At 34.7% G+C, this 51,605-nt stretch overlaps 2 protein-coding genes across 3 annotated transcripts in view; both read right to left on the reverse strand.

The window, feature by feature from the left end:
- Nucleotides 1-681: 681 nt before the first annotated feature.
- LOC130827301 (ferredoxin-dependent glutamate synthase, chloroplastic-like) lies at nt 682-32,411 on the reverse strand. Of its 2 annotated transcripts, none has more exons than XM_057692977.1 (33): nt 31,892-32,411; nt 29,219-29,531; nt 26,862-27,304; nt 26,643-26,774; nt 26,003-26,101; nt 25,713-25,783; nt 25,242-25,338; nt 22,792-22,884; nt 21,937-22,082; nt 19,796-19,955; nt 17,095-17,205; nt 16,742-16,957; nt 15,699-15,856; nt 13,225-13,354; nt 12,279-12,337; nt 12,007-12,112; nt 10,917-11,013; nt 9,263-9,378; nt 8,403-8,600; nt 8,181-8,291; nt 7,784-8,023; nt 7,613-7,711; nt 5,723-5,818; nt 5,442-5,639; nt 5,273-5,347; nt 4,980-5,108; nt 4,771-4,869; nt 3,611-3,753; nt 3,426-3,519; nt 2,590-2,828; nt 2,419-2,497; nt 1,969-2,052; nt 682-1,492 (listed from the first exon to the last, which is right to left on the reverse strand). In XM_057692977.1, the coding sequence occupies exons 1-33, from the start codon at nt 32,150-32,152 to the stop codon at nt 1,334-1,336; spliced, it is 4,851 nt and encodes a 1,616-aa protein (XP_057548960.1). In that variant the 5' UTR covers nt 32,153-32,411; the 3' UTR covers nt 682-1,333. The 2 variants fall into 2 exon arrangements, with proteins under 2 accessions (XP_057548960.1, XP_057548966.1); XM_057692983.1 differs by having other exon boundaries at nt 2,419-2,488; nt 31,892-32,362.
- A 9,079-nt stretch (nt 32,412-41,490) lies between these two features.
- The window catches only part of LOC130827320 (DNA polymerase I B, chloroplastic/mitochondrial-like), an 11,153-nt gene continuing 1,038 nt past the window's right edge, over nt 41,491-51,605 (reverse strand). The window contains exons 2-14 of the mRNA XM_057693003.1: nt 50,200-50,327; nt 49,035-49,334; nt 48,547-48,932; nt 47,735-47,926; nt 46,868-47,541; nt 46,171-46,597; nt 44,713-44,808; nt 44,377-44,469; nt 44,089-44,283; nt 43,486-43,578; nt 43,075-43,287; nt 42,848-42,937; nt 41,491-42,325 (exon numbers count right to left, since the gene is read on the reverse strand). Coding sequence (XP_057548986.1) covers nt 42,164-42,325; nt 42,848-42,937; nt 43,075-43,287; nt 43,486-43,578; nt 44,089-44,283; nt 44,377-44,469; nt 44,713-44,808; nt 46,171-46,597; nt 46,868-47,541; nt 47,735-47,926; nt 48,547-48,932; nt 49,035-49,334; nt 50,200-50,327 — 3,049 coding nt within the window. The 3' untranslated portion in view covers nt 41,491-42,163. The remainder of the gene's footprint in view (nt 42,326-42,847; nt 42,938-43,074; nt 43,288-43,485; nt 43,579-44,088; nt 44,284-44,376; nt 44,470-44,712; nt 44,809-46,170; nt 46,598-46,867; nt 47,542-47,734; nt 47,927-48,546; nt 48,933-49,034; nt 49,335-50,199; nt 50,328-51,605) is intronic.

A 51,605-nucleotide genomic window follows, 5' to 3' on the forward strand; every position in this document is an offset into this window, starting at 1 on the left:
TATTTTTTAATACTGCATCGATAATAATTATTCCACATTTTCTATCTATTTCCAACAATACACCAGTGACCACACACGTGAAATCAAAGCATGTATTGCTTAATTTTTGTTGCGCAAAAGTAATCTTGTTTTTACAAAACTTGACTTAAAAAATAAAATCCATCACAGTTTTCTCTTCAGAACATATTAAGCTTAGTTAGCAATATTCTAAACTTATATTACTTAAAAAAGTTCCCATCGAATATCATTTTGGGATGTTTTATTTGTTATTTTTATAGAAAATTTTTTCATTTATGTCACAAATTTTGGACAAAAATAACTTTATTCATACTCACTTTAATATTTTTATAATGCTTATGTACCTCATATATCCTTCACTGACTTCAATTTAACATTGAATATTCCTTATGATCCTCACATATTTCCCACTAACTTTCTTTTAATATTTTTTTAATGCTTGTGGTCCATACTTTTCTTCAATCAAATTTATTATTTAATTAAATAATATATTCACTATCTAAAATATTCTATTTTTCTTAATTTCTGTGAATATTCCTTTTAGTACCTTCATTAGGCAATGGAGGGAGTATAAGTGCTCTTATTAAAATACAAAATAGTTGGAAGAAATCACAAAAATAAATGAAAATAGGAGCAAAAGGGAATAAAAAAACAAAAACACCATATCACAAAGTGTTTTTCCATGTCCAATTATATTATTAAAAATGAAAAACACCAAAACTTTTGGTGATTTTTTTACAAAGGTCTTGAACAATACGCAATTTTCATGTACAACATTTATGCATATAAATACATACTCAGTGAAATCAACTTAAGTTCTCTTACAATATCTCTAAGTTCTTATTACAAGAAACTTTTATTTCAGGAGTTTCATGCACTAAAAAACAGAACTATATCCCATAAAATTATTCAGCATCTGGATAAGTTGACCCATAATTTACAGACAATGCTAGTCTGATCTGCACACCTACAAAATCAGAAACGACAATGCGAATACGATCATCTGAACCCGTAATCTCAATTAAAGGCCAAGAAAAAAGGGGATATTCAACTCAAGTATATCATAATTTAGGGTTGCATTATATACGGTTCTCACAGAAAACCATGAATGGATCAGGTCCCAAGTGGAGGAAACGAAGACCTTCATCTCGTGCCAGTCGAATTCGAATGAGGTGCAGTATTTGGCTTTAACAAGCAACAAAATCAATCCCTATATATTCAATAAAAGGGGAAGCTGAAGCTTTTCACCAACTTAAAAATTTTTCCGATTCCAAAAACTATTTGCAAAGTGTCATTCAACAGTTCTCTCTATGGCCTATGCAGACTGTAAAGTGACCTCCTCAGTCATCTGCTCGAAAATTGCGGAAGCCTCTGGGGTGTCTTCTTCACTAGGTGGAACCAACTGCCAAAAGAGTGGCAGAAACTTTTCCCATTCCTTCAAAATAGCTGCACCTTTGGAACTTCCCGTTTTTTCCTATACAATTAGAAGTTTATGATGGAGATCAGTTGTATGCTACTAAAAGTGGATGCTAGATTTGTTTTTTGTCTAATAACAATATTATTCATAATCCAAGCTCCTTATCATATTATCCATGTACAGCTACAGTAATATACTAACTACTTCAGATAATAAATGTCGATTGTTTTCTTTGGGAAGAAGAAAAGCCTGACATTTCAAGGCATATGCATTAGGCTTTAAGTAGTCTATAAGACTATAACTAGACATGTATTTTTAGGCTAACAATGTCCAATGCACGAACATGTCAGCTTGCATTCATTCAAAGAGAAGATGGATAAGCAATATTCAGATCTTAAACTCGGACAATTTTCTAACTTTTGCATGATTATGATAAAAAAAGAGGTTATGGGAAGATGACAATATTTTTTACGATGAAAAGAAGCAATTTTTATGAATGCATGATGATTCAGCAGTTGAAGTAAAATACTTACAACATGAGCTTCAATCAGGTTCTTCAGTTGCAACTGCCCAGCAGGAGCTGTCACTCTTTGTATTTTAACAATTTCCTTGTTTACCTATTTTTTTATATTCATGCAGCAATTAGAATATATTATTCACAAATAATTATTTAAAGAGAAAAAAAACAGAGTGCATCAAACGGTGTTAATCAAAGATGAAGAAAAGCAAGCATTAAGTTTCATTTCAGCTTAAACCTTGAATAACAGAGGGTTCAACATAAAGAATAGGCTAACATGCAAATATCTGTATTATCCTGTAATTAGCCTTCATTTGCTCTTATAAACACACAAGACAACAACAACAATGCCAAAGTTTTAATCCCAAAAGATTGGAATTGGCTACATGAACCAATATATCTGTTCCAATGGTTGTTTACATGAAATATAACACAAGTAGACAAATTTTCAAAAATGGAATTAAACCTTTGGAATGAGAGTATCGTCTTCATCAAGTATATATGCCAGACCTCCAGTCATACCTGCAGCAACATTTCTACCAACTCTGTTTAAGTAAAAGGAAAATAAGACAATATGAATAACCTCTTTATTATCTGTGTTAAGACATATAGTATTGGTCAAATAGATTATACTCACTGTCCAAGTATGACAACACAACCACCAGTCATATATTCACAGCAATGATCACCAGTACCCTCAACAACGGCCTCAGCAAGTGAATTTCTTACAGCAAAACGTTCCCCAGCTTTGCCTCTAACAAAAATTTGGCCTCCAGTTGCTCCATATAGACATGTATTCCCAACAATTGTGGCATCTTCAGGGCAAAATCCAGAATTTTCTGCAGGAGTAACTACCAACTCACCTCCAGCCATACCCTGCAAATACTCAATTATGAACATATTGATTTGAAATCCAAACAGCTGGAACAAAATTAGCATTAAAACCATGGACTGTTTTATTATAATCATTGTCCCATTAAACACAAGCAGGACGCTGGATAAATGGGCGATGGATTCAAAGATATGCTATTTACTCATGTTCACTGTTTACTCAATTGCAAATTTTGTTCATGATTGTCAAAACTATATTTAAAGCACATTCAAGGCAAAATAACCAATATAGTTTATTTTAGAAGCTATAACAATTTTCTGAACATTCCAATTTTCAGGCTTATACGAAGATGCTGCATGACCATGTGTAGCACCCCCTTCATCTTCTAAAATTGTTAATTGGTAATAGCATACTAGTCTTGGTAGATCTAACTTGAGTTGATTGCAAAACAACATTCCATTACCAGAATGCCACTAAGTGACTCTTGCCTAAGCAAGGTCAAGGGGATCGATTAGCAAAGAATGAGAAAGAATGTATCCAGTATCCTAATTAAAGTAGATGAGAATGTCAAAACTTTTTGCCGATTTTCCTCCTATAATGAAGCTAAATTCAAGAATGACAGATGAATTATAAATTCATACCTTTCCTACATAGTCATTAGCTTCTCCAACAAGGCGAATATTCATTCCAGGTGTCAAAAAGACGGCAAAAGATTGGCCTGCACTTCCTGTAAATCTGCAAGTGAAGAAGGTTTATTGCTCAATTCGCTGAAATTTTCTAGACAACTCTTCACACTAAAGATTTTTCATCACAAGGGGCATCTTACAATATATTCAGCTGCCCAGCAAAACCAGTGTCTCCATATTTCTTTGCGACAACACCAGCTATACGGCCACAAACAGCACGGTCCACATTGAATATCTGAACTGTTTTATTGACAGTCTTTTCATTCTCAATAGCATCAATAATCTGCACGAATGTCAAAGAAAAGAAAACATAAAAGTTTTCTCAAAAAACAAATTCAATAGAACTTTCAAAAAAACTAACTTTTTCAAAAGCCAACTTCTCTAACCAACTCGTACAACAGACAAATCAATAAGGAAATTGATATGTTAATCCAAAATCATTTAACATAACTGTAAAGTGAGCTATCCCCTCGGGCCTCATGAACGAAATTTAATAGTGTATTCCCCATTAAGGAGAAGTTGACCTCTCAATTAATATACGCTCAACATTTGAAAACCTTTGTTCTTCAAGATATTTTTTATTTTTTTCCATAGAAGACTGTTAAGCAGAACATTCCTTCTAACATTTACTTTAAGGCGACCTAAAGTATCCTCTATACTATGTCTAATCCCTTTGTTTCACTGATTGTGTCATTCTTCCTTTTTACAATCGTTTAAGTAATCACGTTACTTTTGTCTCTTCATCTTAATGCAGTTATAATACACTGCTCCGCCAAACTTACTGTCCCCAAACAAGTATCTTTATAGATAGATGAGTCTTAAACTAATAACATGTTAGTATAGTGAGAAAATAGAAAGTCATTAACAAACGAGGACAACAAATTAAATTAACCAATAATAAGGTGGTGAAATATCATGGAAGCATTTATTTTTCACTTTGTTAATAATCAACATACAAATCATAGTGAAATGGAGCAATATCAGCGTCAAGACTATCAACACAAAATTGAGCCTTGAAGAACTGTATATTGCAAACCCAAACATAAACAGGCATTCTGGTAAATTATCTACAGGACATTTTTTCACAAGTACAAACTTGTTCATAAAGAATGTCTAGAAAGCCTCCATCCTAGAGATGGATATGAATGATAAAGCAGCAATAGTAGCATCAATGTATAATTCAACAAAAAAGAAAAATACATGACAAAATAATCAAACCAAAAGCAGACTAGAAAAACCTCATCGACAAGTGCATTCTTTTTTCATTATTTTGATGTGTATTTCTTTGGTTAAAACTTACCTCAGGATCGGAAAGTATTCTATCATCCAGCACAGGCCCATTGGTATGAACTTCCTGGTTCCTGATGGCAGTGCTGCTCAAACTTGGTGAACCAACACTCTGAAAATAATGGGGAGAACTCCAATACAGTTAGAAGATAAGAACGACTTTCTATAACGGATGCAAAAGTTAATAACCAAATATACATAACAGATAAGAATAGAACATACAGAGAGTATATAGCTGAGATCAAGATGTTGAGTTTTCATCAAAGAGATGTCTCTTGGTTTCAAAATATCTGTTCTTCCAATTATATCATCCAACTTTTCGAAGCCCAACTGGGCCAAGATACCTCTCACCTGGAAAACATCAATAAAAAAGGTAATTGCAAAAGGACTATATTCAGGTAACTTTCAAAAGTTTGATCAAAATCCAGCTACTTCTAATTAAACTATAACAGTAAAACCACATGCCAGTCCCACCAAATTCAGAACATGCACAGAAGCCGCAAAAGCTTAATCACCTCTTCAGCAACATATAAAAAGTAATTCACAAGATCACCAGGCACGCCAGGAAACCGGGCACGTAGTTCTTCCCTCTGAATTATTTTATGCAAGAATAAAGGTGTAAGAAAAAAAAACAACAGACAAAAAGGAAAAGTGATATAAATGGTACATCAGAACTCTATATACCTGGCTAGCAACACCAACAGGGCAGTTGTTAGTGTGACATATGCGAGCCATAACACAACCAGTAGCTATCATTGCCAAAGAACCAAAACCATACTCATCAGCACCCATTGCTGTAGCCATCATAACATCAACCCCACTTTTTAATCCTCCATCAACTCTGAGAATGACCCTTTCTCTCAGTCCATTTGCAATAAGGGTCTGAAACATTATCAACAATATGTCAAATTGTCAATAACCAACAAGATACACTTTGAGACAATAAACAATTATGCCAAAGAAACCTGGTGGGTTTCCGTGAGTCCAAGTTCCCAAGGACCACCAGCATGCTTAATAGAGCTTATCGGGCTGGCTCCAGTTCCACCATCATGTCCTGATACCTGTCAATGAATCCACATTGAGCTGAGTCCATAGCTAAACCGGATCAAAGGTAAGGTCATTTTTAGCTCACAAGATTGTCGAGGCATCCAAATATTGTAGCTCACAAGATAACATGGAAAAAGGATCAATTGTTGTAAATCTACTAAGCAAAAAAACGTTTTAGTTGGATCTCTAATATCATATAATAGTCGTAAAAAGCTATGCTCGGATGTACATAGCAACATAACACCATAATTAACAAAGTAAAAAGTGTTCATTCGTGAGAACACTTTGCAAAGACCATTTCAAAGCTGACATGCAAGTAGACCTGTCAAAACAAAATTAGGAGGGTTTTGGGTAAGGTCATTTTTAGTTGGGTTAATTTGGGTTGGTTCATTTTTAGGCATAGTGTAATAACAAGGCCCCATCGCATAAAATCAACCGCGTTGTAAGGGTTTTTAAAACAAACGAACCCTGCATAGTGAAGGTGTAAAAAAACACGTTTTGGGCCGTATTACGGGATATCTTATGATACGACCGATATTTAAGCGTTCCAATAACCGCATTAATCCCTTTACTGCATCACCGTTAAGTTACCGCGATCGCGACAGTTACCGCATTTTTACACTGTTTTTAGGTCAGAGACAGTTCAAGGGTTGGATCGTGTCAAATTTAAGTCGGGTTCAATTCAAAGTAGTTCGAACATCTTTTTCTTATTTCCAAAAAATATATATAATACTTTATTAGTTCTTATACAAAAGATTTTATATAAAAAGATCAATATACCAATTTCAGGGCTACAATAAAGAGATGTTGTCCAAAATTAAAATAAAAAATTGACTAAAAATATAGGTAGTCCCGACTAAAAATGATGATGTGGTTCATAACGGTCGGGTATCGGTATCAGTCGAGTTTGACTGATTTTTTCCTATATTTTCAGGTTAGTTCATGGGTCGATCCACTGATTTCCGGCGGGGTTCCGGGTCAATTTGGTCCAATCAAAATTTGACATGTCCACATGCAAGCATGAAACAAACATCAATATATCTACAGCAAATTCTCACAATAAAAACTCATCACTCTTAGTTTACATGATATATGGAAACCGGAAGACGAAAGCTAGAAAATCAGTTGACACATTGCACATGATCTATACCCAATCAACCTTGGTCGTGCAAGCTACACAGATTAGTAAGTAGTGACTAGTGACCATACTAGTTCAACTAATATGGACTATAAAATTTGATACTTTACAGATAAACTCAAACTCTGCCTGCGAGTGCTTGCTTGTTGCTAATTACCGGTCCCAAGCCCGGATAAAGGAGGAGGGTAAGCAACACGTTAGTCACAACCAGCTCAGTAAAACTTAATCATGTCCCATTATAAGTAATCCTTACGTAGTTGGGCAAGGCTCTAATTCTGGTATGTGAAGACAAAGGATCAAATCTTGTAAAAAGCATTATATCTTTTTGGGTTAAGGTTCTGACATTGTTATTGTTGTTGGTGGTGTTGATTCATAAACTCTGCAGTCACCATAACTACATACCAAAGCCTTGATTCCATATAAGCATGACTAAATGAACTATTAAAAAACAAATCCATCTTTGATCTTCAATTTGGTTCAATCAGATGTTCTTAGATCAAGTAGAAGTCACAAAAACTATCTAACAGAAAAATAATTCTTAATATGCAGAACCTAAGTACAACAGGCAGCAGAAAAGAAATGGACTTGAAGAAGAAATTGGTTAATAATCACCATTGAGCAAGAGAAGCGCAATTATTTTACATAAAAGAACAGGAAAGGGCTGAAATACCTGGATAATGTCAGCATTACCCTTTGCAACACCTGAAGCTACTGTGCCAATACCAGCTTCTGCTACAAGTTTTACTGACACCTTGGCTTTCGGGTTTATCTGTTTAATTTCCACATTCAGCTAAAGTACATATAATTTGTTAAAGATTCTCTTCACCCATAGGCTTTTTACCTGATGAAGATCATAGATTAACTGTGCAAGATCTTCAATGGAATAAATGTCATGATGTGGTGGTGGAGATATTAGGGGAACACCAGGTTTGGAATTCCTCAGTAGAGCAATATACGCACTAACTTTCTTTCCGGGTAATTGCCCCCCTTCACCAGGCTTAGCACCCTGTGCAATTTTAATTTCCAATTGATCGGCATTAACCAAGAATGTAGGAGTGACACCAAAACGTCCAGAAGCAACCTGAAAAAATCAAAAAGTTCCCATTGCTCAAGAATTGAATTAACTAATATAATATTATGTTTAACAAATTGAGACACCACAGATGCTAATCTGAAGCCATTAGCAAGAACTATGACAACTTAAGGAACTAGATAAATAGCAGATAATATCAAGTTACCTGCTTGATGGCACTGGTTGCCGTATCCCCATTTTGAAGACCTTTCAGATGAGGAAGTGTAGGAGAATACCCATCAACCACATCTGAGAGTGGACGCCATCTGATTGGATCCTGAAAAACAGAAATCCTATCAATAACCAAGGCCCGCAAATTGTAGAAAATGGTATGTAAAAAAGGATAGCGATCACTAAAAGGAGAAAAATTTTAGAAGAGGATGAATACCTCACCACCTTCTCCTGAATTAGATTTCCCACCCAACCTATTCATTGCAATGGCAATTGCTTCATGAGTTTCCCTAGAGATAGCTCCAAGAGACATCCCGCCAGTACAAAAACGTTTGACAATACATGTAGCAGGTTCGACTTTACCAACCGGAATTGGAGCACGGTCACTTGTGAACTCCAGAAGATCGCGAAGCACCTAAACAAGGTCAATTAATATTATTTTAACAAAACTTCACCCAGCAATATTTGCCAAAAATTGTAACGAAATCATCACAAAACAAAACAGCCATAGAATATTCCTGGTGGTTGAATGGTGTTCATGGAATATGGTAGCAAGCAACAAAAGCAGGGATATAGCAAAAACTTCCTGGAAGCGAAAATCAGTTATGTTGCCTTGGAAACTTACCCAATAGGACTAAATTTAAAAGGCTAAGTCCAGAGATCTTGAGAAATGGGATATGGTTAGTCTAACACCAGGATATAACTCATTAGTCAAGTTAACTCCATTCTCACTTTACAAGATTTGCATAAAAGCTTTCAAATCACTCCAACTTGCATTCTAACAGCGATGCACCACACTAAGTGAAGCTCAAGCGAGTGAACAGAATGCAAAAGAACAACCTGGGCTCCACCAACAATAACCAAAAATTACAAGCAGGAACAACTGGAAAACCAAGAGCTTATTCATAGACTGAAAACCTAGCAAGCTAAGCTAAGACACCAGTAAGAAAAAGGAGAAATACTATAAGAAAAGCACTCCTGTACTGCGCTCTGGGAAGAATAGTAGTTACAAAAGTATTAGCAAAATTACTTCCATGGCAATACATGCTAAATAAAAAAGGATAGATAAAAACTCACGCTGACAGGCCTGTTAGCCAAGTGCTGCTGATAAACTGCATAAGCGCTTTCACTTTTGTTGCGGATAGCTTTGTGCATCAACTTTGACATCTCGGGGTTGTTTACATGATATTCCCCTTTTCACAAAAAAAAAAAAAAAAGATCAGAAATCACACAATGCTCCTCAGTTTCCAAGTTAATGAAATAATAACTTTAATAAAGTCACGGGTTTTCCAGAAAATTCATAATTAAGTCCTGCTTCACAGCATAATATTATAAAACAAGTAATATTGCAAAAGAATCAAACATGCATTTACATTAGCATGAGATGCTCATACTTGGAAGGGCTGGTAAAAAGTATATAAAAAAAATCTAGCAAAATAAAGATTATTATGATGTGATGTCTTTGTCCTCCATAATCTCTCACGTTAATTTGTGTTGGTTAATGTCTACAAATCACGCTAACACTTTTTCTCATGCAAATTACTCAAGAAAAATAAAGAATTGTTAAGAATATTAATACTCATTAAGAATATTAAGAATTATGAAGGCTTTGGAATTGTGGAAAGTTAAAACTTCAGGACACACAAGACCTCAACTGTATAATCATGCTTAGACCTTTTTCATGCAAATTATGCAAGCGTAAAGATCACATTGTAAATAGCAAGTAAACAACCAGATTTCATTTCAAAAGTCTTGACAAGGCAAAAAATGACAAGAAAACAACAGATATACGAGATAAATTCTCCAAAAACCGGTAATCTCTTTAAGCTGCTTAGAAACAAAGACATAAATCCCTGACCCCCACAGAACAGAACTGCAGGGTGCAGTCTGTTAGGCCTTCTGGTAGAACAAGTTTTCCAAAGCTATAATGTTACAAAGGTAACATGACATGGACCTTCCCGCTGCAACCCTATTCAGGAAAAAGAAGACCACAGGAAGGAGAGTTTTCTGAGCAAATTCAGAGGAATCAATATCAAAAATTGCAGAAGTTCATATATAATTAAAAATTTTTCCTTTTATGAAATAATCCATGTTATTGTTAAGTTCTTCAAGCTGCAAATACTTTCAAAATTTTGAATACACAAAAATTACCAAGTGCCAACTCAGAGTTTTCATTTTAGCTCATACTCCCACAATCACCCATACACTATGTAAAGACATGTATGAAAAAAATTGTATAGAAAGAAGAGAAACTAATGGAGCATAAGCATGTAAGTGTACATAAATTGAACTTTAATATGAATAACAAGTCAAAGTGGAATGTGTATATTTTAGTTAAACAGATCATGCAAAATTTTTCTAAACTTCGGAATATATTTCAACAAATTAGTTTCTGACACCCAAGTCCCACTATATGTCAATGTCCAAGCTCCCCTGGTTAAAAATTTTAAACCCTAAAATGTCTGGCCCAGGATATGCACTCAGGCCTACTACTGACACCCATCTGAGTAACACAATCCTAAGAAACTAAGTTAGACAAATGTTGGCAACGTACAGTAATACAAAAAAGGAGCTATTTGTTACTAAAGTGATCACACCACTACAAAAAATCAAAACTACAGTCAGTGCAATATTTTGTAGATGGAACATTGATAAGTGCTAAACAGATTGATTTCATTATTGTGTCAAGCTTTACGACAGGCACAACTAAACAACAGTGACCAAGCAATACCTCCAGGCCTGAATTGTATAAATCCGAAATTCTCCAGTCTTTTGGCTGTATCCTCTGAGAACGCCTTTACCCAAAAGGACAATGTCTCTCGTGCAAGCTACAGATAAAGAAACACCAGAAAATTCAAAATACACCAGGACTGTGATCACCATAACAATTTAATCATTATTCGTTAGCAATTATCACTTATACATATTATACAATCTAAGAAATGTATTCAAAATGAAGACACTTTTTTAGTACTATAAAACTCAGTTTCCAAAAGTAACCCCAGATCCAAAGTCCCCAACAAATCACAAATATACCTTCATCAGCAGTTATTTTTCAAATATGAAAAGGGAAAAAAAAAACTAAGACTGAACCTAACATTGGCATAAGAGCCATTAACTTCAAAGCTTGTCGATGATATTACTCTATAAGTGATTGATACAAAGATTAAATTTTTTTTGTATGCAAAATGTTTTCCAGTATACTTCCTCCCTTTTTATTTTTCTTTAGTCTCACCTTGTCTCCTTTATATGTGAGATCTTTTGGGAAGAAATTGCACGATTAAAAAAATAAAATGATTGATTGACGAACTGTGACCATTTATGTGAAAGCAGCTTCAGGTGCCCTGTTCGCAAAATAATTAAATAAAATCATATAGTTGGGTTAAAGTAAATCTAATCCTTCTCAATGGGCGTAGACTATATGCTGTGTAATCATTGGACGATATAAGTATACATGTTATAGAACATGCAGTCTACTGCCGACTCCAAATGATGCATTTACAGCTTTAACATTATTGTTTACGCACCAATCATGGGCATATATTGAAGAATAAATAATTATAAAGCAAATAAGCGACTATCAACACTTGGATACAATTTTCAAATGCACCTCCAAAATAAATTTTGAACGCTATCAATAAAAAAGATTCTCTGTAACCAAGTCAATGGCAAACTCAGAACTCTGGCAAATTTTCATCAGTAGAGCACATCTCCAAGGAAAAATAACCAGTCCAATGCAAATAAGTTGTCACAATAAAAGAAGTGAACATACTATACACTATAAATTATTATGTATATTACTGATCTGATATTTAGCTTACCTCATCAAGAGTCAATCCACCAATGTTAGAGACGCTCCCTCTGAAAGCTATATCAACAACATCTTTTCCCAATCCATATATCTCAAATATTTGAGCTCCACAGTAACTACAGTATGAAGTGAGAATAAGACTATCAATTTATTTCACATAGTAAAAAGTAAGTAAAAAATTAAAAGGAGCACCAAAAGGAAAAGGAAGGGGAACAGACCACAAGAAATCCACAAAACTGTAGAAATTTGCAGAAAACTCGATTGAAGTAAGGAAGCACATACCTAGAGAGCAGTGAGATACCCATTTTTGAAAGAATCTTCAGCAAACCAGATTTAACAGCCTACAGTCCACACAAAACCAAAAAAACACTTAGAAAAATAAACAATGACGAAGTCAATCCAGCAATTTTGTTTAGCTGGGGATTAGTCTGGTCAGCTTTAGCACACTAACAGTATTTGTACTCTGGCAGAATATATTCTTAACTCTTTCATTATCTGTATCCATATCTTGAAGAAACTATGAACTTAAGTATCGTCGTAACACTTATCTCCCTCTTTAATTGCTTTATCGATTAATGTAAACCCAGACACTTTCAAAGATAACAATTTCTCGTCAATCCAAAATTAGATAAGCATAGTCATAGTAGTAAGGGGAGTTAAATATCTCTCACATGATTCATATAATTCATTTTATAAATGCTAACATTTAAATTCTAGTAATTGAACGAAGAGATACATACAGGCGTATGATTACCTTATGACAACTATGCTACAAATGGACATGTAAAGTAACATTTTAGATGTCTTCACTATACAATGATATCATAATATTTAATTTGGACAAACAAATGACATCAAACATGAAGTTTATTGTTCCACATAATGCCTCAATTCTAGATACACACAGTATGACATTTCAAAGTCATAGCCTTATAATAGTTGCTTTTTCCTCTGAGTAAAGATATCAAGAAAACTCAATAGTACTTGAATGATCAGATTTAAGTTCACATTTAGGGCAGAGTCTAATCTCATAATACTAACAGGGGAACACAGAGCAAAGGGAGGCGAACACGGTGTTAAACCAAGATGGGAAGGGTGGAAGGAAAAACGCTTAGCCACATAAAGTTTAAAAACAATTAAAAAATAAGGATACGAAAAGATAAACAGCATGTATAGCTCAGGACTTAGGTATCTCATTCAGTGTTGAGTGCCGTGGAAATTCACAAACCTTGCAAAAATTCTTTTGTGCTTGCTCGATTGTAACTGTGGGCATTTTCCCTGATCGCATCAAATTTACGGTTTTGTTGCTTAACCGCCATTGCCTACATGTCTCCAATGCTAAGTACGGACAAATGGCACTGCAAAATAATTCATATATTAATATTTTAAAATTTTAAAATAATTCATATATTTAAATTTTAAAACAGTTAAGCTAAGGGGAAAATCCACAAGGTTGAGAGCTTAAAAAACTAAGCAGGTGATCAAGAAATGGATTAGCACTTTTCACATTAAAAATGCCGAAGCCAAGGAGATTCCCATTGAGTTATTGTAGTTTAAATAGGGTAACATAAGTCATTCCCTGTACTATCAAATACTCAAATGTACTTGGTTTCAATGAGTGTCTGTTGATACGCCAAAAATTTGAAACAGGGAAACAGCAATTATTATTATTTGGTATGACATCTATTTATATGATGCTCCGCAATGGTAGTTTTATGAAAAAGACAACTTTGTGAATGACTAAGCACTTAAAAACAGGCCATCCTCATCTTGTCATCAAGGCTTCTGTTGTCCTTTTAAGGATCCATTAGTTGATTATCCCACCAAAGTGAATTTAAGACTAAAGTTATTGATTCAAGTGTCACACAAATTCCTCAACAAGTAAGACATAACAACACCTCTCTTAAATTTTCAGAATACCTTCAATGCGTACAAACATGTTTTATTTACATCTGAAACTTCACTCCGACATCTCTAAGAAAAACACATCATGAAATTATTATCACCATATTTATTATTAACTAAGTTTAATAATTTAGTAAAAAGAAAAACATACTAATCTGAAGGAATTTAAGCTTTTCAATGATTCCTCAGATTCAGTCATCCCTTGCACAAACACCATAAGGAAACGCCACATTCACTATCCTTCTTACTTTCTACTTTTACTTGAAAGCTAAGGTTAGAATGTGGGTAGAAACACCATAAGGACACAATACTTGAGATGATCAGCCAGTGCAGAAACAGGCTTAACAGAATGGTAGTTCTGTAATGAAATTTAAAGTTTTCATTCCATGAAATTCAGGATACATTAATACAAACAATAAGACATGACATCAGTTATCTAATAATGTCGTACTGGCTTGGACCTTTTTCCCATTACATTCGTACTCGATTCAAAACTGGCTAAAAGAACTAGCCCACTTAATAATGCAGTTGATAGAAAAGGTTAGTTAAGCTCCTTTTCATCATTAAACAAGGACATAGCCCAATTATATAGTCATGTTATGAGAGATTAAGGAAATTTTGGAATTTGAAGAATGTAAATGAGCACAAAACACATTATTCGTGCTTTTATATGAAATTTCAGCCTCCATTGGCTACAATCTATGCCATAGTAATATTGCAGGTAGCTTACACAACAACATGATAGATACCTCTATTGCGCTTGTCACACCCCAATGTATCCATGAAATAGGTTAGTAGATGTAGTAAGCTGATATACCCCTTCAATGTTTCGGTTCATCTACGATACTATGTGAAGTTGTAAAGGCAAATGAAGCACAAGATTTTATTTGCAGGATGCTTTTTTCGCCTTAAAGTAGGTATAGTGGATTGGAACGAAAGGCTATGATTTTCGGTGGTTTAGTATTCCTTTACTACTTTATGGAAGTGAATGATAATCAGCTTCTCTTTAGGCCTATACTCAGTGACAAATTCTCTTAGGTTGTGTTTGTGAACAAGTTATTCATTTCAAATTGTAGATTTCAATCATGAAATCATAAATGAAAAATTTGAGGATGACAAGGGTTGGAAAGTCATTCTCAACTTTATCTACTTTTAAAACAATGGTGGAATCGACTCAAATCCAAATTTAAATTTTTTGATTAGTCAAACACTAAATATGAGTTAGTTCTAAATTTTCAAATGAAATCATCATTTCCAAACATAATTGGTTAAAATATGCTACATGTTAAATTCAGATGTGTGAAAGGTTCCAAAGCTTTAAAGTGACTAAAATATACTCCTGAGACTAGGAGCTCAAAAGTATATCTCTTGTGAGAGTTCAATCTATGTTGCCCCTTGTTTCTTAGTTGGGGCATTAGGATGGTTGTTACTTCTAGGCACAGTCTAATCAAAATGCCTGAAGGTTTCTTGTAGAGGGAAATCCTCTCAATTTCATGGATTGTGCCTTTGGGTCTCTATTTTCAAACGAAGGAAAAAAAACATATATAAAAATACGTACAGAATTCTTATTCAACAATTCAATTACGTCTATATACTTAATTTAATTGCAAACAGATCGCAAAAGTTGAACTAAAAACAATGATTTTAACAGGTGTTAAAAATGTAATATTGCAATTTAGTAACACCAAGTTCAAAAAGTATTAAAGAAAGTCTAAAACATAACAGAATATCCTAGATGTATGCTCAACTCCAGGGAAAAGAAAACCAAGTTTCAAAAACAAAAAGGAAAAAACAGACCTTGCACCATATCCAATCAAACAAGCAAACTGATGGGTACTAAAACACTGAGCGGTTTCAGCCACAATTGAAGTATACATCCTCAGACCATTTTGAATTAAATGTTGGTGAACAGCACCAACTGCAAGGAGTATTGGAATGGCAGGTCGAGTTGCTTCCTGGAGAACAGATTGGTAAAAAAATTTTTAAATATAAATAAAAAAAACATGAAGACAGTAATGTCTATTCTTATACCCATGCATACATGTACACATCTCAAAGCGGAAAATCGGCTCATGCTATATTTAATACAATTAGGTGCTGAAGCGGTGGCTACAGCATTGTCTCCCAGTGCTTTTCCTGGGTGCAATTCTCATGGGGGCATTTTAATTGGGGGGGGGGGGGGGGAGTGCAAATAAAAAGTAAATGCAACTTGACAGTTAGTTGGTTAAGAAGTGAAGGCCATAATTGAGCTCATACTCTGCATGTATTATCCCAACTTCTAAAATTTATCATAAAATAGCCTGAGAGCTGCCAGGCTGTCCGGCTATCTATTACTATCTTCATCTACATAAATTCTCTTTATTTTTTCATGTTAACCTTTGCCCCATAAAACATAGTTACATGAATTGATTGAGTTCACTTTCATCACTTCATGAGAAACAGAAAAGAATGGAACTGTCCATCAAATTATCAAGTCACTTTATGCACCGGTGCAGACAAATAAAGAGCTCACACTAAGGCCATTGACTATCATGACGCAAACCTCTAGCCTAGACCTGTCATCGAGTATTTGGCAGGAGAGGACTGGAGCCTCTAGGCTTCACAAGTATTGATAAAGTCTTATTGGGTTTGCAGAAGCCAAGCTGAAGGGGTCCCAATAATAATGACATGACACATTTGGCCATCAGAAATATCTTAACAAGGACAAGAGTTGTTCTTACATCAAAAGTATGCACAAAGGTGGTGTTCTCACTTTTAAGTACACCTCTTTCCTAAATATTTTTGATCAATGGAATGAAGTTAAAGAAATTACAAAAGGAGTTAAGAGCAAAGCAGCACACCAACTCATCAGAATGGTCAGACAGAATAAGTAGCTGGGAACCATTTCTAACAGCTTCATCAGCAGCCTCACATAATCGATCAAGTCTTTTCTCTAAAGAGCCTTCAACTCCTTTCCTTATGTCAAAAAAGGTTGGCAGTACTTGGGCCTTCAGCAAGGGATCGCTTTTCAAAGCTTCAAGCTCCCCTTCATTTAGTACAGGACTGGCCAAATTAACCTAAACCACAGTGAAATATATCAAATGTCAAACCTAGAAAACATAAAAGATATCATTGATCCAAACTCATGAACCTTAATGCACGGCAATAAACCAGAGCATTCACTTAAGCAGTGAGGGTAATGTCATTGACTAACCTGTGATGCATTTTCAGGTCCAACCTCCAATATATTCCCACGTTTACCAATATTAACCTCAAGAGACATTACTAATCCTTCCCTTAGTGGATCAATAGCTGGATTTGTAACCTATAGAAAAGATAAGTGAACTGCATAATGAGATTTACATTTTTAATAACCAAAAGAAAATTCCATTTATAGGACCTAATTATTTATAGTACAATTCCAGTCAGAGCACCAATTTCTCAAATCAACACGAAGTCACAAACAGTTGCAAGCTAAAAAGTTTTACAAAATAACAATTAAAACTTTCTGTCCCTTACTGGTTACAGCATTTTATATTTTTATTTTTGGGATTTCCCAAAAATGAATTACATAATTTGAGTTTAATCAAACTCTCACTTTCTTGTCCAACGCATTAACCCTTATTTTACTTGTCACCATCCAAACAATTACTTTAAGTGGAAAGTTTAGGGGTAGGCCAGCTTAATCCATGGCACATTAAATCATCTGTAAAAGTATGAGTTATAAACAACATAATTAATCCTATTAAAGTTTAAGAGCTCAATTGTATTTGTTTTGTCTTCATATGAATGATATATATTGGATTACATTTATTATTCTATCCTTTTCCTTGATATCAAATATCAAATAATTCATCCAGCTGTTTGGCCTTTTGGCACACTACACACCACAAAATAAAGGATATACCCTCCATCCACATTGTTTACTCTACCCTTTTTTTCTCTTTATCCACTAATTCGTCAATCATTTTTTTAATTACAACATTTTGTCTTTTATACTCTCCTTTGTCAAAATATAACCATTAATATACTAACTCTGGTTCAAAATAGTTGCTACACTTGTATTGTATAGTAAATAGATTCATCAATTGATATTGTCTTACATTTTATACTTTATGAATAAAAAAAAACGTAGTCAAGTGGAATCTTGTTTGATTCATGTCTGAAAAAACGACGATGTATTAGAGTTCGAACAATGTGTTTCAAACTCCAATATTGCCAAGATCGAGGATATGAAGTTTTAGTGACAAACAAATTACGCTATCAATAATATCGATGTTTGTATGAGAAAATAAAGCAATAAAACGACACAAAGATTTAACGAGGTTCATCCAACTAAGGCTACGTCTCCGGTGTGTAGTATCTCTTATATTATCAAAAGGAGTTCAAAGAGCTCTCAAATATGGAGAATTACAATAGAGAAGAGATATAGGCTAGTGTTTGGCTTGGGGTGTATTTTGTGGATGATTACAATGTGATTGAGAGCTCTCTATTTATAGGAGAGATCACACTAAGTTACATTAAGTACATTAAAGCTATGATTAAATGATAATGAAACATCTCTAAGTACATGAAGAGTCATAAAACAACATTCTAGAGTATCAGAGACTTCGCTCGACCAAAGCAGAGAGGCTCGCTCGGTCGAGCGGCCTGGTCGAGCGGACTTCAGGAAGTTTCTGGTTGCATTCTGTCTGCTCGCTCGACCCAACCTGAAGCTCGCTCGGTCGAGCGGCCCTTCAGAAGGCTTCTGACAGTATTGCTCGACTTGCATAGTAGAGCATCTTGATTCAACCTTTCCACTTCTTCATTAAATCCCATAACTCTCACACTTCATTACTTATTAATCCATACTTAATCACCATCATAAATTAATCATCAAAACTTAACTTAATACACCCACATTAACACATTCATGGGATTCCATCCCAAAGGTCACACATGAATGCACCTCATCAAATGTGCACTCAAGTCACACCAATCACAACAATGTCAATACATATTTTTAGGGTATCAACTTTGTAGAATTTTTAATTATATGCTACTAAATATATCAAGGATCAAATAATGCATTGGATAGCGTTAAAACAAGCGTAGCGACTAATTTGAACCAGATGAAGTATCTAATATCTCTTGTTTGAAGTTATAAAAAAAGTTGATAAGAAAAATATACGGAGAAAAAACCAAAATTATCCCATTTGATAGCATTGAATAAATTTATAAAAGAAATTACGACTAAACACTGTAAATTAGTGCAAAAGGGTAATATGTTGCATCTAAAAAGTGAAAGAGGAAATATTATTCACAATTTTATTATTTTGGATGCCTCAAACCAAATCCATCAATTTTAAGTAAAAATGTTCCCTTCTCTAAGTCAAACACGTTAAACCTTCTTTGTCTTCATGCAAAAACTTAAGATGAATCCATCGCAAGGTCATATTGATAATCTTGCAAGCATAACGGGCAATACAAGGTAATGTTTGCATTGAGGTAGAATAAATCCCAAGATGCCTAGGGTTGAGCTTTGTTTTGTAAAAGCTCATGTCAAGACTAGGTAGCATGCACTCACGTGTCTCACTCGACAAAGCTTTTAGTGGCTTTCCTTTTTTCTAGTGTCAAAAACATATTGGAGTTTTGACGTGGGTCTAAGGAATAAAATGTGAGCGTCTCAAGAATTCTTGTCAACAATATATAGATGAACATTGGTGGAAATATGATGTCTAGACCCTTTGTAAATTTTGAATGGGTCCAGGAATAAGCACACCCTTATCCTTAACTTTTTTGCTCTATTTCCATTATCCACTATAAAAAATAGCTACTCACACATAACAACTATCCTTGATATGTGCCATATTAAGAGATGAAAGGTATGATTAAATAAAATTTCAAAACTATTTTGATTCCTTCACAAAGCAAACCTGGGCAAATCGCTGCTTGAAGTAATCATAAAGCATGTGTGGCTTCTGAGACATGACAGCCAGAGGAATATCATCACCCATGCAAAATGTAGGTTCTTTTCCTTGGGAAGCCATACTTTCGATAACCATTTGGACATCCTCACTCGAATAACCAAATGCCCTGTCAAAAACATTAAAAATCAAGCTAAATAGTATAATTAAACAGATGAAGTCCAACAAAAAAACTACAATCATCCCAATTTCCCAGGTGTCAGACTTGATTATAGATTGTTATGTGAGCCAATGGACATGGACATAGGCTGAAAATCATGGGTTATATATCTTTTATCTCTTTCAAAATATTCTCATAAACTTTGTTCTCAAGACATGTTCATATAGATGCGATGATATGAAATATCTCAGGCCACTGACTTGCACAAAAATCGTATATGAATGTATCAAATGAAATGTAAAATGTAAATGTATAACGAAAGATTGAATGTAACCAAAAAACGATTACAATGGTTAGTACACAAGCTTTCGAGAGGCTTGTGCTCTCCTAATAAGTATTAAACTCCTCTTAAAACTATTTACCCTATGAATGACTAATCCCCTTCCCTTCCCTTCCCCTCTATTTATACTAATTATCTCTACATTTTGTTCCCCCAACTTAAAAATTACTAAGTATTGTTTATTACTTAATTCCTATAATACCCCTTTCCAGCCCTTCATGACACTAACCTTTGAACTACCAACAACAAACTTCAATAACGCAAAAGAAAATATAGAAGCAATGATATGAAATATCTCAGGCCACTGACTTGCACAACTAACCTTTGAACTATCAACAACAACAAACTTCAATTATGCAAAAGAAAGAGGTCATCGTAATCCCATTAGACAGCATACTATTAGGAAGCACTGAAATCTCAGTACAGGTAGGGCCAAATTTGAGCATGCGCAAGTATCGCTGGAACATTTAAATTTGTTCAGATGACAGATTCTGGCAGGATTTGACCACATAAGGGGGCCATAATGCCATGTCGACAAAGGTATTCTGGACCTTTCTTCCTAACAATAAAATGAACATACATAAAATGCTAGCAAACCTTACCAATTTGCTCTCATTAACCAACTATATTTCCAACATCAGAAATTTTTACTAGTTCTCAACAAATTCGCAGTTCAAGTTTAATCAAGAATCATTATTTTAAAACCTTCATTGTTCATATCCCTACCTGTTTCATAAAACCTTTTCAGCATTTCAGCACATTTCGATGAAGTTTTACCACTTTAAAATGCAACATAACAGGAATAGATGGTTTAAATCTCATAAACCGGTCAAGGTAGGGAAAATGGTAGTGGGACCCCAATTCGGAAATGGACATGGTTCGTGACTGTTGTGGCATAGTGTCACGCAGCAGTAAGCAGAAATACCTTAACACCACCAAGATTCAATGTCATGCTACATAAGCCCATAATTAACTCTAATGATCTTCTACTTTGGCATGAATTGCAACCATTATCTGGTTACTGATAGTGCAAGCTTCTCCTACCACACATATAACCAACTAGACAAGTTCAAATAAAAAAAAATCTTGATGATTAGGATAAGCATGAAACAGAAAAGAAATGGGATCAATAAGCGAAATGCTACAGATTCTGGTTTTTCTGACACCAGCCACTGCCATCAGGAGCATTAATCTTAGTGTTCAAGTCTAAAACCATATTAATTGACAATAGACAGTAAGGACAGTTACCAAAGTATGAATGCATCAGATAATCTACCGATCAATAATTAATCATCAGATATAAGTGCTTGTACACTAACAAGTAAGCACTTTACATAAAAATAAAAGAAGCTAGTCCTTACTCTAAAAGGAGCATAAACACCCAAGGGCAAAAGATTGAGTTACCATCTAGGACACATCTACGGTCAACCACTCATGTATTATGCTTAGCCTTAGTGCAAAAAATCGGCCACATAATTGCATCACAACCGCATGGTGCATTGTATAAGTTTTGAGGGAACCGTGACCGCAATATGTCACATGACAACCACAACCATCCACCACATCAAACTGCAACCACAATCCCAGCCGATATTTCACACTATATGCCTAGCCCACAAAGGCAATTTTAACAGCAAATGGAAATCTTACTGTTGGTATCTTAGGATCGCATCGTTTTCCAAATCTGCTCCTGAACGGAATTTTGCAGCCTGCAATGAACGCATATGTTCCTTTATCCACTTTCCATAAGGATTTGATGATGCTACCCGTTTCTTGACCTCAGTATTCTCGTAAACCTGCAGTTTCAATCCACAATCATGATAGGCTCAACTGCTGAAGCAACTTTCGAACTCTTAACAATCAGCTAGTGAAGTATCACTACATTTCAATTGAGTACTATTCTTAGTAAGAGATAAGAATGGCAGAATACTACTCTACAGGACGTATGTAGTAACAAAATGATTGAGAACTCAACAATGGATGCATTATTTTCTTTCACAAAATTGCCACTCCTCGAATAGTATAAGAAATCCACTAAGACAACCCAAATTGGTAGTTTGGTACATTAATACAGTCATGCTGCACAGTAAAGATTGTAGATTATTTTCTAGGGTAATGTATCCCACCTAGAAAAAATAGGGTTCCTCAAAATAAGCAAAGAACATAAAGTTGATACAAAAAAAGCCCAAAATGGAACAAAATTTAGAGGAACGCAATGAAAGGTTGTAAAATACAGCCACAAAAGAAATTTCATTAAAGGTAGTTAGCTATTCTAAAAAAAATCAAAAAGTATATTTGGCAAAGTCTAGTCTAGTAATAAAAAGAAAGTAACAATAAACTCCACTTAAGAAGACGGAATCTCTAGCTTCAAACCATAATATGAAGCACGTCATGGAAATGTTATTTTTCAAGAATAAACGAATTGCAACAATACCGAAATCTTCACCATACAGGAAACATGTGAATATCATTATCAAACAAATCCAAACAGTAAAATGTACAAACCTGACTACTAAGCAGATCAACTGATATCATCATCCCTGGACCCAAACGGCCTTTCATTGTAACTTTTGATTCATCCATTGGTAGAACTCCCACCTATATGAGGATAAGACCTGGAAGAATTAATTTCTCTATTGGATATACTCAAGAAAAATATCTCTAAGAACCCCATGACATATAACTTAAAAATGCATTGAGAATTCCAACAAGGCTCCAATAAGTTTAGGAATGTTACTTTTGAGTATTATAACTGGCTAGGAAAGAAACGTAGATAATCAGTAGCCCATGTGTATTAATGCAATTTGTTCTAAAACGACATAATTTACGTCAAGGATTGGCTATTTCATTATAAACTTGACAACAGGAAGTTCCTCTATGCAGCACAGGAAAAATTCAATATACTCGCGAACTGTATGATAGCCACACTAGCAATATTGTGAATTAGAGAAGCACCAAAACCACCACACCGCATGAATCTGCTCACAAGATAGCCCACTTGCTTATTGCTCTCCAAAATGACACATTAATAACTAGACGATATTTTCCCCATTTCCAAAGCACTCCACCTTCAGCCATCCCATACCTCACATCTAAAAGAATGGCATATCTATGTAAGGGAAATTTGGTTGTTAAATTGAAAGAAATTTAGATGAAGAATAATGTAGGTTGTAGAAAAATGTGCGTGAGCTTCTCATTAGTATCCTTCCCAAGCATACACCTAGACCTTTGGTTCCACAAAGTGCACATGCAAAAGCTTGGATGATAAATCACAAAATGGATTGTCACCAAAAGCTTTTCTCTTGGAATAATCTAGAAACAACCAACAATCCAATCATCACAAAAAGAGGGCCTTTCTTCCGGGTCATGGGTCCATTTTCTAAAAAGGGAACTTGGAGATATTATTTTAAAAGCAAAATAGGATACCGAAAGAAAATCAACATAACTAAAGAAGAAATTAATAAACTGAAGAACATAAGGGATACATTTTGAGGGTCAGCATCAAGGATGCAAAAGCCAACTATTTATGGCTAACCTCAGGAAATCCTACAATGATTCAATGCAAAAGGAGACGGAAAAACACTGCCTACGATTACAACTTAGTGAATGTTTCAAATATTTAAATACAACATTTATAAGGAACACATTTTGAGCAAGGGGTAAATTATAGGATTCAATATGGTTGATTCAAGAAGAGAATTGAAAATTTATGTGAATGGGAAGTTCCTCTAAGGCTAAAGGGATTGTTTAATCTCAGATCAGATCAAATACACATGGCATTGTAATACAGGTCGAAATGTTAGGCCTTTATAAAGGAACAACCCGAAGGTATGGTCATAGGGGTAGCTAAGAAGTGTATGGTAGGATGGATGAGCGCACATACATAGGAATTTGGAAGATACAAAAAGAAAATGAGGACATAGAGAAGGGATTAAAAGTTGCAAACATTAATAATAAGGGAAATCTTCTTCATTGGTTATGACATGTTCCATAAAGGCCAAAACGACCTAGTAAAAATGGTGGAAGGTTGGAGCAAGGGAGTTTTCAAAGGATGTAGAAGGTAGCCAAAAATGACTTGGATTGCAAAAAAGAGAAGTATGTCAGAAATGTAGACCTAGATTTCCATATTGCAAGAGGCAGAAATGCATGGAGGATGAGAATTTATGTGGGAGCACCGGGACTAGATTATTGATTTGTGTAACCAATCCCATTTTATAGGATTATTGTTATGGTTGCTAAAGATTGAGTATTGTATTACTAATAAATTTCGATAAGTGAAATGTTCAACAGCCTTGAAGGATTGTAATATATGTGGGGATCATTAGACTAGATTATTGGTTTGTGTAACCCAGCTCATTTTATAGGATTAAGGCTTTGACATAGTTATTGTTGCTAAAGATTGAGTATTGTATTGCCAAAAATTTCAGTATGTGAAATGTGCTTGAGCCTTATAGGCTTGTAATATTGGGATCCAATCTCACCTTTTTATACTTGGTTGAGAACCCCATCCCAGCCACCCACCCACCCACCTAGCCCCATTTTATAGAATTGAGGCTTTGGCATACTTCTTGTCGCTAAAGATTGAGCATTGTATCGCTAGTACATTTCGGTATGTGAAATGCATAAGAGCCTTGAATACTTGTAATTTTAGGCTCAAATCTCATCTTTTATAACCCCATCCCACTCGCCCACCCACCAAAGTTCCTTTTCATATGATTATTTATTACTGATCAAAAAATACAAAAAAAAAAAAAAAAAACAAATCATGAATAGTACGATCTACAACTAACAAGTCCAACCTTTTAATAGCAGACATATGCATATGCAGACAACTCCAATTTATTGTTTCTTCATACATAACTATGAAACAAACGACTACTAGTTCTCTCAACTACCAATGTCTATGGCTCTTGGACGCCAAAAAAAAAAGTAGCATAGAGAATTGACAAGCACACCTCAGATGCGACATAAACGACATTGTCCACTGTGCGCCAGTATCTAGCTGGACGAAGGCCATTTCGATCGAGACAAGCACCAACAGTTTTTCCATCACTGTAAGAAGTTGACAAAAGAATAAAAAGAAAACAAAGTTTAAAAGAAAAAGCCTCTCACGTGCCACGTGGTCAGACGAGTCAAATCTTAGTTTCAATCGTCAATACGTTAGTGTTCTCAATAGGGAACAAGCGTACCTCCCCCCCCAACAAAAAAAATGGCAAGCCAGAATCATTGAATTTCAACACTACAGATGCAAGTACGCACTAGTTTCTTTTGCCATCTTTACATGCATGAAGACCACAAAATATACGTGTTAACATAGGTATACGACTCATGTACTTGAGTCAGACACAGGTATGTGTCAAAAATAACTATTCTATATAACTCTTTACAAAACAATCAAGAATGAATCAAAATTTACCTCCAATTACCTGAATAACAGCAAGGCAGGCCCATCCCAAGCTTCCATCTGCCCCTTGTAATAATCATAGAAGTCCGCAACCTAAAAACACAAAAGAAATACAATAAGCTAATATACACACAGTACGTACCATTTTGAAGTTGGGTAATACACATTCAAGACTTATGATTAATTGTATATCCAAATCGATCAAAGTTCATAAGTTGAGATAAACTCCATATGCCCAAGAGTTCTTGTTTCTAGAACCACTTCACATGCATTCATGAAAATGAAATCTATAACGAAATTTAAAAGAATCACCATGGGGTATTTTATCGACAAGGTTGGATGATTCTTATATGCCTCTGGGACAAGAATCATTAATGCTTCCTCTGGAGCACGGCCACTTCTTATCAGCAACTGCAGAGGAAAAGGAGACCATAGATAACAAAGAGGAAATCATAGCAGAGTTAGAGTATGACCTAGCAAGCTGAAATCAATGTAATGGGCAGAGCACCAATAAAGAGGGTAGCGTTTTTCTCAACTACAACATTTTTTTCAATTTTTCTAAAATTATAAAAAAATATTTTCATGACAAAATTTACTTTCCCCAAAACAGAAACTTTGGGGGGGGGGGGGAGGGGGAAGATCGATAATGTGTCCAAAAAGTGCTACTTTTTACACAAAAAGTGTTACTTTTTGGCAAAAAAATAAAAATTTGGGGGGGGAAACCAACAAATGTGTCAATAAATTGTTACTTTTTACACAAAAAGTGTTACTTTTTGGCAAAAAAATATTATTTTCCAGACAAAATAACTTTTTCCCAAAAAATCCAGGAAAATTTATATATATAGAGATATCATTTGATTCGTGAAAGCCAAAAATATTTTTAATAAATAGGTTTTTAACTCCATGCATACTACTTTTATCAAAAGAAAAAAATGCAAATTTGCAAACTTGCCTCTGCTGCACTATCAAGATTAGCAGAATCAGATGCCATGGGATTTCCATAAGGACGAATTTCATTTTCACGGCCACGCCAAACAGGTGACTGTAATGATGTCTCTCGAGATCGCATCCAGTTCAAGTTGCCCTGTAAACGAATCTCACACTTCATTATTGATGACAAAGAAATGAGATCAGAACACAACTAGACTCAAATGAACCCTCAAAAATCAACCTGTATGGTATTGATCTCCCCATTATGACCAAGAAACCTCATTGGTTGGGCAAGTGGCCACCTAGGACTAGTGTTTGTGCTGTACCTCCGATGGTAAATGGCAAATGGTGAAGAGTAACGTTCATTCTGAAGATCATAGTAAAACATTCCAAGAACCTCTGAGCGCAGCATTCCCTTGTAAATAATAGTCTGATTAGATAAGGAGCAAAAGTAAAGGTCGGTTGCCCAGGGTTCAGAACTTGCAGCTCTTTCTATCAATTTTCGGCAAATGTAGAACTCTCTTTCGATATCATCAACACTTTCTTCTTTTATAACTCTAACAAAGACTTGTTGTATCTTAGGCATGGTTTCTTTAGCATTCCGACCAACAACAAGAACATTTATGGGGACAGACCTCCAACCAATCACCTCAAGACCTTCTTGAGCAAAAGTATCTAGAACAACTGCAAAAAATATTGGGATCTTAGAAACGCTTTAGTCTTCCTATGTTCAAGCAAGAAAAGAGATATAATGTTACTAATTATATAGGAAAAAATGTTGAACAGTGCAATATATTAACCACATGACAAGATCCCAACTGCATTCTAAAGTGTTTTAAGATTACGACTTATCGTTACTGCAGAATAGGCCATGATACACGCAGAATCATCCTCAATGATCGGAAAAAGTGATTTCACGACCATTACCGCAACTGTATCCAAGATTTTTCACTATGGCATGCACTTAGTTTTCTTATGATGCAAGAACCAGCGAAAAGCTCCATACATAACTTTTATATTCAATGTACAATTTCCTCTATTGATCATTAAATGATCCATGTCCAACCTAGTTTCTCTCACGAGGTGCTCTATATAGATAAATAAAAGTAAAGAGCTTTTATGAAACTCAAATTTTTCCTCCATCGACTTAGGGAAGACAAGCTTACCATTATGATCACCTAAACAAGTGATACGCACTTATCCTGATTCAGAGTGCACTTTGGTATGCTGAGTGTGAGGCTGTGAGCAGCCATTCTGCAACTCACTACTTAATTTTTATCAATGAGTTTGAATGTATTCCATTGTACCTATTCACAACCACTTAAATTTTTGGATCTTGGGGAATTGGCGTACAACAGTACAAGGTTAATACAAGTCACAACCACAAAGGCACCAACACACAAAAGTTGTTTTGCAAAAAAATTGAGCAATTATTTGGAACTAGCTTTAGATTTTCCTTAGCTTACTAATTACTATAGTGCAGGTAGGTAAGTAAAATCAGTGGCATCTCCGGTCTCTAACAATACAAAACTAAATTAATTAATAAAATAGAAAGAAAGAGCACACTACTAGGAACAGCTTGTTCAAAAATAGTTGATTCATAACATCAAGTTGTTTCAACCAATTAATTTACCAAACACTAGCATATCATCCAATCATATATTTGCACTAAAATAAGCTAAAATTCCAAATGAGGTATTTTGCCAAACACCGCCATTGATTTAAAACAACTTCACTCTTTCATAGTGTTATTTATTTGCTTATCTCAACTATTTGTGAAAGTTATTGTATTTTGGTGTATGCAATTCACGGAAGATATAGTATAAGTTCGACAAACAAGATCCATGACTCATGCTAAGTTAAATTTATGGACAAAATTTAAGCGAGCTGTGCAGAGAAGATTAAAAATACTAATGTAGTCAGATAGCTAAACTTTCTAGGGATGTCTCATCCATGTACCACTGAGGTTTCTTCATTAATTAAAAAAAATTCTTAATCAAAAAAATATATATATGGAACAAAATTTATATTCCACAGGTTTAAGATGAAGTGAGGACTTCTAAAACTAAGGACATGGAATGGCAATTCAGTTTTAAGAGAAGGAACTAATCAAGGTTGTATTGACACTAAAAGGACAAAGAGCTACCCATAAGTGTGTGTTAAGTATTTTGAGAAATTCTAAAGAAAAATAGAACATTGACCAAGATTTAGCTGAGCAGATCAAGACTGAGAAGCAGCCCAGGATCTCGTGGACTCTAGCATACTCCATTCCTCTAAGGTAAAAAGAATAATTATATCACACAATGTTAAACCTTTAAGAAGGATCATGTTAAAGAAAAGATCGTATGTGGAAAAGATAGATATGTTGAAATGAAAGAGTGGGAACACTCTTTTCAATTCAGCAGCTTTTAGAATATAAAGTCCATCACACTCCTTTTCATTTTGGATAACATCAACCTCTTAATCTAAGGAAAAAGAATATGATGATTCAAACTGTTTTCATGCTATTTTGTATCAATTATGCTATTTTGTACACCCAAAACAAGTAACAAGTGTATTTCAAGAAAAATAAAATTACATCTATTGTTAGGCTTTTACCTCTTTTGGCTTCTTCTGCAAGGAGATCATCTTTAGGAAGAAAAACCATTCCAACACCGGTGTGCGACCGATCAAAGGGTTCAAAACCTTGGTCTTTGGCCCAATCATCAAAGAGATCCCAGGGAATCGCAGTCATTACTCCTGAACCATCACCTGAATCATTATCTGACCCACATCCCCCTCGGTGCTCCATGCAGCCAAGCGCAGTAAGAGCATCACTAACTATCTGGTGTGAGCCCTTATTATCTAGATTGGCAATAAATCCAACACCACAAGCTCCTTTCTCAGCGAGTATATCCTCCAAATTTACAACCTGCAAAATAGGAAAGTCAAATGTTGAGAAGCAGAATCACAAAATAATCCTTACCCCCACACCCCATATAAAGCTGTCAAGAATTATAATAAAAATGCTACTTCAGTCTCGGCATTATACCTCCACAATCTTATGACACAAAAGTGTAAAGCTAAATGTAGCCCTAAAGGCCACTCCTCTGTCTACATGAGTTAAAGTCACCCCATAATGCTCACAAGAGAAGAGACAGATTGACGAGAAAACTCACATGGATAAAGGAGTAAGTCTCATAGCTAAAATGTAAGATTATCAGTAATCAAATGGACATAATAACACTAATCAAGGCATGCTTTTATCATAAACTCCAAATTTATTACTATTTGGAAATTACATTTAATGCTGATACATATTAGCACAAAACAAATACCAAAAGCTTCATACCAGTATTGTTAAGAATTTAAGATATCTATTGCAAAAGACTCTAGTAAACGACACACTCTGTTGTGCATTAGTGCATTACTAATATGGTGATGTCATTATCGCTAATTCACTTTGCACCACTGATTAAGTGAATGTCATCTATAGCTATGTGCCACTAATTTGATATCTAAAAGCATAGATATACAATGTACAACCATATGCAAAAAAAAATGTTCAACCATAACCATATGTTTAGTTGAATTTTACATTAATTATTTTTCAGAAGATTTTTAAATACATTTTGGAATTCTGTGAATTGATTGAACTTACTTTTAAGTGACCTCCCCTCACCCTTCATCTCTCTCATCCCAAAGAGTATTTTGCAATTTCAATTTTCATCTATGTGGATGATGGGGAAATTGAGAAAAGAGACAATCAGCTTCATCATCAAAACTACAACACATTCATATATAAAACCCATCGAAGAATATTAGTTCCAATTGTTGATAATATCTCCATGTAAATGATAGGTAGAACACCCTCCTATCAAGGAGAGTTCCATTCTGCTCTCCAAGACCTTTTCCTCACATCATCATCCACCGTTTATATGTATGTCCATCACGGTGCAGCTAGGGATTCTTACTATTTACTACTCCTGGACCTCTCAATGATATTATATTTCTAATTCAACTCTTCAAGTATCAAACTATTTGTAATCCTTTTCCAGATTATTTTTTAAAAATATAGTTATTTTTGGATTATTAAGTTTCAACTCTGAATCTTCTATCCTCACATGCATGTAAAGCATAACAAGCAATTTGGATTAAAAACTAAATAAAAATACAAAGGCTTGAAGATGGAAGGCAAAGGTGGTCAATCAATTTAAAAATCATAATCTACAACTACAATCAGCGTAAGTGGTTTACAGTGATGAGTGTCATTTACTGTAGACTCGTCTACCTTTTGGATATATTTAAAGCTAAAAAGAATTCAATTGACAATCTCTAACAAATAGATGCAAATTACCAGCAACTTTTCAATAATCAGCAACAGTTCCACTTAAAGTTCTTTTTTTCAAAGAATATGTTATTCTATAAGAGGAAATTAATCCAAAAAAAGTCAGGTAAATTACAGCTAGCCTGATGCCGATAACCAAACAAAGAGCAAACAAATTGCAAACACGAAAACAAAGAAAGCATAATGACATAATGATATCCAACAAAAAACAACCAACCAGAATTAGTTTTTTAAAAAATAGTGACCTCATCAGCTCCAAGTCAAAGAATTCCAAATTCATTACTTCACCAAAAAAAAAATCAAAACTGAAACAACTAGAATTGAAAATCAAATTTTTGATTCGAATCATTAAACCACGCAACTACAGAAAAAAAAATAATAAAATAAAATAAAATCGCTAAAGGACTGGCAATTTTCGCAAAAAAGTTGATCAAACTTTATAATACTGTAATATTCACTTAAAAATTTCAGCTCAAAAGAAACTAGTAAACAAACCTTTATCTCACTCACGAAGTGTAATCCAACGAAAGATTAAAGACAACAAAAAAAGCAGAAATTCCGATTAAAAAAGGAAGTAGAATTTTAACTGATACTATCAAAAACCAAAAAAAACGATCGAACTTCATGATACTGTGATAGTCATTTACGAAAATCAACTCAAAGGACCTCAACTATTTAATAAGTAAACAAAACTTCATCCGATTAACATTTCTCAATATCACAAAGCGTAATCCAGCGAAAGAATAAAAACTTATGTTTTAAATAGCAAATTCCGAGAGAATAGGTAGTAGAATTACAACTCATCAATACTGAGAACAAAAAATGATCAAATTTCACAATATTTTAATCGCTTAAGAATTTCAACTCAAAGCAACTTAACTAACACTTCAGCCGATTATAATATCAAGAATTCCAAAAAAAACATAAGATATGAAACCATAAACCTGCTGGTCAAAGTTCCGAGAAGAAGTGGATTCTCTAGGAATAGCAGAATCATTACAACTAACACGATCAAAATCAATCACAGCTTTAACACTCGAAGAAATGGCAGAAAAAGCCGAAAAGTTTCTGGAACCACCAGAGATTCTTCGACGACGAGAACGCTTTTTAGAAATCCGGACGAAATCAGCAAAAACAAGGCGTTCATTAGCAGAGAAAGCCGAAGGCGAATAGTAGAGAAGTTTGGGCGCCGATTGTAGCGCCATTAATGAATAATGATCAATGAATGAAACCTCAAAACAAGAGAGAAAAGGTTTGTGGAAGAGAGAGAAAGTAAAGAAGAGGATGATGAAAAAAGAAGAGAAAATTTAAAGAACCACTCGAAGAGAAGAATGTTAAAGTGGTAGAAGTGAGATTTTCTCTCTCCTTTGGGAGTTTGAGAGTGATGAATGATGAGCAGTTTTCAGCTGAATTTGGCCTAAATTCTTGGGTTTTATATGAGGGAAAGGAAAAAACCAAAAAGTGAGTCAAAGGAAGAAATCATGGAGATAGAGAACTAAGTTTGTACTTCAGTGAAGTAGTTCCTTCATTCAACTATCCTTTTTACATTTAATTTTTTACACAATTTAATAAATTTAATATACTATTTTAATTATTTATATATTAAATTATATAAATTTAAAAATTATAAAAAATATTATGAAAATACCACTTGATTATATTTTTCCTTACACATTGACATTAGCTCTAATATATTAAATAAGCTTGAACGATAAATAGTATCAATAATTGTTACTACCTCCATTCCAATTTAGTTGCAACATTGGAAGTATATGCACTATTCACTTAGCTCTCTTAATTTATGATTAATTTTTAATCTATAAGTTAAAACATAGTCAAGTGGGATCCTATTTGATTCATCTCGGTGTAAAGATTAGTAATATCAAGTTTTTATAATTTTTTATTATACATAATTAGAGATATTAAGGATGGAATTAGTGCATTGGACCGCTTGAAAAATCCTTATGTTGCAACTAAAACAGAACGGAGGAAGTATGTAGCAAGTATTTCAGAACAGATGAAGTGTATAAGTTTTCTTCCGACTTGTATTTTGATTTGAATTAGAGATGTTTCAAGTTGATTTAAATTGGGTTTGTATTTTGATTTGAATTAGAGATGTTTCAAGTCGATTTAAATTGGATTTGTATTTATATTGATTTTTATAGAATTGTAAACTCAATTTTGAAATTGGGTTAAATTGAATTTGATTATATTAAATCATCGTGTCTTTTTTTGAAAACCTCCGTAGTTACTCATTCTGAAATATTCTAAAGTATTAATATCAATTGCAAGTATAATAAAATCGAAAAAGTATAATTAATTGTTATTTATATATCGAGCTTGTTTGATTATTGATACTAATTAGCTAAGTTGACCTAACTATTTGGGATTAAGATTCAGACGACATAAATTATTATTTGTTATTCAATAAATATTACTATTTTTAAGTAATGTTTAGTGGCGCTTAAGTTATTATCAAAATATTATAATTTGGTTTAAAATTTTTTCTATTCCTATAATTTTCTCTACGCCATGTTACCAATGGTAATAAAAATAATATAATGGACACAAAAGTCATAGAGCCAAAATATAAAAGTCGTTATTAATTAATAAAAACAATTTTTTTAACACACTAACACTAAAAAAATTATTAAAAAAAATTCTATATAATCGACCAATATGAACATCAACCAACTTGTACCATGGATGGATTCTCGTGCCATGGCCATATTCGTTGACTGTCCACACAAAGCCGCACGAAGCTGAAAGTTCTCCCTCTTAGATACATCGTATATCTGGATCCATCTTCTCACAACAACTTCAACTCGTGTATCAACGGCTGTAGGTACAAGTCAATTTTGTGTTTTGGATTGTTAGGACCGGGGACGATCACCGTTAAGAACATATACTATTTCTTCATGCACATTAAAGGAGGAAGATTATATGGAGCTAATATTACGGGCCAACATGAATATTGCTGTCCCGAGCTGCCAAATGGGTTGAAACCATCTGTACACAACCCCAGTCTCACATTTCTTGTCTCTAGCAAAATTCGGATGGGTCGCATTGAATGTCAACCAGGCTTCACTATCCGAGGGGTAACACATCTCTCCATCTTCTAAACGGTGCTCCGCATGCCACTTCATGTGACTGGCAGTAGTCATAGAAGCATACAACCGTTGTAGCCTAGAACCGAGGGGAAAGTAATGGAACTGCTTTCTAGAGGTCTTATCTGTTATCCATCTAGAAATCCCACGGTCATCACATTGTGTCATACTCGTTGTGGGGCTCCAATAAATCATACACCCATTAATACAACAGTTAATCTTCTCTACCGGCAATCCAAGAGCCGAAATTTGTTTCTTCGTATCATAAAAACTGGATGTCATCCGATTATCTTTTGGCTTCACTTCAATAATCAATTGACAGGTTTCATCGTAAAGTCTCTGGGGAATACGAAAGTCCGTCTTCAGACTCGCCATCCTTCCTATTATCAACATCTGAGTATGACTTTCGCAACTAGGGTACAGGGGTAAGTTGGCGGCTTTTAACATTTCAAAGAACTGTCTTGATTGAGGGTCTGGATCTTTGTCAATATGTAAGGGCGAGTGTGGTACATTAGCGACGACATCATAACAATGAGGTAGAAAATGATGATGTGTATCAGGATAATTACTCGTTGTTGCATCGTACACTATTTGTGCATACGAATTTGAATTGTGTTCTGCTGTTGCTCTACCGGAGCCAACACATTAATTGGTGCACCTTCAAAACATTTATGCAGGTACCAATCGTAGTAATTTTCAACAAAGCTCTTGTTTAACAAATGATCTCTAACGACTTCTGGAGCAAACAATCTACGGTTTTCACACGTTTTACACATACATCTAACCTCATTTTCTTTGCAAATTGTATAAATTCTTCGACCCCTTTAAATATCTAATATTATAAACTCCTTTACAACTTCGCTTATACATTGAATTCTTTCACTATGTAAGTCCATTACTCTGCAAAATAAGTAGCACGTATAATATTAAAACAAAAAATAACTGACAGGCACACAGCTTTTCAGAATGCCGACTATTCAGCGACTAATTATCGGTCGGAAGGTAGTCTGTACCTTAAAAGTTGTCCCCAATAAAGAATCCTGTCAGAGCATCTTTGATTGAATTTTAAATTTTGAATTTCAAAATACCGACTTATCTCCGACTACTAATAAGTCGGAAGATGGTTGGTAACTGAAAGTTGTTCCCAACAAGGAATCTAGTCAGAGCATCTTTAACTGAATTTCAACTTTTGAAATTCAAAACACCGACTGATCTGCGACTAGCTTTTAGTCGGAAACTGGTCGGTAATTATCTTAAAAAAAATTAATGAGCTTTATTAGGACAACCATTATTTCGTAAAAATTAAAAGTACCAAATAGAAATAGTACTTTTTCTTAAATATATCCTCGCATGTAAAGTGGAAATGTTAAATATATATTTCTCAAATTTAACGAAATTCAGCATTGTAAATTTTACTTATTAGTTTTGTTGTAAGATCAAATTTTACTAAGAATAATTTGCAAATCAGAATTTTCAAAAATGCGCTCTTGTACAAATTACAGCCTTAAAAAATAAACATACAGGTCGTAATTAGCACAAGAGCGCAATTTGAAGCTCCGACTCGCAAATAATTCTTACTAATTTTAGTAAGATTTAATTGTTGCAACTTAACGTAAGTAAATAATATGATGCTGAATTTCATTATATTTGAGGAACATATTTTACTCATTTCTAACACATTTTATAGTACATACAAGAATATAATTAAGAAAAACTACTATTTCGAGTAAGTACTTATAATTATTACAAAAAAATGGCCGCACCTAAAAGCTCATTAAAAAAAAAATTCAAAATAAATACAACATATATCATAACATAATAAATAATGCATATAACTAAAATTAAATTAATGAAAATATAACTAAAATTCATGAAAAGATAAAAAATGTAATTAGTGAAAAAAAAAAAACATACCTTGATAGTGTTAAGAATTCTTGTTAATTTTGAGAGATAATGTAAATATGATAATGTTGTATGAAAGAAATTAAAGTATATAGGAAAAAGAAAGTTTTATAGAGAGTGAAAAAAATTGTGTCGTTGGTAAGGTATTTATAGAAGGAATTCGAGCTTTTCTGACTAATCACCGACAACGCTCCGACAAATTCTTCCTCTCCAAATATACCGACCAATTTCCGACTATAATGTTTTTCGGAGTAATTTCAACTGAAAATTTAGTCGGTAATCCGTCGGAAATGCCTACCAATTTCCTGTTAGTAGGAATTTAGTTGGAAATTCCGACTATATTGTTAGTGGACAGTCGGAATTTTGGTCGGAAAATACCAACTATTGTTGGGTAGTTGGAAAATTGCTTTTTTTTTAGTGTAATCAAATTAATTGAAAAAAAATAATTATCATAGTGACATTTTAGGGGGAGAATTATAAGAAAAAGCATGGCTGATGACGAAATCTTGATGCAATCAGAGAGGAGTGATAATTATGGGTGAACAATTCAATAAAATGCATGAAAACGTAGATATAAGAATAGGTTTAGTGGTCTTAAATATTAAGTAAGAGATTGAAACATGGAGTATTACATAATTATGATTTGGGCATGTCGTTCATGTAAAGATTAGATATTAGTAAACGGTAAAGGGACAGTAAGAAAAATTGAAGATAAATTGAATTACAAGAGGGGAAAAAATTATGAAGGATTTACACTTATATGGTCAAAAAAAATATTAAAAAAAAAAAAAAATTATAGACGAACATTGAAAGCGATAAAACGGGTGACATTAACTTTTGGAGGGCTTTTCCAAGTATTTAAAGGTCAAGGCAATGACTAATGACATGGTGGGACCTCTTTTCATCTACTATTTCCTTTTCCTATCAAATAGGAGTAAAAGTTCGTGGGCAATGGGCATGTCTTCATTGCTCTCCTTTAATAGCAAAAGATGTAGAGGCATGGCCATGGGGCGGGTTACCTGGAACCGAACCGGTCCCGAACCGCTTGGAACCGGATCCGGAACCGGAACCGTTTGCGACAGGTTCCGAACCGCCCCGAACCGCGAAACCGTGAAACCGCCGGAAAAAAGTTGCCGGAACCGTGAAACCGCCGGAAAAAACCATCGTGAACCAGGTAAAAAACCCGCAGTTTGGAACCGGAACCGGAACCGGTCCGGTTGAACCGGCTCAACGGTTCCGTGGAACCGGAACCGGGACCGGTCCGGTTGAACCGGCCCACCGGTTCCATGGAACCGGTTCGCCAAAATATGATCGTTTGTTACCGTTAACTAGCCGTTGCATTCTCCTCTATATATACTCATCACTTTCAATCATTTTCATTCACAACTCATCTCTTCTCCTACTCTCTCTACTTAATTCTTTAATTACGCAATTATTCTCTTAATTACATAATTAGTCTTTTAATTATTTCTTAATTTAGTTAGTTACATAATTAGTTATTTATTTATTTCTTAATTCTATATTTCTATTATTACTTCAATATTATCAATCATGTTTTCATCTTTGAAAAAAGCCACAAAAAAAGTTACTAAAGTGGCAAAATCATTGGGAGGTTCCAGTTCGTCCAAAAGAAAGGTCAATTCTACTCCGTCGGTATCAACAACACCTTCCATTAGTAATTATAATTATGAACATAATTATCCGGAAGGGTACGACCCGGAGTTACATAATTATGCAGAAGAAATGGAAAGAGAAATACAAATTGATGAAGAAGAAGAACAAGAAGAGGAACCAACGACCCCAATTGGGATAAATATATCTCGACAGTCATCAACAAGATCACATGAAGAACAAGGAGAACAACAACAACAAAGACAAGCTCGTGGTAAACGAGTCAATTTCCAAACTATCGGTTAGTTTTATAATTTTATTCTTCAAATTAATTAAATTTTAAATTATTTATTTATTTAATTATAGTTTTATAATTTTAAATTATTTATTTAGATGAAGATGAACCAGTAAGACAACCTTTTTCGGCAATGCCACCTCCTAGTGGTAGAGCTGTTTCACATGTGTGGTCGTATTTCACAAAAGAACCAACCGAGAATCCAGATATTTTCTTATGCACTTGTCAAATTTGTGAAAGTCAAGGAGTAAAGCCCTTAGTTTCATACAGTTTCGCCAGAGGTAAATACTTTTTAAGTTTTTTATACATACTGACATACATAATACATTGATACATTATATATTCATATTTTATAAACATTTATTTATTGTGTTTTGTGAATACGTGTTAGGTGGTGGTACGGGATCTTTTAACAAACATTTGGCAAAGAAGCATGGAATCACAAAAGCAACTCATGCAGCAAGCGGGAGCGGGACCACAAGTGGAAGCCGACAGACACAATGGGACATTCCCATCACAGGTATGCCTTTTAGATACAATCGTAATGACATGATTGATGAATTTTCTAGGTATGTAACTTGTGATGAATTGCCTTTTAACCACGGTGAAAGTAGGGCATACGAGCGTCTCAATAGAAAAACTTTGCAACCACAATATAGAGCAATCCCTAGGAGCACTCTTAAAAGACGCACAATTAAATTATACGAATCAATGCGCTATGAATTAGTTGAAATATTTAAATCGTTTAATGGTAGGGTTAGCATAACAACTGACATTTGGTCTGCTCCCCCACATTTAGAACCTTATATGTGTGTAACAGCACACTGGATAGATCGAAATTGGATTATGCAAAAAAGAATAATTGCTTTTGAGACAATGCCAGAAAGACATACCGGTGAAAACATAAAATATAGATTAGTAGAGATATGTAGAGAATGGAACTTATTAGATAAAATATTTTGTTGTTCAACTGATAATGCAACCGCGAACATTAAATGTATAGAACTTTTGTTTAACGAACCTGCTTTTAGTTTAATCCTTGGGGGTAGCTTATTACACATACGTTGTTGTGCGCATATAATTAACTTATCTTGCCAAGCAGGCATAAAACAATTAAGTGATTTATTAGAACCAATTAGGGATATAGTGAAATGGCTTAGGATCGGAAAAATAAAAAGACGATATAAACAATTATGTGACCAATACCAACTTAAAAAAGTGTATTGGTCATTAGATACTCCTACACGTTGGGGCTCAACCAACGATTTATTAAGAAAGGCGATTGCTTATCGCCCAGTAATAACACAACTATATAGTGAGTGTACAGATAGTTTCATAGCTGATGACACTTGGGAATTAGCTATAGGTGTACATAACATATTAGAAGCGTATGACCACGCGACTAAGATTTTTTCTTATGTTTATGAACCGAACGTTCACTTAGTAATAAGTGAATGTATTACTATTTTTTATCATCTCCTTAAATATACACATGAAGATACTAACCCAAAATTGAGGCCGATTCTTGCAGATATGATGGAAAAATGGCAAGCATATTTTACCGATTTTCCTTATATTTATGGAATCGCAACCATTTTGGACCCACGTTTTAAAACTGAGGTCCTTACTAAAGTAATAGGATTTTATTATCAATCGTTAGATCGCCCGTCTACTGATGTACATAATTATGTAGGAACATATAAAAAATATTTAGCAGAACTCTATGATTTTTACGCTAGTGTATATAACCCGAAACGCGATATGTCTAGGCGTGCTAGCGTTTCGGCACGTCCCTCTTACTATAATTCGGTAATAGCTAACATAATGACTCAAGATGATAGTTTTCTAGGATCATCTTCTTCTTCCTCGACCTCATATTTAGAACTAGATAGTTATCTTAAACACCACTTTGAAATAGACCAAAGTATCTATGATATTTTGGAGTGGTGGAAAGAAAAATCTGTTAAATTTCCCATTTTATCGAGAATTGCAAAGGATATCCTTGCAATTCCCGCGTCAACAATTGCGTCGGAGTCTGCTTTTAGTGCAGGTAGAAGAGTTTTGGACGAAAAACAATCTCGTCTTGCTCCACATAGTATTCAAATATGTGTTTGCAAGAAAGATTGGGATCAAGCGGAGATTCGAACACAAGGACTAAGGAATGATGATGATCAAGACGACGATGATGATCCATGGATGATGATGGATACATCTGCATCATCGTCAGGAAGAGAGTCAGCGGAAGGATCTACTCAACCACATGATGATGACGAAGACGAATAGGATCAATCCGACAAACGACAACGATAAATCAACATTCAACAACTATAAATAAAAGGTATGACAAAGAACTACGTGGGCTTTGATTCCTTCGGGATACGTAGGCAGCTTAGTATTCATTTGGGTACTAGGTTCAAGTCCATTTTCTCCCTCTTTTTTTATTAATCATCTTTATCGACATTATCATTGATTCGTTTCTTATTAATTTATTTTTTTCATTCTTTTTAGTAAATATTTCAATAACGATGACAACTTGACATGCAATGAATTTCGCTAATAATCAAGTAATCATCAAAGGTACGTCCACGATATTATAGTATTTTTTTATTATATAAATATTTAAAGAAAAAATAAAAATGGAACCGATGGTCCGACCCGCCCGTCCCGTGAGTTGGAACCGCCGGAACCGCCTCATGAACCGCCAAGGAACCGTTTGGAACCGCCCGGAACCGGAACCGGAACCGGGTGGAACCGGAACCGGAACGGAACCGGACCAACCCGGACCGTGGCCATGCTGATGTAGTGATCACTGATCACAACCACATGAAGTTGATCCTATAGATTATAGAATCCCATCAAATTGACTCAAAAATAAATTACAGATCATTTTTGATCAAGTGAAAGTATTGGTTAATAAGTCAACTGTTTAACTAATTTATTTCGGTCAACTGTTAAATATTAATTGATTTTGGCCTAAAAGTTAGCTTTTCAACTAGCTTAAAAGTTATTTACCAAAATTTTTTGGTTGTTTGACAATAAATAAAACCTATAGTCAAAAACAGCAAAAAGACCAATAAAAAACTAATAGTTAAACACCACATCATTATCCATTTAAACGTTTTACATTTGCTCAATTTGACTTTTATATTTTAACTATTATATAAATATTCATGAAAAACTATGTTTAGATTTTCCTCTCCTTTTGTAGAATCTCCAAAATGAAATAAAAAGAAATATAGTAATGTATCGTCAAATTATTTAACCTCATAATAATAATGTTAAAATTATTTAACCTCATAAAATCTTGCAAAAAACACTTACAACTAGAAAATATAATGTTATTGTCATCTTTATATCTTGAATTCTCTTTCTACTTTATATAAATAAATATTTTAACTTAATGCAATCCAAACATATGACATTTTGCACTGTATATATGCTTATCCTTTTATTTCACAATGCAAGACATGCCACAATCATAATATTCTTTTAGAATCAATCAAGATATGCTTATGCTGATCAAAAAATAAAATAAAGAGTATAAATGAGGCAAAAGAACATACTTCCTTTGTTCTGTTTTACCCGCTTTAGGGAAGATTTGCACAAGAATTAACAAATTGATATTTTTGCGTTAAAAAAATCATTATTATCTTTAAGAAAATAAGTGTGAAAGATAATAAGATATGAAAAGGTAGAGGCAAAATAGACATTTACATAATTATGTTCGCCAAAAATAGTAATGTATCAAATAATTTAAAATGATTAAATAAAGAAAGTGTAGCAAGTATAATAGAACTGAATAAGTAAATATTTTACAAAAAATAAGTTGTATGCACCCGACCGGCCGACCCCTTTAACCTCGCTTTAAAGGGAGTCATTAGGCACATCCCATAGGAGTAACGTCGTGTACTACTTGCGCAACCGTGGTGAAAACAATTTGCAAAACTAGGTTTCCCACCATCTTATATTCAAAACACACCACCCCGGTAAAAAAAAAAGAATCAAGCCCGCTTCGTGGTCCCCACACTCCTCGCGGTGTATGCTTTCTAAGCATGCTGTACAATATCAAACACGGCAGCACAATCCAAACATGGAAATCATCCGGTGATGTTCCGAGTGCTGCGCTTGCAGGAAATACCTCCAGGCAAACTCGCACACAAAATGGCCCTAAGTATCACATGTTTCTGAAAGGCATGACTCAACGTAGTAGCAATCTCAACAAAAATGGGGACATCAGCCTGAATCCTGCCGAAGGTTCTCTAGAACCATAGGTCAATTTAAGAGAAGAAATAGACGGCCTCTTACTTCGCAGCATACCAGTTTCGAGCACATTTAGCGTCAACAGCAAGCTCGACGGAAAGAATGTTTTTCCCGTTGAAGGGTTTGGACATGCACTCAACTACTTTAGCTTTTGCTGCTTCAGCCGATTCTGAAGGTCCCTCTAATATCACTTCATCGTGAACCTGCTTTCACAAAATATAATTATCCTCAGCAAACATTAAACCCGTTACCAGTAGCCAATAGAAACCGGAAATCACGGTAACCTAATGGGACAAGCAATTTGCTGTTTTCAACAATCCTAGGGAGATGGCAATAGTAAGGCAAATCTTAGCACAAAAATGCGGTAACAGAATCAATCTCGGTAACAAATACGGTGATGTGGTTATCGTAACACCAAATATCAGCCGAAAGTACTGTCTCATGATTCACTAATCTTCTTGCGAATTGCGAATCAAAAAAAGCGAATCATGGTCGGTTTTGGGCTGTTTTAGGGTACTTTAAAGCGAATCGCGAATTCAAAAGGCGATATAACTGGCGAATCATGTTACACTGGCCGAAAGCATGAGATATCCCTCGAAACGGCATCACACCTTTACGATGCAGCCGATACGATACATAGCCTTGCTTTTGCACTATCAGGCAAATGCAGTCCAATAGGAAAAAGTCGAGGAGGGGACAGAAACAAGTAAAGAAATCAACAAAACCTGCAATAGCAACTTCCAACCAAGCTCTTTCAACCGATTGTTTCTGTCTATTTCCAGCATAGCACACATGGCAACATCAGCAGCACTTCCCTACATGAATAGATCGAGAAGTCTCCCAACATAAGGTCAAAGAATAAAAATACAAGAGAAATCAAAGTCCCGCGGAGAGACTGGGATCTCAGCATAAAATAAAATTTAAAAAAAAAAGAGCAGGGAGAAGTACAAACTTGTACTGGTGTATTGATAGCAGCACGCTCAATGTGACTCTTTTGTGGCTTAGAAGCTCGGGCCATTGAAGGGAAGCGACGAGCTCTCCCCAACAAGGTGTGAACACAACCAAATGATGCAGCTTCTTTTTTCCGTGCTTCTTGCCATCTGAGAACCTCCTGGCGTTCTTTATACCATAAATCAACAGTTTCCTTTGCTTCGTTAACAGAAACCTAGAGCATACAAGCACAAATTACTTAACAGAAACACAGCAATTTAAATATCAGTACATACTACAAACCAATTTAGTTAGGTGTTACGGGAAAAAATACACAGATTTACTAAATTGCTACAGACAATTTAACATCTCATTTTCAAGGATTTTCCGACAAACTAAAGTAGAATGCAAGTGCAAGAAGAGAAGCTATTACCTTCCAGTCTTTAGCAAGTCCCATTGGAGTTTTCCCATATGCAATGGAAAAATTAAGCATTTTTGCTTTCCTTCTTTCTGAACCAAAAGCGTCCTGCAAAAGCATTTGTATTATAACAGATAGAAGGAATAAATATGGACTAAAATTAGAAGGAAATTCAATTTCACTCAGATCATAAATGTAGCTTGACCTAAAAAGATTACTTATATGGTTAAAATTTTTCCTTATATTGGATTGCTAAAACTTTCGTTTTTATCATGTATCTTGTGGTGTTAGTCCGAGTTTTTAGTTGGACCTTGGTTTACTTAAGTAACCCCTATAATTGTGTTGGGAGAATTGAGCTTCCGTTTGATTATTACTAAATTCAAACTAGTCTTTGCCTTCATAATTTAGAGCTGTTACTAAAAAATGTGATGATTTACAAAAGAGAACACAAAAAAGTTTCCTAAAAGCAAATCAACATGAAAGTAACTTTTTAAAAAAAAGAACTTCCGACTTAATCCACGTGTCTCATAGCTGAGTACATGGTTCATTGATAGTTTGTCCACGGCATAAATTTGACCTTCTATTGCATTATAAAATAAGAGTCAACATTCCATGTACCTTGAGAAGAGGAACAGGAGGCTTTTCTTGACCAGGTTGAGGATGCCATTCAAGAAGTACTTCTTTTTGTTCAACTGCTTCCCGAATATAGTCATACATATTCATTGCTGTTCTCGAATGGAAATCTCCACCAGCTTCAAATGCTTCTTTCATACTCTTACAGTCCGCAAGGTGTGCAAGAATCCTGAGTTCAAGCTATGATAAGGGCAGAAGAATTAAGCCTATAGCACGACTTAGAAATTTCAATAGTATAAAACTCAGTGAAGAATTAGAGGACAATAGACCAACCTGTCCATAATCAGCAACTATAAGTGAGTTTCCTGGGGCAGCAACAAAAGCTTGCCGAATCTTGTACCGATCTTTCTCTAAGGCAGGTTGATTCTGATGGAAGGCAAAGAAACTCATCAGTATGACGTAAAACATAAAACACAGCACTTTCCTTCACTTTGCTTTGGTTCATGTAGTGGTCCCCACTTTGTGGGGATTAAGGCTTTGGCAGTGTTATTTTGTGCTGTATGATTTTGTAATTTGAACGGTATTAAAACTTTAAAAATGAGCCCATGTATTTGTGAAAGAATTAAAGATAAAACTCGAAGCAGTTATCATCAGAAGAATAGCAGGTACCTGTAAATTTGGTCTCCTAGCAGACAAGCGACCAGTTTCTGTATTTATATTTAACGAGCAATGGATGCGCCCATTCTTGCCAGACACATGATTTCCCTGAGATGCAGAGCACAAAGAATCAAACTTAACTCCAGATCTTGATTTAGAAGTTGATACGAATTTGTCAAGGGAAATAACTCAAACTCAGATGCTGAAAGCATTTGATTTACACAACTTTGCCTAGATAAACTAGTAAAACTCACAAGTCCGCTCAATAATGTTGAGAATAACTTTATGTTATTGAGCCTCCTTGAAGACATATTATCCACTAATCATTACAGCTCTAATCATCGAAGGAAAACAATAAGTACACGAATTAATCTAATTTGGAGAAATACTCCAACTAAATAGGACTTCTAACAATTGACAAACTCTAGTTAGAATAAGATAATGCGCCAAGTTAAAGTTAGAGTTAGACTCCCTTTATCTAATGGATCCAATTCTAGAAAGAGTAGCTCCAGTTTAGGAGAGCATCCATCTACAATTCCTTTTGTTAAAGACTTACAGCCTCATCTTAGTTTGTTCCTTGCGGCTCAAGTAGAACTTGTTCCTCCCAACCCTCTACACGAATACCATATATATATGAGCGTCAAGCCTGTGTGTATGCATCAGCTTGTAGTTATTCAACAAACACAAACAAATACTAATGAATAGTGCAAAATACGGCTTCTGTCACGACCATGGTGATGGTCGTGAAACGGATTTCATGTTTAATGTGAATAAATTTGTGGTCTTTCGATCGCGGTATACTCATAAACCTTTATGACACGATCACGATGCGGTGATGCGGTCTTGTTTTTGCACTATATTATTATCATATACTCTCTCAATCTCTAAGAAATTGTCACAAATGTATACTGCACAAAATTTAAAAATGGTGGGAACATTTAAATTGTGTGGATGATATTAAAGGAGAGTTAAATTGTGTCGATGAGAATAAAAGAAAATAGTGGGGGCATTTTCATAAAAGGAAATTGTCACAAAGTATAAGGGACAAACTAAAAAGAACAGTTTGACAATCTCTTAAAGACAGAGGAGTAAGTAAGCACTTACGCCAAGTAAAAAGAGAAGAAAATAGTACAAATTGGGCAACAAACAAGCAGGACAAATCCATAAATCTAAAGGTAGAACACTAAGTCTTGTAAGCTCCCTATGATCTACTAAGCTTCATGCACAGCAATGGAATTTCCAGTTATATCCAGCCTTATAAACAAGCAAAGATGTAATATCTAATACTGTACTTTGTTTCCTAGACTTGGCATCCTATCTCAGTGGAAGGTTTCTCGAATCAGGCAAAATATTACAGCTTTCCTTAATTTCACTTAAACATGTTAGCGCTCATACATACACAACCCCATCTCCTCATGCATCCATTCAAATATACACATGCATGAAAAGTTTGAAAGGGGAAGTGTCTACCTGCAAAGGAAGAATGAAGTTGGAAATTAATGAATCAATAGAACAAACTTCACACAAAGCAGCAATAGCATGACAGGCCTCCATTCCTTCCTGTCCTCCATTAAAAGCAGAATAAGCTGTTCCGTAAGCAGAAATGTCGATGTATTTTTTCCCGGGGTTTTGTGGATCATCAACCCATCGACTTTCAAAGGCATCACTTGAAAAATCATATTCTGCAGATACCTTCCCAGCAATAGCTTTTAAGGCATCTCCACTGACAGACGGCCACCCACTTGGAGTATAAATGTCAGTTTGTAGGTTATAGCCAATTTTATGTAATGTAATATCACGAAGCTTTTTTGCAGTCTTCTTTCCTTCTTCTATAACATTTTCAGTGTTTGGGATTTTAAACTTTCTTTTAGTAGGGAGAAACTCGTTATGGTCCTTCCTGTAACAATTGAAAGAAAGTAAGCTGCTGCAGCCAAAAAAATACTGGAAAATGTCAAAAACCAAAACAGGTATATTTTTTCCCCGAGTTTTGTAGATCATCAACACATCAACTTTCAAATTCGAATTAGTAAGTCAAAAGAAGTCAGGTTGCAGATATATTTCAAACGTGTAACAAATGTATAGGAATCAACAGAATTGATAAGATATAAATTCATGCGTAAAGGATTGAAATTAATTCTGCAAATTGTTAAAAAACCAAAACAGAGACCTGTTGCATATGCCACCAAAAAGGAGTTGTCTCAATTGTGCGTCACTTCCTACATTCATATACTTAGCATCAGGGCAGTATTTTGAAGCCCAGTTTCGAAAGTGATCAGCAGCAACTCGTTGTTGAGCAATAGCCACCTTCTCCACCTCCGAGAGATATGCTCGGTCAACTAACATTCCTTCTGTTTCCATTTGTACGAGAAGTTGACCAAATGGAAGCCAATAATTTCTATAGAAATCAAGCATATTGCCCATATGTTTACCATCTATTATCCATCGCATTTTCGATAACTTTGATATCAAGCTCTTGTACAGCTTCAACGTACTAATGGAATCCAAAGAAGAATAACATATCCATGGTTGCCTTTCTTCTCTTTGCAGATCCTCAACTGAAGGAAGAACGATGGTCTTTCCTAAAGAGCCGTCCTTTTTCATCTTTCTCTTGCCAAATATGGTTTTCATTGAAGTCTTTCCCATCAGATCTTCGTCTTGACACATTTTATTCTCGGACATGACATTTGGGTTGGTTGTTAGAGCTTCAAGGGAGTACCCACCATCTGTTCGTCTGGAAGAATCCCACAAACGAGCCATGTGCATTGTATCAGCATAGAAACCAGATGGTTTGATCCCATAGTTCTCTATAACATGGCAATCAAAGCTGTAATTGTGCCACACCTACACAGTATAACCAAAATCCAAAAGTCAATCAAAGATTCCAAAAAAGGCCGAATAAACAGGAATAATAGCTACTATCATAATCTGATGGTCACCTTTTTATAATAAGAAATAACTTAGGACTCATCCAATTTTTTTTGAGTGCCATAACAACAATAATTAATATTTTTCGGGAATTTTAAAGCTAGCTCACCTTTTTTATTGATGAGTCTTCAAAGAATGGAGCAAATTCGGCCAAAATATCATTGCCACCACCATCTAGCACGTCTACCCATATACAAGTTTTCCCATTTCCATAATCCGCATCTTCTCCTGAATAAATACTGAAGCAGATTATCTCCCCATGATCTACAGGTGTCTCCTGCTTCACATCAATCTTGGACACCTATCATGATACACATTTATCTATAAATGATAAACCAGCATTGAAATATACCACATAAGTGGTTATAGACATCAAAAATAATAGAAATACTGTATAACGATACCATGATTCTACAATTCTTAATCGTCCCTATAACTATAGCCCTAGACACAGTAACGATTAATATGGTGTAAATTCATACTATAATTCTTACAATCCACAAATTTCCCAACAAGTACAGGCAAATAGTTTTCAAAAGTTACGATAGGAAACACAGAAATTGTCAGAAAAACTTTTTTTAAAATAAAGATGTGCATTTCAATTTAAAAGGAAAAACGAGTATTTCTTTGGTCCCTCTATATTTGTTGTTCTACCCTATCAACAAAGAACACCAATCACAACAATGAAGTATCATAAGAGTACAAGAAAAGACTAAATAGGAATCCTATAGCAACATCCCAACCAGTGTTACATGATTCGCTAATCTTCTCGCGAATTGTGAATTGAAAAAAGCGAATTATGGTCGATTTTGGGCTATTCTTGGACAAATTTCAGCGAAACGCGAATTCAAAAGGCAAATTATGTTATACTAATCCCAACCACAAGTAAAAGCAAATAACTTTCTGTAGCAGCAAACATGCCTCGGTATCACAGGCATAAACACGATGCCTGTACTTTTGTGTAAGCAAATGCACAACTTTCCTAGCCATGATGACATCATCAACTACAAGAATTTTGTCAAAGATGTTGCACAGCCTCTTCTGAAGTGCTTGCTGTTCATCCAATTGTGCATCATCAAGTGTATCAAGCTGCTCAGCCTTCTCATCAACACCATCTGTTTCTAGAAATAACGAGTACTCATCCAATTCTCTCAATATGGATAGGCCATTGGTAGACAAGGTCATGGTCGACTCCCTGAGAACGGCGGAATTCATGGACACGGCACTCCCTTCATCAGACAAGCTTTTATTGCCTACATAGTTTCTTGATGATAAGCCATTAGTGCAAATTGCTTTTCTAGAGCCATCTGTTCAGGATAAATAAGTGTGATCTAAATCAATTGTGAAACCAAGGAAAAACACAAATAACGTAAAACAGAAAACACTACTATCAGATTCATGTAGCTCACCGATTTTCTCAGTTTGATTAAAATTTGCTTCTAAATCAACAGCAGAGGCAGCAAAACTGTCGGTTGCAGTAGCAGAAGAGATGTCTGCAAACCCAGAATTTACATCAATGTTCTCACTAACGAAGTTACGTCCTGCTGCTTCTAAGGATGGAGATACTTTTAGCCCTTTCGTACGTTTTCTAAAGCTCATTTTACTCTTTTCTTCATTCGAAGTCTGTTGTTTCCGATAAAAAATGTCAGGGTGTCTAACTACCATTGGTTGGAAAGATTCTCCAGATCTCCTTGGCCTCATAATCATTCCTAGAAGAAAACAGAAAAGTGAGGGATTGTATCTCATAAAGATTAAGAAATGTCACTTTATCAAGCCAAGTAGAAAGTATAAAGATTCTTTGTGTACTTAAAAACACTTCGCTTTAACTTTTTACTTATCTTTCAAGACAGGACTTGAAATGCTATGAGGATAATTTCACAAACAGAATCACAACTAAATATTATTCTCGAATCAAAGTTTACAAACTTTAGCCATCAGTAACTTAAAATGATAATGAATGACACATGAAAGTATACTCGTTCATTTTACTTTTCATGTATGTTTGAAAAAGTGTATATTTCTGCAATTTTAACTTGGGTATTATAATAATAGACCTCTGCCTCTTTGAGATCTTCCTTGATATTGACATTTCTCGTCAATATGGGCAAAGCCAAGGAAACACTGGGAATTGTAGATATAGTAGTAGCACTGTAGTAGTAGTAGTAATAGTAGTAACACATACATACATTGTGTGTTCTAGTATTAGTAATAGATTAAGAGTAGTAGTAGTAGTAGTAGTACTGTAGTAGTAGTATTAGATGAAAAAAACCAATAGTCAAAGTTTGTCCACAAGAACAAAGAGTACATGATGACATAAAATGCAATAAATTTGGCTAAGCACAACCAAGATTACCATAATACTGCCTTTGATCAAGGGTCGGAAGTTCAAGAAAAATCTTCACTTAATAGCCAAAGATGGGTATTTTTTATTGTCATAGAGCCCTCAAAGCAAAATATCACAAAGTATTTAAAATAACAAAAACAGAGAATACTTTCTCGAAAACAGCCTAAGCTAGTGAAACGTGCATTCTCTTTTGGCATACAATGTATTACAACAAGATAAAGAATGCACACCATTAGATTTAGTAGATTCATCATATTGTTCAGTCGACAACATTGACTCAGGCTGTTTGAACTCCACGACGTTAAACAATTCATCATTATAGTACCCATATTGTCTGCGATGATTTTGCAAATCCTCCCTGTAAATCAACGAAGAATATCTAAGTAACAAAATCATTTCTATCGTCAACCGTCTTGGCCAGCTCCAAGCATAATGTATGAACAAGAAAGTGATAGATTGTATTGATGATAGTAGTAGTTACAAACGTAAGAGTATTTCGAGCATACTCCAAGCTCCCAATGTGTAAAATACTCAATGTATAATTCAAAGTATGAATACAACTCCTTTCCCCTTTGGCTAATATACTACTCGTAATCCATTTCATTTTGCCCAAGTAAATGCGAAGAAAAATTATCCCTTGTAATAACAAACTATAAACAGAACATAATCCCTTCAAGAGAATTCCCACAATATCTAACATATGTAAACTGATTTTTTTCTTTTCCCTTATGCCCAAGGTCATTAAGACCATTATTTCTAAATTATATTATCATCTTAAAAACTTTGATGCCAATAATAACAGGACAGCATATTAGGGTAAAGTTGTAATAGCATAACCAAGCACATGTTTAGCCATGAAGCTTCTTCTGAAGAAAAGAGCTATATCACAGATGAAAAGTGAAAACTTTTGCAGTGTTAAACAAAGTATGATCCTTGATTCCTTTCCATATAACAATAATGCAAACATGCCAATGCCAATGCCAAAGCATGGGCCTTCCATGAATTCCAAATCTCGAACTAATTTAAGCTTGTTACAATAATATTGTTTAGCTCACTACTAACACTATTTTGGTTGTTCATAATTGATATTAAATGATGGAAATAATAATGAAAAATTATTGTAATTTTGATAGGTAATCTATTGACGAGTTTAATCGTCAATGCCTCAATGGTCATACTTGTAAATAGGTTCATCTCATTCATCATTCATTTTTAGGCCCCAAAGTAAAAGATAAAAAGGTCTCTACAAAACTTAAGGCATAATAGATAATATAACACCTTTTTTGTTTTCTATTGATGATATTTTAATTATTTTTATAAAAAAGACCTAACAACTCCTATTACATAGCAAAAAAATATAAATTATACCTAAATTTAATTCATGTTAATATCAAACTTTATTATAATATATTTTTTGGGCGGCAATAGCCCGCATTGCCTAATCGACGGCCATGCTTGTTTTACTTAGATCGTCTTTCTTCACAAACATTCATTTTGATTCATCACTATTTGCATTTGGAGAAGTGGTAGTGGAAAAATAATTAAAAAGAAAAAAACATTTCTATGATCAAAGTTCAATCACCATGGGAATAACACCATACATTCCATAAAAATTTAAAAATTTACGTCATAAATC

Source organism: Amaranthus tricolor, chromosome 1 (genome assembly GCF_026212465.1).
Source record: "Amaranthus tricolor cultivar Red isolate AtriRed21 chromosome 1, ASM2621246v1, whole genome shotgun sequence".
In the NCBI taxonomy this organism is placed as follows: Eukaryota; Viridiplantae; Streptophyta; class Magnoliopsida; order Caryophyllales; family Amaranthaceae; genus Amaranthus; species Amaranthus tricolor.

Excerpts from the sequence above, each read along its gene's own strand:
- LOC130827301 (XM_057692977.1), bottom strand. The coding sequence starts at position 32,152 with ATGGCGCTACAATCGGCGCCCAAACTTCTCTACTATTCGCCTTCGGCT. Across the intron at positions 8,024-8,180 it reads CAACCAGTGCCATCAAGCAG|GTTGCTTCTGGACGTTTTGG; the intron begins GTAACTTGATAT and ends TGATTTTTTCAG. Across the intron at positions 3,520-3,610 it reads GCTGGGCAGCTGAATATATT|ATTTACAGGAAGTGCAGGCC; the intron begins GTAAGATGCCCC and ends CTTCACTTGCAG.